The sequence below is a fragment of the Mustela nivalis genome (assembly GCF_964662115.1).
Source record: "Mustela nivalis genome assembly, contig: HAP1_SCAFFOLD_1008, whole genome shotgun sequence".
Taxonomy (NCBI): Eukaryota; Metazoa; Chordata; class Mammalia; order Carnivora; family Mustelidae; genus Mustela; species Mustela nivalis.
The window spans coordinates 95,931-168,019 of NW_028135656.1; the positions used below are offsets into that span (position 1 = coordinate 95,931).

Here is a 72,089-nt window from a genome sequence, read left to right on the forward strand (position 1 = left end):
ACTATTGAGTTTTTCATTAGCATAGCTCATGGCTAAAAATTTTAAAAGTTTTAAGATTTCTGTGGCTGTCTATAGGTCTTTTTGTGATTATGCATATCTTCTAGATCTTTTTTTTCCCTACCTCTGATGGTATTGCCTAAATTAATTTGAAAGAGAAATTTAGATTATGGTTAAGCTGTTTAATGCCTCATGAAATTTTTATAGTAATCTAAACATAATTGTTAAGAACTAGTAAATAGATGAAAGTAAAAGTTTGTAAAAAGTTTAAATAATAATTATGCTTTATTGTATGTCTACTTTAAAATAGTTTCTATATCTTCAGTAACTTAAAACTTTGAAGTTATACTGATAAAAGTTTAGTTACATTCATTGAATATCTACATAATTTCCAAATAAGATGCAATGTTGAAATGTTATTTACTGAATATAGGTTTATCCACTTTGGCTTGCATTTACAGAGAAACTAAAGATAATTGGGTGTATTAGTAAACATGTTTTGCACCACACTGAAAAATTTACTGAGGAAGAATATGCTTCTAGAAATTATAAAATATATTTATAGATTTGCCAATCCACAGAATGTGAGTGTAACCATCCACAATTGCTTACATCTTAGTTTTCACTAGGAATAAAGCATTTTAATCAATATATTTATTTAAAGCTCTTTTAATAAGATTGAGAGGAAACAACTGTGTATGAAAAGTAGGCAAGGAAAGACTGTTGTTCCAGAAAGAGAAGAAAAAAAAAAGAAAAAGACAAAATCTGAATGAACATAAAAAAGCTGTAGGAAGTTTATGGAAAAAGAATCTTGGAAAAGGAGTTTTATGTGTGGTCAAGCTAGCTAAGATTAGAATGGGTTTATTAAATTTTAAAAAATAATAAGTTTTAATACCTAACCAAATTAGAATTTGGTTTTCTCCCTATTAACAAGACAAAGTTTTTTTGGAGTTTTGGTCTGCTCTTGATTGGAGATTGTAAAAGGTTTTTGTCTGTTTGTTTAATCTTTTGAGTAATTTACCTATAAAGCAAAGAATTTTTACCAAATAACCTATTGTGCTTCATGTTATCTCTGAGTTTTTCAAGCTGAGCAACTAGGACAATTGTCTTTAGTAGAGATGGAGAAGAAACAGATTTACAGGGTGTGAGTTGTGTGGTGGTTGATGGGGAGTGACCAGAAAGCTCAAATTTGGGTATGAGGATTTGATAATCTTACTAGACAGTCAAGGAGAGATGTCAAGAAACTAAGTTAATTACGTAAAGAAGATGAGCAGAAAACTGTGGGCTCAAGGTATCAATCTAGGAATTATCAGAATATTTAAAGCTATTTATGTGTTCACCAAAGATTTGATAGACATTAGAATGTAGATGAAAAGAAAGAAATTCAAGGAAATAAACAATAGGCACTACAACTTTTAGAGTTTGGGGGTAAACAGAAGATTGAGAAGGAACTCCTAGAAATATAGTGGAAAACACATGACGTAATGGATAATATAGGACAGTGGAAGAAGAAAGGGAGTAGAAATGAATGATCAAAAAGGACTCACTGGACAGGTAGAATGAGAATATAAAACTGTTTTTAAACTAAGCCTTTAGTTTAGAATGGACTGAATTCAAAGGAATCTTCTGTTATTCACCCCCCCCAAAAAAAGTAATATTACAAATTAGAAAGTAAGGGCAAAAGTTAGTTGTATTTTCTGATACTGACCAGATAATTACAGAATGTTGGGGCCATTCTTGGACTACATCCAAGAATACTGAGTAACTAATTCTCAGTCTACTGATACAGAAATGAAATTTTTTGACATTTGGAGAAAGAGGACATTGTTCCTGGACCTTTTAAATAGCTCTGAGACAGAAATATTCACTTTTTGGTAGATTTGTGCTATACTGATTACCTCATCTGCTTTTTGTGTTATTGATTTTTTTCCTTTTACTATTTCCCTGCTTGATTTCTGACATTTGCAGTTAAACTCAGAAGTGTAGAGCCCTGTGGCATATTGAAAAATTCCCTATGCCCTCTTAATTAAATCTGAAATTCAGCCTCCTTTCAGTCATTTGACCTCCTTTATTTCTTGCTTTAGTTTTACTGAAACCATCATTTTGAAAGGTATAGCTAGTATTCATATGATTAAATCTCTAGCCAATGGGCATTTAAATCTTAAACTGCTAGGCCCATTCCTTAACTTTCTAATCTTTAACATATTTTTGTGAAAGAAAGGATAATCCTTTTGCTACACCAAGGCTCTCTCATTGTTTAGTCTCATCATGTGACTAGTTCTGACCAATGAGTTTTTAGAAACAGTATGAACTTCAGGCTAAAGCATTTAATTGCTAATGCAAGATTGTCTGGGGCTATCCTTATTCTTGTTCATTAATGGAACTTTGAGATGGTGGTTTCTCCATCAATCTGGATACCTGAGAAACAATGATGGGCAGAGAGTACTCTATCCCTTAGTTTGAGATAGTGTTTTTGTTTTTTGTTTCTTTAAAGAACAGCATGATCCAGTGAATCTTGGCTGAAACAGTCCTATAGGAAGTCTGCTTCCAAAATTTGTTTCCAAATTTTTTAGATTCAAAAGGATCTAGGAAACAATGATCAATTGACAGGCCATGTAGGGTTGGTTTTGTCACTTAGAATAATTGTTAAGTGTATTTTCACATATTTAATTTTTATTTCAAAATGCATGTTTATAAAAATATTTTTAATTAAAAAGTATGAAACTCTGCTTGACTTATTTCGCTAAGCATGATACGTTCTAGTTCCATCCATGTTGTCGCAAATGGCAAGATTTCATTTCTATTGATGGCTGCATAGTATTCCATTGTGTATATATACCACATCTACAACTATCATATGATCTCCCTGATATGAGGAAGTGGTGATGCAACATGGGGGCTTAAGTGGGTAGGAGAAGAATCAATGAAACAAGATGGGATTGGGAGGGAGACAAACCATAAGTGACTCTTAATCTCACAAAACAAACTGAGGGTTGCTGGGGGGAGGGGGTTTGGGAGAAGGGGGTGGTATTATGGACATTGGGGAGGGTATGTGCTTTGGTGAGTGCTGTGAAGTGTGTAAACCTGGTGATTCACAGACCTGTACCCCTGGGGATAAAAATATATGTTTATAAAAAATAAAAAATAAAAAAAATAAATAAAATAAATAAATAAATAAATAATTTTTTAGAAAAGTATGAAACTAACAAATTTTAAATAAAAATATCACCAATAATCTCAATGTATGGTTAAGATTCATTATTTTAGTCTTTTTAATATTTCAAATTATTAGTATATTACTTTAGAGTTATAATAAAATACTCATAATAGCTCATCTTGTTTGAGCATTAATTACCTCCTACACACTATTCAAAGACTTTAATATACACTGATTCATTATGCTCACAATAATCTGTAAGGCATTCTCCATTTTAATGGCTGAGAAAATAAGAAGCAAGGAATAACTTGCTCAAGATCACTCAACTAGTGGTTTGTGGGAGATATTTTGTGGAAGCAGTTTGTAGGAGGACCCAGAAAGTCTAATAAGACTTGTACTCAACCACTAGACTAGATTCCTGTGTGATTGAATATTTCTTATTCACATCACTTTAGATGTTTCGTAATGCACTTGACATTTGGCTGATACTGGACATTATATTCTTCCAATATTTTGTATGAATAATTTTGAGATAAATATTGGGCAAGCTTTCCTCCTTGTAGTTCAGAGTATTTCTATGACTTAGATTCCTAGAAGTGTCTATTTTGGCTGAAAGAACATAAACATTCTTTGGTATCTGAATAAAAATTTTATAGTAATATTTTTTAATATATTGTATTAAACAACTGTGAGTAATACGTGAAAGAGTGCCCATTGAATGGACATGGATATAAATCCAGTCCAGAACCATGGGTAAACAATAGTGTAGGATGAACTAAGGGTCTCAACTTTGACACGAGAAGTATGGAAGGGTATAATATTGTATTATACAATTACTTTAATCTGTCTACCACGTGACCTAAATCCACTTTCTATACCTAAATCTACTTAGATAAGATACTCATATTTTGGTTTCACATTGATTTGAGTATATGTTAAATAACAGTGTCTAGTAACAGTGTTACTTGATTAGAAAATGAGCAAAATAACTGAAAAACCCTGTGCAACACTGTATCAGGGCTAAAGGAAATGTCACTGTTCAATTTTAAATTAAGAGGACAAAATAAACTCCTAATGTGGTAGATAAATCCAAAAGCATGAAGGAAATGTTTACCAGATTGAAATAACAAAGGAGAACAGATTAACATAATCCAGGAATGAATAACAGAATTACTATGCTTCTTTTGTTAAGCATTAATGTTTCATAGGCTTTAAAAGGATTTGACTTATTTCTTGTAGTTATAGAATGTACAAAATCCATTGCCAACGACACTCATTATGCACAGTGAACCTGGTGTGTTAGCAATGAAGTGAGACATATTTAAATGTAAAGAGTAATACTGAGAGAATTCTCTGCACCCTTTCATTTGCATTGCAAGTAGATTCTGAAAGGTAATCAGAAGTTTCCTAGAAAAAAGAATATACTACATTTTCCCCCTCCTTTTTCCAATTGTAATAGAAGAGCTCTTGTCTTCAAAGTTTTACTGTTGTTTACATGACTTCCTTCTTAGGACTCTACTATTATTATGAACAGTGGACAAAGAGAAAAAAAAATAGCTGAAAGATGTTAAGATTATTTTGTAGCTTTTATCTCTAAGAAGACAGTGTGTATCAGCCAATGTCTATAATTAAGTCTGTTTAACTGTGACAAGTCACTTAAATTTTCTGGCTTTAGGTTATATGCAAAAAGCTTGGTAGTAGTCATAACTATTCTTTTTTAATTTAATTAAATTAATTTATTTATTTGACAGAGAGAGAGAGAGAGATCACAAGTAGGCACAGAGCCAGGCAGAGAGAGGGGGGAAGCAGGCTCCCTGCTGAGCAGAGAGCCCGATGCAGGGTTCTGTTGGGCACAGCAAAGATGGCGCTGGCCTGCCTTCTCTTCCGGCTAGAAAAGGCGCCACTGTGGCAGTATTGGCGCCAACGTGGCGGTTTCGGTTCCGCATATCTCTGATATTTCCTCCTCTCGCCCAACACACCCTACCCAGTTACTGACTACATAACCAAACCCCATAGGCTCACGTAAACAGGGGGGAGATACCCCCTTTGGGTACATATCCTACTCTGGCGGCACTAAAGAGTTGCTTTCCACCCAGACCCCCAAAGGGGCTTAAGGAGTCACCTTGCCCCCTGAAATCTTGCACCCCTCCCCCTTCCCAATCCGAGGCAACCAAACTCCCTTCTGGGACGCCCACTCCGACTATATCAGACAAGCCACAAGAAGAGTCCCCTACTCCTGCCTCAAACATTCCTGACGGCCCCTCCGCTAGACCCAAAAAACTCTATCCCCCTCTAAACCCTTTTTATGAAGCCCCTTGGCCCCCAGATCTCCAACCCAAACCTCAAAGTAAGAGCCCCCCTGTGCGACCCCCCTCTACTAACCCCTTTATTCAGCCGTCAGCGTCCACTCCTCCGCCTCCTTATTGTCCCCCTCTCCAGAACATACCTCCCCTGAGCCCTCCAGTTGTCACTCCCCTTCGTCCTCCCCTTCCTGGGACCCATCTTAACCCTACTCCTCCTAGTTTCCTTTGGCCCACGCATTATAAACAAGTTGGCCCAATTCGTGCAAAAGAGGATGGAAGCCATTAATGAATGTCCAAGTACATTATCAGAGATTGGCCGCCCATGATGAAGACACCTACTAATAGCGCCAACGACCTTTATTGGCCAATGACGGGTAAGACCCCATGAAGACCGGGGCAACCTAAGACAGGCCTTAGAGGAAAGTTCCCCTTGTAGCTGCATGATATTCAATGACGGGTAAGACCAATGGGAGGGACAGAACAACCTAAGACAGAGGACATACCTTTGCTGTATGACCCTCAATAACGGGTAAGTCTGTTACCTCACCACTGGCAACCTAAGACAGAAGTCATGCCTACAAAAACAAAAGGGGGAAATGTTGGGCACAGCAAAGATGGCGCTGGCCTGCCTTCTCTTCCGGCTAGAAAAGGCGCCACCGTGGCAGTATTGGCGCCAACGTGGCGGTTTCGGTTCCGCATATCTCTGATATTTCCTCCTCTCGCCCAACACACCCTACCCAGTTACTGACTACGTAACCAAACCCCATAGGCTCTCTCCCCCCGCTGACCTCATTTCCCATCCCCTACCCAATATAAGCTGCAACCCCGCTCAATAAAGTGAGATCCTGCTTCGACAGATCCCCCGAGTCTGGTGTGGTTCGTTAATGCACCTGGACTCGCGACACTCGCCATCCCGCTCAGACCCAAGGGGAGCTATCGGCTGGCCCAGACGCTCTCCTCGTGCCTGTCGGCCCGCAAAACCTACCGGAGTCTGACAGGGCTCGATCCCAGGACCCTGGAATCGTGACCTGAGCCGAAGGCAGAGGCTTAACCCACTGAGCCACCCAGGTGCCCCATTCATAGCTATTCTATTAAAAGGGTTGTTGTCAGGTTGTTAGCTTTGAATGAGCAAGTGTATGTGATGGGTAAACCATAATAATTATTTTAGATACAAAAAAATGTGACATACTATAAGAAATTCATATTTCATAGATGTTTATTAACTCTTCCCCATGCTAATCTGCTGTATATTAAAATTCCATTCAGGGACGCCTGGGTGGCTCAGTTGGTTAAGCAGCTGCCTTCAGCTCAGGTCATGATCCCAGCGTCCTGGGATCGAGTCCCACATCGGGCTACTTGCTCCGCAGGGAGCCTGCTTCTCCCTCTGACTCTGCCTTCCACTCTGTCTGCCTGTGCTCGCTCTCACTCTCTCTCTCTCTCTTACAAATAAATAAATAAAATCTTTAAAGAAAAAATAAATAAAATTCCATTCATAGCTTGACCAGTGGGGCTTTTTTATAATCTTTTAGGCCATATTGCTTTTGTTAATTTCTTAGTTTCTGTGACCCTAGGGGCCACCCAGTGTATGTATGTAGTAGATAGTTGAAGCAAATCGACATTCAGGATACTCACATTTGGAATCCAGTGTTATACTCAATCTTCAGTTGTAATAATTATTTGTTTTAGCTATCTAATACCTCTTACCATTGCTTCTGCTGTGCCTTTCCTAATTCAATGTACGACTATGAAAGAAAATAAAAATTTAAGATAACTCACTCTTAGTAAACCTCTAAAGTGCTTCTTTAAATGAAACCAAATGGTATTATGCTACCAAGTGGAAGGTATTACTTTTATTTCTGAACATTTTTAACATAAAATACATATTTCAGAATTTGATATTAACTATCATATTGTCTACTGAGATATGTTATTTCCTTTTCAACTCAATTGTAAGTTCTTTAGGATCAGGGGACTATATCTTACATATGATTTTCCTTTGTAGTTTTATCATAATACCATAAAAATAATAGATGATAATAATTTTTTATTTTTTATTAACATATAATGTATTATTAGCCCCAGGGGTACAGGTCTGTGAATTGCCAGGTTTACACACCTCACAGCACTCACCATATCCTCCCCAATTTCATAACCCAACCACCTTCTCCATAGCCCCCTTTCCCTGGCAACCCTCAGTTTGCTTCGTGATATTAAGAGTCTCTTATGGTTTGTCTCCCTCCCAATCCCATCTTGTTTCATTTTTTCCTTCCCTACCCTCCAAGGTCCCCATGTTGCCTCTCTACTTCCTCATATCAGGGAGATCGTATGATAATTGTCTTTCTCTGATTGACTTATTTCACTCAACATAATGCCCTCTAGTTCCATCTATATCATTGCAAATGGCAAGATTTTATTTCTTTTGATGGCTGCATAGTATTCCATTGTGTATATATACCACTTCTTCTTTATCTTTTCATCTGATGATTGACATCTAGGTTCTTTCCATAGTTTGGCTATTGTGGACATTCCTGCTACAAACATTTGTGTGCAAGTATCCCTTCCAATCACTACATTTGTATCTTTAGGGTAAATACCCAGTAGTGGAATTGCTGGGTTGTAGGGTAGCTCTATTTTCAGCTTTTTGAGGAACCTCCATGCTGTTTTCCAGAGTGGTTGTACCAGCTTGCATTCCCACCAACAGTGTAGGAGGGTTTCCATTTCCGCATCCTTGCCAGCATCTGTCGTTTCCTGACTTGTAAATTTTTGCCATTCTGACTGGTGTGAGGTGGTATCTCATTGTGGTTTTGATTTGTATTTCCCTGATGCCAAGTGATGTGGAGCACTTTTTCATGTGCTTGTTGGATAATAATAATAATTATTATTTTTTAAAGATTTTATTTATTTATTTGACAGACAGAAATCATAAGTAGGCAGAGAGACAGGCAGAGAGAGAGGAGGAACCAGGCTCCCCGCTGAGCAGAGAGCCTGATGCAGGGCTCGATCCCAGGACTCTGGGATCATGACCTGAGCTGAAGGCAGAGGCTTAACCCACTGAGCCACCCAGGCACCCCGATGATAATTATTTTTATGTATTGATTATATTAAATATTTTCAGAGCTACATGTTATCAACAACTGCCTTCTCTTTCTTTACAGTGTTTTATAAACTACCTTCATTATAACTCCTTATGTTATATAACACATACTTTTAAATACAACCTGATGTAAGAAAATGGCTCTTTATAAATGGAAGAGCAATACATAGTTTTTCCTCTGAGACATTAATAGAGAACTATAGAAAGCATTCTTTGGAACTCCCAAATTAGGCAGACTGAATATATTGTAGATAGTGAAGCTGATCTCACTGTAATTCCACCAAGTTCTAATTTGAGAAATGGATCAGGGTGGGAACAGAGCAATCAGCAGGATAATTAAGATGACTATCATAGGATTTATGTATAATCTTGTTGAGGAGTCCCAAGGTATTATTTTTAAGAATTCCTTTGAAATTGAAAGGGACAACTGGGATTCTTAAGAATGAGAGAAAAAATAGATACCTGCTAGTTGGGATTAAAGATGCCATTATATCAATGGATTCTATAAATAAATAATGATAGAAATTCACTTCTTCTTTCTAAATGACATTCAAATAGTATTTCTATTTAGGTAGCATGCATCTTCACTTCTGTTATAAAATATAAAACTTAATATATCATTAACTAGTTTGACTATATTTAGGAGTTGTTTGGAGCCAGATTTCAGCCTCCATATCTAGATCAAATGTAAGAATATACAGATTGGTGATCCTAAATCCCAAAACTGCTCCAGGAGTACACAGAGTTAAAAGCCATCGTCCAGTGCATGTCTACTGGTTCTCAGACAACTTTGTATTAGCATTTAGTAGTTATTTCTGCCATGTCATGGAAGGCCTTGTTATTTTTTTTTGAATTTTAATTTTTTTAAACTTATTTTGCTTAAATTCAATTATTTAATATATTGTTTATCATTAGTTTCAGGTGTTGAATTCAGTAATTTATTAGTTTCTTATAACACCTACTGCACATTACATCAAGTGCCCTCTGTAATGTCCATTACCCAGTTACCCTGTCCCCTTCCCTGCAGCAACCCTCAGTTTCTTTCCTATAGTTAAGAGCCTCTTATGGTTTGTCTCCCTCTCTGATGTTTGTCTTGTTTTATTTTTCCCTCCCTTCCCCTATGGGCATCTGAACTCTTTCCATATTTTGTCTATTGTGGACACTGCTGCTATAAACATTGGTGTGAAGGTGCCTCTTTGGATCACAATTTTGTATCCTTTGGGTAAATACCTAGTGGTGCAATTGCTGGGTCGTAAGGCAGTTCTATGTTTACTTTCTTGAGGAATCTGCATATTATTTTCTAGAATGGCTGTACCGGTGTGACTTCTCATCAAAAGTGTAAGAGGGTTCCCCTTTTTCTACACTGTTGCCAGCATTTGTTGTTTCCTGACTTGTTAATTGTAACCATCTGACTGGTGTGAGGTGATATCTCATTGGGGTTTTGATTTGTATTTACCTGATAACAAGTGATGTTGAGCATTTTTTCGTGTGTCTTTTGGTCATTTGTTTTCTTCTTTGGAGAAATGTCTGTTTATGTCTTCTTACCATTTCTTGATTGAATTATTATTTTTTTATTTTTATTTTTTTAGTTTGATAAGTTCTTAATAGATCTTGGGTACTAGCCTTTTATCTGACAAGATATTTGCTAATATCTTCTCCCATTTTGTAGGTTGTCTTTTGGTTTTGTCAGCTGTTTGCTTTGCTATGAAAAAGCTTTTTATCTGGATGAAGTCCTGATAATTCATTTTTGCTTTTGTTTTCCTTGTCCTTGGAGACGTATCTGGCAAGAAGTTGCTATGGTCCATGTCAAAGAGGTTGCTGCCTGTGTTCTCTTCCAGGATTTTGGTGGATTCCTTTCTCACATTTAGGTCTTTCATCCATTTTCAGTCTATTTTTGTGTACAATATGAGAAATTGGTCCAGTTTCATTTTTCTGCATGTGGCTGTCCATTTTTCTCAACACAATTTGTTGAAGTGACTTTTTTCCCACTAGATATTTTTTCTGTCTTGTCAAAAATTAGTTGACCACAGAGTTAAGGGTCCATATCTGGGTTTTTTTATTCTGTTCTATTGATCGATGTGTCTGTTTTTGTGCCAACCATACTGTCTTGATGATTAATTACAGTTTTGTAATAGAGCTTGAAGTCCAGCATTGTGATGCCACCAGCTCTGGCTTTCTTTTTTGACATTCCTCTGGCTCTTCAGGTTCTTTTCTGGTTTCATATAAATTTTAGGATTATTTGTTCCAGCTCTTTGAAAAATGTTGATGGTATCTTGATAGGGATTACATTGATTTCGTAGATTTCTCTGGATAGTATACACATTTTAACAATATGTTTTTCAATCCATGAGCATGGTATGTTTTTCCATTTCTTTTTTTCCTCTTCAATTTCTTTCATATGTGTTTATAGTTTTCAGAGTACAGATCCTTTACCTCTTTGGTTAGCTTTATTCCTAGGTATCTTATAGTTGTTGGTGCAATTGTAAATTGTTAATTTCTCTTTCCTCTGTCTCACTGTTAATGTGTAGAAATGCAACTGATTCCTATGCATTGATTTTATATTCTGCCACTTTGCTGAATTCCTGTATGAGTTCTGGCAATTTTGTGGTGGAGTCTCTTGGGTTTTCCATAAGAGTATCATGTCATCTGGAAAGAGTGAGAGTTTGACTTCTTTGCTACTTTGGATGACGTTTTTTTCTTTTTCTTGTCTGATTGCTGAGGCTAGGGACTTCTAGTACTGTGTAAAACAACAGTGGTGAGAGTGGACATCCCTGTCATGTTCCTGACCTCAGCTCTCAAGTTTTTCACATTGAGAATGACATTCACTGTGGGCTTTTGGTATATGGCTTTTATGATATTGAGGTATGTTCGTCTATCCCTACACTATGGAAAATTTTAATCAAGAAAGTATGTTGTATTTTGTCAAATGATTTTTCTGCATCAATTGAGAGAATCATATGGTTCTTGTCCTTTCTTTTATTAATGTAGTGTATCACATTGATTGATTTGTTGATGTTAAACCACCCTTGCAGCCCAAAAATAAATCTCACTTAGTTATGGTGAATAATCCTTTTAATGTGGTGTTGGATCCTATTGGCTAGTATCTTAGTGAGAATTTTTGCATCCATGTTCACTGAGGATATGGGTCTGTGATTTTCTTTTTTGGTGGGGTCTTTATCTGGTTTTGAGATCAAGGTAATGCTGACCTCATAGAAAGAGTTTGGAAGTTTTCCTTCCATTGATTTTTTGAAACAGCTTCAGAAGATTAGGTATTAATTCTTCTTTAATTGTTTTGTAGAATTCCCCTAGGAAGCCATCTGGCCTTGGACTCTTGTTTATTGGGAGTTTCTTGATTACTGTTTCAATTTCCTTTCTGGTTTTGGGTCTGTTCTGGTTTTCTATTTCTTTCTGTTTCAGTTTTGATCATTTATATTTTAATTCCAGTTAATTGATATATGGTGTAGTATTAGTTTCAAGTGTAAATATAATAATTTAACATTTCCATACATCACCCTGTATTTATCATAACAAATGTACTCCTTAATTTCCATGATGTATTAAACCCATCTCATTTCCCCACCTCCCCTCTGGTAACTATCAGTTCCTTCTATATAGATAAGAATCTGTTTCTTGGTTTGCCTCTCTCTCACGCTCTCTTTTTTTTTCCTTTGCTCATTTGTTTTGTTTCTTACATTGTGCACAGGAGTGAAATCATTGGTATTTGTCTCTCTCTGACTGACTTATTTCACTTAAGCTAATACTCTCTTGGCCCATCCATATCATAGCAAATAACAAGATATCATTATTTTTTATGGCTGAGTAATATCCCACTGTTTATGTATGTGTGTGTTGTGTGTATGTCTTTTCATTATCCATTTTTCAGTTTTTGAACACTAGGGTTGTTTCCATAGTTTGGTTATTATAGATAATATTACTGAAACTTTGGGTGCACGTATCCCTCTTTGATTTTAGTTTTCATTATTTTTGAGTTTCACATTTTTATTTAAATTCCATTTAATTTATAATGTAATATTAGTTTCAGATATAGAATTTAGTGATTTATTACTTACATACAACACTCAGTATTCATCACCAGTGCCCTCCTTAATCCCCAACACTCATTGAACCCATCCCCCTCCACTTGCCCTCCAGCAACCCTCAGTTTGATGTCTATAGTTAAAAGTCTTTGATGATTTACTTCTCTCTTCTCCCCACCATGTTCATTTGTTTTGTTTCTTAAATTCCACATATGAATGAAATCCTATGGTATTTTCTTTCTCTGACTCATTTAATTAACATAGAACCTTCTATCTCCATCCATGTTGGAAATGAAAGATTTCATTCTTTTTGATGACTAATATTCCTGTGTGTGTGTGTGTGTGTGTGTTACATACACATACTGCATCTTCTTTATCTATTCATCGGTCAGTGGACATTTGGGCTCTTTCCATAATTTGGCTATTGGTGACAATGCTTCTTACGACATCAGGGTGCATGAGTCCCTTGAAATCAGTATTTTTTTCTTTTGGGTAAATCCATATTAGTGCAATTGAAGTACTGTAGGATAATTCTATTTTTAAATTTTTGAGGAACCACCATATTGTTTTCCAGAGTGGCTGTACCAGTTTGCATTCTCACCAAAAGTATAAGAGGATTCCCCTTTTGCCACATCCTCACCAATACCTGTTATTTTTTGTGTTGTTGACTTTAGCTATTGTGACAGCTGTGAGGTGATATCTCATTGTAGTTTTGATTTTTATTTTCCTGATGATTAGTGATGTTGAGCATCTTTTCATGTGCCTGATAAGCCTTGTTGTTTTGCATATTGGCATTTCCTATGATGTTATCTTATACTCTGTATTTAAAAAAACAAAGTACTGTTTTATAACACAGATAAAATTTAGATTTTGATGTCATCTGAAGAGTAGAGAGAGAACTTTAGAAAATTATTTCACTGTTTCTTTCTAATATTCATTTGATATTCATTCAAACTATCTTTGTGGGTGGTCTAAAAATAGTAAAACTTATATGTATCTATTCGTGTCTTCAAGGCACTGAATGAGAAGGATGGGAATTTTTCATCATCAGTCATAAATGTGATGTTAAGTCTAGCTTGAAACATTGAGTTATATATTAAATCAACTATTACAATTATTGATTTAATGGAGTAGAAACATTTGTTTCTAGTTAGGTTCTTCATGTAGAAACATGGTTAGAATGGAACTCAGTTTTTGTTTTCCAATTTCAAAGATTTCTCTGCTTAAAATTTTAGTGTAAATTTTTAAAATAGTCTCCTTATAATATACAGTTTGAGGATAAAAATAAAATCTGCTGTTTCTGCTAAGTCTTTTGCTTTACTATAGGTAAATAGACCAGTTTAGATATTAAGTATTTAAAAAGTTGCATGTGTCTATAATGATACAGATTATCAAACAAATAAAGAGATCCTGAATTTTACCAGAAGATAATTCAAAATAACAAGGTACCATTTAAAATACACATACACCAGGGCCTCTAAATTTTACCTGTCTGTTTCTCCAAAAATCAAACTTAAAACTTGTTCCCAGGAACCCATAAATTGAACCATGTTCTTATAAAAATACAGCATAGAAATTAGGCATCTGGGTATCTGGAACTCAAACTGCCTTTAAACATTAAAATCAATGCTTAAATTGCTTCTAAAAGTGAATAGGAAATGAGTCCTGGCTGTGAATTTTATGCAGCCAGGAACCTTCTGCAGGTGGGATGTTGAATTATCCAACCACTTGGTGTGAAACTAGACATACTCAAGATAAATCTCAAATAGATGTCATTAAAATAACATGACCTGGGTCTTTGGTTTGATGTTCTATTTGACCATTTTCTAAAAGGGGGCAGTTAAATTGTTCCATACATTATGCATGGTTGGTTATTGTAAATACATTTATGTTTGTCACTGACTTGTATGTATCTAAATAATGGCAAACTAAAATTGGAAGTACAAGATTAATTTAAATTGATGAAGGCCATATATTTGTTTTTAATATATAAGGTTTCAGACTTGACTGAATTTTAAAGGCTTTTTACTCAGATCAATGAATATGGGACCACAAGAGATCATTCAAAGAATATTCTGAGTACTGAGTTCTCTGCATTTATTTAGACATAGGGAGTCTGTGAATACATGTTTTTTTTTTGTATTTTTCATAATTATTTAATTTTTAAATTCTATTTTAGGAATGCATTAAAATTTAAAGACATGGAGCACTAGTCTAACAGAAAAACAAGTAGAAAAAAGCAAATTGTACTGACCAGTTGCTATGTTCACAATGTGTTAAAATGAAGAAACTCCTTCCCTTTGTTATTTATAAGACTGAGGTTCCTTTGCATTGCTCTCAAATTGTGAGAGAAAATAATTGTTAAGTCACATTGAAAATGTCACCATTCTGACATGGAACAATTTTCCTCCTCTTACTCAGGAGAGCAGGGACTGTGAATGATGAGATTTCATATCAAAGGTCAGGATCTGATGTTCAGCTTTAGAACTCTCTCCAAAATTCAGGGAGAAGGTTTAAGAAGGAGAAGTAAATATTAATCAGCAAAACTATTACCAAAACTACTAAGTCAAAATACATGGAAAGTCATGAAAGCCAAACTTTTTAAAAGATTCACCCTAAAGCCATGGGTGAGCTGAAAAGAAGATAGATATAAGAATAGAAACTTCATCTTGTCTTACTCACTGTAATGCTAAAGACCAAGTTGGAGACAGGCTGGTCAGGGCTTCTTATCTTGTTTAACTTAATTAAAAATTCCAGGTAGACCAGATACAACTTGAGAAATCTATTATGGAAAAGAAGATTAGTGATGTTTTCAATATTTATTTTTTAAGATTTTATTTATTTATTGGACAGAGAGAGATTACAAGTAAGCAGAGACGCAGGCAGAGAGAGAGAGGAGGAAGCAGGCTCCCTGCTGATCAGAGAGCCCGATGTGGGACTCGATCCCAGGACCCTGAGATCATGACCTGAGCCGAAGGCAGAGGCTTAAACCACTGAGCCACCCAGGCCCCGTGTTTTCAATATTTTTTTTTTAATTACAACTGTAGTATCAGTAATAATGGTTAGGAGTGGGTTATCATGGGACAGAAAGGTAATCTTCCTCCTTGTTGGTCCCTCATTTCAATTATTGTTGTCAGTGGAACTGAGTCATTTATGAGCATTGTAAAAGTAACAGTGTGTTACTTTTAACACATTGTTAAATGTGATCAGTGTCATGTGATATAAAGTCAATGTGGTCATTAACTTTATACTTCTTTTTTTGTGTATGTTAATACTATAATCATATTTCATCTAGGTACTCCCCAAAATATTTTGTGGATAATTGTCATTCGCAGCACTTGGTCACAGGGTTTTGGTTGCGGGGAAAAGGCAGGCTATCAAAATAGAATGGGCAAAAATGCTCCAGATAGGGTATTACTTTTGAAAACATACATTGAAAACAGTAGTGCAATTATAGAGACCAAAAATTCTTACATGGACTTCAGAGTGAAAAATATGGATGAAGTTAAAAAATCAGGAAGCATTCAAGTACTGAAGATCAAGGAAAAATAATCAGAGGACAAAATGTCATAATTGAATGGGTATAGGCATAAGCTATAAAGATAGGAGATCAAAATTATTTCTACTTCTTACTAGCTGTGGTGTATAGACCTCAGTTTAATCACCTGAAGGATGGGATTTATAATGTCTAATTTACTGCTTTTTGACATATATATCAAATATAAAAGCATATAAAAAGTATATAACAAAATATCTTACTAAATGGGGCAATTGACTGGCAAGCAGTCACTGAGATAGGGAGTAGAGGTAGATCAAGCCAATAGTCAGGCAAGAAAGTGAGATGTAAAATTCAGGTAGTTGGTATGTGTGCAAGCAATTTGCTCAGTTACAAGCAAACTCCGAAATGTATTTTTCTTTATTTTATATAGCTATAGATAATTCTGTTAATTTTAGTATATTTCTGCAGTATTCTGTAGCCTTGAGTACTTTGCCTAAAATACAGTTGATTAATAAATGTGCTGATTGAATAAATGAATAAAATAAGATGTAATGAAACACTGGACTTTCTGATGCACTGATGTTCCTCGTTCCAGCTTTAGGTTAGTTACTAGATAGCTGTGAGAGCTTAAGCAGGTGATTTAACCTCTGGAAGCAGTATGGTCAACTAGATTAAACAATCTATAAAAAAATGTAGCTGATTTAATTTTTCCAAGTCATAAACCAAATCTATTTTTAATTTTAGCCTTTTTTTTTTCCTTAACTGTGAACATATTCTCCCAAACAGTTATGGCTTAGGGCCAATTGCCAATATTGGCAGTAAATCCCTATGGCATCATTAGATGTGCTATTTAAATAATATAAATTTACTACTAATTTATGTAAAAAATAATTTAAAAATGAAAAAGTTACAACCAAAAGATGTGGGATCTTAAAGCAAATTAACATGCCATTAATGTTACCTATACCATGTTTTGTCCCGCCTAAAAAGGAAACTTAATGGTTAAGTCAGTCACTGAGAGAGATTATCTTTCTGTTTTAAACAAAACAGGGTTGATTATTGCTATCTGTATAATTAGCCACTGTTTGGCTGAAAACAAGTGATAATCCATCTGGCAGTATTTTAAACCTTGTACATTTTATGTTGTGATTGGTGGGCTTCATCATGCTAAGAAAGATTCACCTAGTTACCAAAGAATTAGTAAATAGGAATTTAAAAACATCATACCATAGACATAGCATCATATAACTTTTTTTATTCCTTTATTCAACAGAATATTATTGAGTACATATTGTGTTCCAGGTCATATTTTACATGCAAGTGTGAATGAGACACACATGGTCCCTCGAGCCTTCTTTCCAGGAAGTGATACAAGCAAGCAAGCTTTAAATACATAAATAAATACTAATGACTTCCCAATAACGATGAGTACAAGCCAGTAATGATGTAATGGGGAATAACTAGTCACTGAGATTTATTTACCAGATAAAGAACAGGTGAAAGAATAAATGGCAGAATAAAAATGATGATAGCTGATAAAGGCTTTTGCAATGTTTAGCTGCAGGGAAGTGGTGGTTCAGAATTAGGTGTAGGTCAGTAAAAAATGGACAAAATATTGGTGACATGTTTGGGGATATTATTGACAAGTTTTGCTCATGTAGTCAATGAGGGAACTGAGAAAACAGGGATGCTAGGATCCACCCTAGCTATTTGTCTTAAGCTTCTGGGTCTATAGTTCTAATTACAGAGCTAAACTGAGGAAGAATGTAAAGGAGAAAAATAAGGGTTTTCTTGGGGAAATTACATTAAATTTTGAGAATCTTTTATATAGCTCCTGGGGAGGTCAAGGAGACAGATGGATGTCTAGAAAAAGTACAAAACTGTGGATACAGATTTTAGTGTAGCCCGTATAGCTTTGTAGTTCTGCCTGTGTTGACCGTCGGGGTTTTGTCCTCCTCCTCCTGGTTTGGTTTTTACAATCTGAAACATCATTGATTATACATTTTTAAACTATGTATTCCAAAGACTATTCCATCACTTTCATTGGCTTTGTATCATTAGCCTCAGGAAATTTACAGAACCTTTCCAATACTTAGACTGTAGTATAAAAAATAGTTTCATGCATGAATTAAACTGAAGAACATTTCTGCCTGAATCATGGGGCTCTCTCCACCCTGGAATTTTGGTCCTTTATCTGTAAAGAATACAACTTAGAAGTGTTTTAAATTTAAAAAAAAAATCAGCTCTGTTTGGGGGGGAAAAAAGTGTCTCAAATGGAATCACAGGAAATAGAAGAAACAAAGCAGAGATGTTCAGTTCAGCCTTTCAGGCCAACACTGTGTGCTTTCACTGGTATTGAGAGCCGTCAACTTAGGGCTCTGTTTATATGCCATAGGATTAGATTGTATCGAAGGTCCCCACTGGGACCAACTTATGATTTTATTAAGTTGTTGCCTCAGGATGGAAATATCTCCTATGGATTCTGCTGGGTCTGAATTAGTTTTAGACTGCTGCCGATTCCAGAATTTGCAGGTGGTAACCTACACATGTGGGAACACCTGGATAGGCAGAGGTTAGAGATGGAGACAGAATCTGACAGTCAGAAATGTTCTGTGTAGTGCAGAACAGTTACTCTGTGATTTGAAACACATGGTACAGAATCCGAAGACTGGAAAAACTATACACTGATAATTGAGATTTCACAGTATGACATTGGGCATCTCTTTTTTAGAATTACAGGCAAAGGTACTAATCTGCATTAGTATTTTCTAAATATTAGCTGAGAAATTAACTACTTACACTTTTGACCTTCACGGCAGGTCAGTTTCCAAGCTTATCGCTAAAGCCAAGTCCCCAAAACTCCAGCGTGGTCTCTGTGGGTGTCAGGAATGGAACTGGCTCAGCCAGTCTGCTCAGAGCCCGGGACAGAGATGAACCGGGGAGCAGACATCTCCCAGGGACAGAAGCAGGTACGTTTACCATCTACTTCGTGGCAGTGGGACCTTGAGCAATTCAATGAACTGGCCTATGCCTTGGGCTTCTGCAGCTGCGACACGGGGCCGGTGCCATGTTCCCGCACTAGCTGCTGAATCAGGTGCTAGTACCACCCACGAGGTTAGGAGGGATTATGGGCTCCAGGTGCTCAGAGGAAAGCAAGAAGAGGCAGTGCTGAGCAGACATGGGGGAGGAGGGTCCAGGCCTAGGAAACAGGCACTTCATAGGGAACACCATGAAGGCAAGGAGACAGGAAGCCACTCCTCCTCCTGGAGCACCACAGGGACCACCACTTGGGCTCCCGGGCCCCACCTCCCATGCTGAGCCCCCCAATACCTTCACAGATGATTTCCAGCCACAGCCTCCCCACCCCCTGCAATCAGCACACCCTCAAGTCTTCCCACCTGCCCATGGAGGCTGCTGGGGAGGAGGGAGCACCAGCTGGTCCTCCTCTTGCAGGTCCTATCCCTTGGCATTGCGGACACTGAAAAGCTCCTGTGTCCCCTCTTCCACCCCTGGCAGGATTAGGAATGATCTGCTAATTGTGCAGGCAGCTGACTGAGCTTCCTAACCTTGGGAGTCCCCAGGTGCCAATCAGAGCCAGGAGAGGACAGGAGGAGGGGAGGAAGGGGGCAGGGGGAGAAGATGGAAAGGGAGAAAAGGGAGGGAGGGAAACCAGGAAGAGTAGAGAAAGGAGGGCTTGGAAAGACAAAGGAGAGGCAAGGGAAAAGCTCTGCAGAGAAAAGGAATCCTTCCCCAGGGCTGACAGGAAAGGCAAGCGACAGCACCCAAACTTCCACACACAGAAGCTATCCAGCTCCTCTTCCCTCCGCCCCCCAAGCCCCTCTGCCTCCTCATCTAAGTCATGCGAAGCAGGAGACAGGTGATGTCTCTGGGCGGCTATTTTGGGGCCTGGCTTTTCCCAGGTGAGGGACAGGCAGATGCCAGGACGGGGGGGGGGGGCACTTGTCATTCTCTTCAGGCTCCACGCAGCTCCTGGCAGAGGAGGAAGGCCAGCTCGGAATGCTAATTTCCCATGAGCTCATCTACCTGCAGAACTGGGCACAGGCGCCCCTGGGCTGAGGGGCCTGGGCCTGAAACAGGGGAGCGGTGAGGAGGAGACACAGATACCCACATGCCCCACATGCCTCTTTACATGAGGTTTCAAGCAGGTGGAGTAAGCTTGAGGGGGAAGATGCCAGCCGGGGTCCCTTCCCCAGGACAAAAGCCCATGAAACATGAAAAGCCCACGGGGTGTGTGGATTGCTGCAGGCTGGAGGGTGGGAGGAGCAGGGCAATAAGGCTGGGTCTGGGCCTGCCCCACCCCCACTATCCCTGACCCCTCCCTTTCCTTCATCCTGTTCCCAATCTGTCATGTCCCCTCTTTACTCCCTCTGAAATGTCTCTTCTCCAGCCCTCCCTGAGCTCCCCTGGACTGCAGCCTCACCCCTGCCATGCCTTGACTGCAGCCAACAGTTCCTCGAAGCCCCTCCCTCCCCTCCTGGTCACTCTGAGTGCTGCCTGCTCAGCCGTCCCTAAACCCTTCTATGGCACCCTTCTCTGCTCCAGAGCCTCCCTCCAAGGCCCAAATCAAGCACAAAGCCCTGTCCTGTTAGGGGAAGCCCCCACGGGCCCTAACCGACTCGTTCTAACAGCTCACTTGCCCCATCGCCAATCCCCCTCCCTCAGCCCCGGCACATTCCCGCAGCACTGCAGAGCACAGAAAGCAGTGAGAGGCCCTGAGAGTCCGGCTCCCAAGGGCATGCATCAGAGGGGGGTAACCAAGGCCCAGGGAACCAGAGAAAGCGGACTCTTCACACCCTGTTCCGCAGTGCAGGAGCTGAATGTGGGCCAAGTAGCATTGTCTGCACCCCCAGTACAAAACGGCCCGTTCAGGCCAGCCTCCCCTGGGGAGCGCGGGATACACCATGCTCCCGTTCAGGCCTCTGATCCATGCGCACCCATTTCTAGACCCGAGCAGAGGCCCTGCACACCCATATTCCTACCCCTGCCTAACCACAACCTAGCCCTCCTACGGCCTTCAGGAGGCCTCCCCTGACCACATAGCAGGCATGCAGGTTTCCTCTCCAGCATCCACTTCTTCCTCACTCAAGCAGGGGCCCTCATTTCCTTTGGGGAACCCGCTGCTCCACAGGCTCAGGCCCTGCACTTCAGGTGGGGCTAAAGCCGGGGGAGTAATGCGGGTAACAGGGTCTAAGCCCATCAGTGTGTCACGGCCTCTGCCCCCCGCAAGGGGCTCTGGGATAGGCATGAGAACCCAGCCAGGCCAGTGTCCTTCTTTCCTATTGGACCTGAACGTTGAGTGCAGGAGCATCTGGTGGAGCAACTGCTGGATGCCAGGGTCTTTCTGGGAATGCGGCCAACAGAGAAACAGCAAGCTGGGATGGAATGAAAGAAAAATCCGGTACTGACGACATTGGTTAAGCCCTGCGACTCCATATCCTGATCCATGGACTGGTTACTATTTGCTTCAGCGGGTTTGGGGAGTTCTGATGCCTACTTATCATCTCTTCTCTAGATCCCTAGAAGCTGACACGGTTCATGCTACACAGTGAAGAATCGATCCATCTCAACTTGGTGTTTCCCCCATTCTAGACTACAAGGTCCTTGGGACAGGAACCAGGTTGCACACATCGTCGGGACCCCTCAGGGTCCAGCAGTTTGGGCCCAGGGTGGGAGGTCAGTGGGGTGACCAGGCACCAGGCTCCCGAAAGGCACCCTAAGCTCCCTGGACCACGCCAAGGCTCCCAGGAGATAGACTTCCTGCCCTCTCCTCATTCCATCCCTGGGCACAGGGACATGAAACTGTCTACAGGTGCCAAATGCCAGGAAAGGAAAGGCCAGTGTGCTAAAACTCCAGTGCTCCCCGTAGAGAAAGGCAAGCCTACAATCACAGTCCTGGTGAGAAAACACAAATGTTTCTGACGGGTTTGCTTTTTGGCTCTTAAGGGCCCATGTCCTCTTGCTAATGTACTCCCTGGGCATAGTTAGCACAGACATAAGCACAGAAAGGGGACATAGCACTTTCCGAAACTACTGATATAGCAAGTTCACGAAGGAGGAGCAGAAGGGCTGCTCCCGGAGGGCGCATGCTGACTGCCCAGCCCTCAATCAGGTGTGGGTGAGTGGCAGCACCCACCTGCTGAAGATGTCTCCAGAGACCTTCTGAAGGTACTGTAGGGCATCGGCCACCTGCTGGACGGCCTCCTCCCGCTGCAGGTCCGGCTGGATGAGGGGCATGGCGGAGCTCTGCGCTGCCAATGAGAGTCACGGTGCCTGTGGGTGGGAACCAGAGCATGAGGGACCAAGTGCCAGGAGGACGAGCCCAGCCCCCAACACAAGCACTCCCCCACCCCCCCACCCCCACCTGCAACTGTTAGCTGCAGAACTGTTGGCTGTAGGTCCCACCTCTGGAGGTGGGGAGTGGGGACAGAGCAATGGCTAGGAGGCCAGGAGCTCCCTGGAGCTGGTCCTCTGTTGATGCTTGTTGCATCAATGAGAGAGGGCCAGTGGTAATGACAACAGAGACCAGAGAGAAGCAGTCAGAAGTGCACTGCTCTGCTAGGCACCCTTTCCATCTATTATGTCATTTCTACCTCCCAAGCCTGGATGAAGAAGAAAGAAACCGTGGCTGCAGAGTGAAAAAGAGTTTGGAGCACAGGGATGGATTGAGGGGTGGGGGCCGAGAATGTCTGTGTCAACTGCCAAATGATACCCAGGTCTGGAAAAGCACAGGAAATGCAGACTCCTGGGTTCTTTTCACTCTGGCCCCAAGGAACTCAAGACCTGTTCGTGAGACAGGACAGGTAGTGGCTGGTGACTGGGCTCTGCTCCCCCAGGCTACAGCTAAGGGGGACCAGGAGGAAGGAGGGGCATGGGAGGGTGGGGGACAAGGAGGAAAAACACTCCTTCCAATGGCAGGATGAGGGCAGAGTCTATTTATACTGGGTTTAATTAACTCTGCTCCCTGGTGCCATGAAAGCAGAAATCATGCTGCACATGGCACTGATTTGATCGGCAAGAGATGTACCAGGCAGAATATTAAGGCTCCGGGCTCCTATAAATAGGCCTAATCACAGCCCCTCAGTAGAAGACGGTGAGGAAGACATTAACCAGAGCTGGCACTGTGCTACAGACCTTTTCTCTCTGGCCCCATCTTGGGGCCCCTGAGTGCAACACAGGTGGAGGTGGGGCAGGGTAAGTGTAACACAGAGGGCTGAGGAGGCCTCGCAGGGGCTTAAAGAATGGTTTGACTTGGGGTAAGTCGCTTGCCTTCTCTGAATCTCTGATTTTTCCCATTTCCCATTTTGCAGTCTTGAGCATGGCACCACTCTCCAAGTGGTTCTTCCCAACACAGCACACTACCTGGGTGGCTCAGTCAGTTGAGCATCTGCTTTTGGCTCAGCTCATGACCCCATGGTCATGGGATCAAGCCCCACATCAGGGTCCCTGCTCAGTGGGGGGTCTGCTTCTCCTTCTCCCTCTGCCTGCAACTGCTTATTTATGCACATGCTCTCTCTCAAATAAAATCTTGAAAAAAGAAAAAGAACAAAGAGATTAAGTACAGCTGGTTAGTTGTTTATTCATTCCGTCTCCAGACATCTCAGGATCAGCTACTAGGTGCCAGCCATGATGGCAACAAAGATGAGTAGGGCACTATGCTAGCCACAGAGACAGCCTCACAAATAAACACCACATGACAAATGCTCTAATTAGGCCACAATACTAGTGGCTAGGGGAGAAGCCCCAAGGAAGGAGTGATCATCCCCACAGAGGTTGGAGGAGTCAGCAAAAGGTTCTCAGTAGAAATGGCATCTCTCTACCAGGCCCAGCCAGGCACTGGGGAGAGGGCATTCCAGGTAGAAAGACTTGAACAAAGGTGTGTAGGGAAGGGCAAGTAAGTGGTGCTGAGTGATAAGGGTACAACTCTCCTTGGGCCATTAGCAGGAAAAAATTAAAAAGCCAGATTGTGATCAACACTGCATACCCCAGCAAGAAGTTTGCTCCGAAGCCCTTACGGCCAAGCTGTCCAATATGCTAACCTCTAGCTGCACATTGCCTGCCGGAGTGGAGGGTGGTTTAAGTACAAAATGTACACAAAATTTCAAAGACTTGGTAGGAAAAAAAAAAAAACAAAACAAAACTGTAGAATATCCCATTAAAATTTTTATATTGATTACAGGCTGAAATGACCATATTTTAGATACACAAAATTAAAGAAGATCTATTACTAAATCGATTTCACCTGTTTTTTTTTTTTAATATTTTACTTATTTATTTGAGAGAGTGCGCACCAGAGCGAGCTCAGGCAGGTAGAGGAGCAGAGGGAGAGGGAGAAGCAGGCTCCACACTGAGCAGGGAGCTCCACGCAGGACTCGATCCCATGGCTCTGGGATCATTACCTGAGGTGAGCGCTGACATTTAACCGACTGAATCACCCAAGCTCCCCAATCTGTTTCTTCTTACTTGTAAAATTACAACGTGGGGCTCACGCCGTATTTCTATTAGATGACACTACCTTACAGAATATGGTAAAAACCATAAGACACCATACCCGCCTCTCAATGCTGTTTAATCACAGAAGTGCACGGACTCCTTCCCGCAAACCATCCCGGGCCCCCACTCCCAGGGCCCTCAGCCGCCCAGGTTAACAGCCAGGCCGGACGCAGTCAGGAAGCAAGCGCGGGGAAAGCAGCGAGACAGGTCACCCAAGAGGGTCCCGGGAGGGAAGGGAGCTGCTGCAGGGGGCTCCGAGGACTCGGTCGAGCCCGCTTGCGGGGCCCAGGGGCCAGAGGGTGCAAAGGCCCGTGAGGTCATGGAACCGGCGGGCCGCGGCGGGGAGGGCGAGCTGGCGCCCGGAGCCCAGAGTCCCGCGGGCCGGTAGGGCCCTCCCCGCACCCCGGCCTCGGCCTCACGCCGCGGAGGAGAGCGGCTCCAGGGGTGCTGGCGAGCGGGGAGGGGCCCGTCAGACTCGGGGCAGAGGCTCGGCGCGGCTTCTGGGCGGGCGGCGCGGCGGGAGGGCAGCCGGGTCGCAGGCCTGTGCGGACGGCGGCCGCGGGCGGCTCGGCGCCAGGCCTCCCGGGAGGAAGGAGCGCGGCGGATCCCAGGCCTCGCCGCCTGGCCCGGCCCTGCCCGGCCTCCCGGAGCCCCTCCCTGCCCGCCTCCCCGCCGCGTCCCGCCCCTGCAAGGCCCGGCGCAGCTCCGGGGTCCCCCGCGCCCTCTCCCGAACCGCCGCCCGCTCCTCACCTGCCCGCCGCCCGCCGCTCCGGCCGCCGCGCTTCCGCCGCGCGCGCTCCGCCGGGTCCTGGCGCCGCCGCTCGGCCTCTCGGGACGCTCGGCCCCTTCGCAGCCAGTGGCGGGCCCCCGCGCAGAACAGGCCGCCCGCGTTCCCTCGCCGCACCCCTCGCGCCTATTGCGGGGCGCCAGGCCGCGGGGAGCCCTCACTCTTCCCGACGCCCCGTCACCTCCCCGCCTTCGGCTCAGACCCGGCCGCGCGCTGCCCGCCCCCTCCTTCCGTCCGCCCCTCAGCGCCGTCCCCGCGCCCGACCCCGACCCCGACCCGGGACCGGTCCTGGCCCCGCCCTCCCTCCGCCCGCTTTCGGCGGGCGGTGCCGGCTTGGCCTCCGGGGCGCACAGACCGACAGAAGGTAGAGCGGTGCGTGTGCGGGGCCTGGGCTGGTGGTTTCGTGCGTACAGACTTTCGGTTTCTCTCTGCGGTTTCTCCCACCGCCTTGGACTCAGGCTCCCCTGCATCCTCTGCCCAGCCAGGCTTCGGGCTGCATCGGCCAGCGGTAGCGAGAACCCTGGCAAGTCGCTATAGCTGGAATCCCCGGGCCTCTCCGTCAGATCACCCTCGGTATTCCACCGCGCGCGTCATCCCCCACGATCCCCCCGCGGCTGGTCCCTCGCCCCGGCTGCCCTCAACAAGACTCCTGTTGGTCCGCAGAGCAAAGAATTACCTACCCTCTTAGGGATTTTCCATCCGCTGCCCTGACCCCCGCCTCCCCACCTTGGCTAGAAATGCCCCCTTGGCCATGCTGTGTTTGCAAGGGACCCTGCTTCTGTACCGAGGTCTCTTTCCCCCTCTGTTGCAAAGTACTAAATAAAATCTCTTCTTACTGCTACTGTGCAGCTCTAGTTTTCTTTGACACGTCAGTTCGAAATGATGAGAAAGTTCTGGAGACTGGACATGGTGATGGTTGTACAGCAATATGAATGTACATAATCCCACTGAACTGTACGCTGAAAACAGTTAACATGGTCCATTTGTGTTATGCACGGGTTACAACAATAAAAAATAAAGTCAGATGGTATTTTAACAGACTGAACAAAAATTTAGGGATATAAAGAAAGCATCCGTCCAGAGATCCTGCAGTGGTTCCTCCTGAAATCCATTCCTTGGTCTCAAAGTTTTCGGCCCCTGTCTTTTAGGGTTGCCAGATAAAAATTCAGAACACCGGGGCGCCTGGGTGGCTCAGTGGGTTAAGCCGCTGCCTTTGGCTCAGGTCATGATCTCAGGGTCCTGGGATCGAGTCCCGCATCGGGCTCTCTGCTTGGCGGGGAGCCTGCTTCCTCCTCTCTCTCTCTGCCTGCCTCTATGCCTCTATGCCTACTTGTGATCTCTGTCAAATAAATAAATAAAATCTTTAAAAAAAATTCAGAACACCACATTAATTTGAATATAGAGACACAGATATCCCAAACTAAGCATGAGGCATATTTACACTTAATACTTATCATTTATTTGGCATTCAAAATTAAGTAGATGTTTGATATTTTGTTTGCTAAATCTTGCAAACTTACTCTCTTCTTAAGGCTGTCTGAATTTTGTCCTCTTTCCCAGCTGCTCACCCCCATCCCAGAGTTGGGTTAAATTGTCTTTTTTGGTAAGCACATTACAGTGTCTTGCTGGCTGCAGCATATGATATCTACCCATGATGAAGAAGAGATAGGTTTCCACCTGTACTGTAAACTGAAAGTGCCCCCCCCTCCAATTAATATGTGGAAGCACTAACCCCCAGTTTGATGGTATTTGGAGAGAGGTCTTTGGGAGGTAACTAAGGTTCAGAGAGGCTGGGAAGGTGGGGTCCTCATGATGAGATTAGGGCCCTTACAAGAAGAGACACCAGAAGGGTACCTAGGTGACTCAGTGGGTTAAAGCCTATGCCTTAGGCTCAGGTCATGATCTCAGGGTCCTGCGATTGAGCCCTGCATCGGGCTCTCTGCTCAGTTCTCCTGGGATTGAGCCCCACATTGGGCTCTCTGCTCAGCAGGAAGCCTGCTTCCCTTCCTCTCTCTGCCTGCTTCTCTGCCTACTTGTGATCTCTGTCAAATGAATAAATAAAATCTTTTTTAGAAAAAAGAGAGAGAGAGAGAGACCAGAGAGCTGGCTCTTTCCAGCTCTCTCCACCATGCAAGGACACAGCGAGATGGCCATTGCAAGCCAGGAAGAGAGTTCTCACCAGGCACCAAACCTGCTGGCACCCTGATTTTGGATTTCCAGCCTCCAGAACAGTGAGAAATGAATGTATGCTGTTTAAGCCATTCAGCCTATGGTATTTTTAAGGATTTTATTTATTTATCTGACAGGCACAGTGAGAGAGGGAGCACAAGCAGGGGGAGCAGCAGAGGGAGAGGGAGCAGCAGGCTTTCTGCTGAGTGGGGAGCCCGATGCAGGGCTGGATCCCAGGACCCTGGTATCATGACCTGAGCCCACGGCAGACGCTTAACAACTGAGCCACCCAAGCACCCCAGTATTTTGTTTTTGACCAATATAACCTGCAAACACCTTTTCTCCTCACTCCACCTGAGCGATGACTGAGCAGGTTCTTAAAGGTATTTTAAGGTTTTCAAAACACATCAAAGAAGGGGAAGTGTGCCATTCACAAAGGAGGGCATGTGGGCTTGGGGCTCTGCCACTCATTCTTTGTGCAACTTTGGGCCAGTCATCTAGTGGGGGCTGCCCCATTTATAAATCGGGCTGGAGAGTGCTTGTGGCCTGCTTCCTTTTGAGAGCTGCAAAGAGAGGCTATCAAAGCACTTTGTGGATGATTTGTACACAGAAGGAAATTTGTATGTGCCCCAAGATGTTTGTTTACATACACGTGCACGCACATGCTGCCACCAAATACCAAAACTGGCTGTTTTCTCATAAAAGTGCTGCTAGGCCGCTGCCTCCCAACCCAGACCACCCAGTGCACCCTCAGTTTACTCTCCACTACATAGTTCTTTACCTAATTCACCGAGAGGCTCATCCCACACCTAATTTTAAAGATGTCCTAGTAGCTAAATAGCAAAGACCTTTCATTTCAGTCACTCAAGCTGCAGTGGGAATCCAAGACCTCAGAGCAAAGAAAAGCTAAATGTCATCCTACTGTGGGAACGCTGAGGCCCACCCTGCCCTTGCTGGCCTGTGGTGCAGACTCCATTGATTCGTGATGCCCAGGATAGGGAAACCACAGGGACAGCAGGGGACCGAAGGCTGGCAGGAGCTGGGGGCAGGCGAGGAAGGGAAGTGGCTGCCTATGGGTACCAAGTTTTATTTTGGGGTGCTGGTAAGGTTTAGGAGTTACACAGAAGCTGTGATTGCACAGCCTCGTGAAGGTACTAAAGTCCACTGAATTTTTCACTTTAAAATGGTCCATTTTATATGACTTTCAGCTTACTTAAAAAGAAACAATGTGGGGTCTAAGAAATGCTGTGTAAGCACCAATAATTCCGCTACTGCATTCCTGGACTTCCCAGACGGAGGGCCCAGCCTGAGCCTTATCTACGCTTTGGTGGCCTCCTCGGCCCGTGTACTGGTTGTGGGATGGAATCCAAGAATTCAAGAGCTTGAAATCACCTCAGAGGTCATAGAGCCAGTGCCACAGGCTGCAGGCCTTTTCTGTGTGTCAGAGGAGGCTGAACAAGACACAACGGCCTTCTTCCCCATCCACCCAGCGAGCAGCGCTGGCCCCAGACCTTCAAACAAGTCCGGAAAGTGACTCTGAAGCAGATGATTGCCAGAACGTGGCCATGTTTCCATACAAGCAGTGAGGGCAGCATAGGGCACGGGCGCTCGGAGCATTCAGTAGGGATGGCTTTCAGTTGTGCCCAGTAGAAATCTTGCTCTGGGGTTTAAGCGTTAGGAGTTTCTACTTCCACGTTATAGGAGAATCCGATGGAGGCAGCAAAGGGCTGGGACGGAGGCTTCATGGTTCCTTGAGGAAGCTGGAATCTTTCATCGCTGCCTTAGCACATGGCTGTCATCTTTATGGTTGTAAAATGTGTGCTCTGTTCCTGAGCATTGCGTCTGAGTTCTAGGTGGGAAGAGAGGAAGCATAAAGGAACAAAGGTGTAAGGGCAGATATGAGCCCAATTAATTCTCTCTTTTTTAAAAAGATTTGATTTATTTGACAGAGAGAGACACACACACACACACACACACACACACAGAGGGAGAGCACAAACAGGGGGAGTGGGAGAGGGAGAAGCAGACTCCCCACTGAGCAAGTATCCCAACGTAGGGCTCGATCCAAGGACTCTGGGATCATGACCTGAGCCGAAGGCAGACGCTTAATGACTGAGCCACCCAGATGCCCCCGACTCTCTTTTTAAAAAGCTCTCCTAAAGGGCTGCTTGGGTGGCTCAGTCAATTAAGCATCTGACTCTTGATGCAGCTCAGATCTCAGACTCAGGGTTGTGAGTTCAAGCCCCACTTTGGGCTCCAGGCTGGGCGTGGAGCCTACGTTCAACAACAACAGCAACAACAACAACAACAACAACAAACCAAGTTCCCTGAGAATCTCTATCCATCAACTTCCTGTTCCATTTTATGGGCCAGGACTGGATCGCATGACTCTGCTGGCTCCAAGGAAGTCTTGACAAATGCGTATTGTTAACTGGGTGTATTGCTGTCCTGAACAAACTGAGATTCTACTAGGGAACAAGGGAGAAGGAACAAAAGGCAGTCAACTGTGCAGCGTCCGCTAGAGCTACCTCGGCCTGGGTCTAGGAGTTTGGGGGTTGCTCAGGGAAGGCTTTCTGGAGGATGTGATGCCAGAGATGAAGTTTAAAGGCAAAGCACGAGTTACACCAGTGAAGCAGGGTGCAGTCATAGACATTCCAGGAACATGAGACAGCAGGGGGTACTAATTGAGTACCCTAGCTGCCACAGCAAGCCAGAATTATCTAACGGCTTGAGCATGATAGAAGTTTACATCTCACTAATGGGACATCCAAATCAGCTGGATGGTTCTCCCTCACATTTTAACTCAGGGACATTGGTGCTTTCCACCTGTGGCTCTGTCATCTTCAGCCTGGGGCTTGCAAGTTGGTTGCTCTCCTTGGAAGGGGAAAGAACATGAGGACCTTGTGCGAGGTTTGAAGGAACGTGCCTGGAAGTGGCGTACATGGCTCTTGGGCATGTTCCACTGGCTACAGCTTGTTCCAGTGAGCACATCTAACTGGAGGGGAGGCTGGGAAATATGGTCTGTCTATACTCCCAGGAGCAAGAGCTAGGTGTTTTGTGCAACAGAGGTCAGGAGGTGAGGAAATGTACACCGAGGAGTGGAATGGGGAATAGGAGACAAGACCGTGAGCAGTTCGATGTTGCCGAAGTTCAAGGAAGAGAGAGGGGGGTCTCGATGAGACTGAAAAGTAGGTGGGAACCAGATCAGAATAGTAGGTACCATTTTTGGAGCTCCTACTCTATGCTGGGCAATGCGTTTGGTACTTGACATATATAATCTCCATTATGTTGGGTATCTGAGTTGCGGAGATGAGGTGAGGGATCGCCTATGTTTGTCTCACATAACAATCCTATTTCTTCTATTTTATTTTTTTAAAAGATTTTATTTATTTATTTGACGGACAGAGATCACAAGTAGGCAGAGAGGCAGGTGGCAGCGAGGGGGTGCGGAGGGGTGGAACCAACTCCCTGCCGAGCAGAGAACCAGATGCAAGGCTCAGTTCCAGGACCCTGAGATCATGACCTGAGCTGAAGGCAGAGGCTTTAACCCACTGAGCCACCCAGGCGCCCCCTATTTCTTCTTTTTAAAAAAACACTGAGCCACCCAGGTAAGGCCTCTGCCATCGGTTCAGGTCATGATCTCAGGGTCCTGGGATCAAGTCCCGCAGCGGGCTCTCTGCTCAGTGGGGAGTCTGTTTCCCCTCTCTTTCTGCCCTCCTCTCTGCCTACTTGTGATATTACTGTCAAATAAAAAAATATATTAAAAAACAAACAAACAAAAAAAAACCCCATTTATTTGAGAGAGAGAGAGAGAGATCAAGCAGGGAGAGGGGCAGAAAGAAAGGAAGAAGCAGACTCTCCTGCTGAGCAGGGAACCCAATGCAGGGCTCAATCCCAGGACCCCCGGATCATGACCTGAGCCGAAGGAAATACCCAACCGTCTGAGCCACCCAGGCACCCCTCGAATAACAATCCTATTTCCTAGCAAGTGTATAGAGCTTTAGTGTATGCAATGCAAAAGTACATGTACGATACTGAATACTTACAAGAATCTGGTGAGGAAAATATTCCCATCATCCCTATGTAGAGTTGGAGAAAAATGAGACTTTGAGAGGCTTAAGAACTTGTCCAAGGTCAGGCAAATCCATCTCTTAATGAGGACTCCCATCCACTATATTATATTACCTTTCAAAGAGGGTCTTATGCGTCCTAGTGAGGAGTCTGGACTTGAGCCAGCATGTGTTGAAGCCTTGGGACCATAGCCAGTAGATTTGGTAGAAGCTGCCCCTTTCTAATGCCAAATCTGGGTTCCCTCAGATTTGTTCAGGCTTACCTGAATCCGTGGCAGCCAGCAGGAAGCCTTTCATGAAACCATGAATGCGTTCTTCTTGGGGTGGCACCTGGATCTCCCAGGGGAGGGAGGGCTTACTTTTCAGAGGGAGGGTACAAGGAGCCTCAGTGCCCCTCTCTGAACCCAAGAGGTAGCTTTCTTGCCAACCATGACTGTAGAGGCCAGAACTGGGGGTGGTAGGAGAGCTGTAATGTCCTCAAGTGGGTCATTTGGGGCTCAGAGAGGGGGACTGAAGCTCTCCGTCCGTCCCCTCCGTCTGAAAATGGAGCCCTTCCTCACAAGCGAAGAGAGAGAGGGGGACTGGAAGCAGGGCCACAGGGAAGGTCCACTTACCCATTAGGCACAGTAACACGATATTTTCAAGGGTCCGCAAAAATATTTTAATTAAAATCAGAAGAGAAAAATGAACCACAGATCCAGGAAGGTATTTTAATACATATGAATATGTTCATCTATATGCCAACAGTCATAAAATCTAATTTTTAAAATTTTTTTATGGAGTAAGGTCCTCACGAAGGCAAAAGTGCTCAGTTTATGAAAGTAATAAGGAGGCTGGTAAGTGAAAGTGATGGGGAGATGGGGAGGGGTGTGCGCATGCGTGTGTGTGTGTGTGTGTGTGTGTGTTTAAGCCACAGATTGAGGCCCCAGGACTTTGGGTTCTCATGTCTCCAGTTGTTGGACTTACTATGGTCATACTTAGAGCTGCAGGCTGCCACTGTCCATCCTGCTGAACTCCACATATGACAGGCTCTAAGAACCTGGAACCTGGCCCCCAGGGTCCCTGCCCTGTATGGGTCTGCATCACAGGAGTTGTGCCCCTCCCTTCCTGGCCCAGTGTCCATAGCTCTTTTGGGGAGAGTGTCAGCATGTCCGGTGTGGGTGGGTCACTTGGTGGAAATGTGGCTGGAAGAAGAGGTTGGGGTGAGATCACTAGTGCTCCCGAGTCCACGCCAGTGGACTTTATCTGAGGAGTACTGGGAAGTCACTGATGCTTTTGGAGCCAAGGACTGATATGAAAGTATCTACATTTTAGGAAGTCAAACAGGGATGATAGACAGGAGGGAGTGGTCACTGGAACCCCAAGGGAGTCATATATACACCATGCTCCCCAAGCCCTTATCATCTCTCTGAGCACAAGTCAGATTCCGACATGAGTGACCCTCTCTGATATGAAGCTCAGTTCCTACACACAGGTCTCTCTGGTCCTGGGCACATGTAGTATTCCTCTGAGCAACTACTTATTCCCCCTACTTCCCAAAGACTTTTGTTTGTCATGCTCACATCCTGTGTTCTCATGGGTGGAATAAGCCCTGGGGATGGCCTGGGTCCCTGTGTATATACTGGCCTAATGTCATGTGACCTCAACCCAAGCCTTCACCTGACCCCCTTGTTCTGGTGCCACCCACATTCTTTTTACCTTCTTGAATGGGCATCCCAACCCAGGACAAGTTTTTGAGACCAGTGTCCCCTTTATGTCATCAGCGACCCTAAGTTTCTCTAGGCTAGTGGGCTGCCATTCAAGGAATCTGTTTCCACAGCTGAATAGTGAGCCCAAGAGAGCTAAGATCACTGAGATCCCTCTCCCTTCTCCCCTGCCCTTCTCTTTACAGGAAGCTATGCAGGTCACAGAGTGAATCCCATTCACGTAATTCCTGTCCAAGTGCCAGGCTGCCTGAATTCTGACCCACTAGGGACAATACTTTCTTGATGTGAGGTCAGCCCAGCCAGCTCTGGACACTTAAGGATGACAGCCTATATCTTGAGCGGAGTCATGTTCTGGGCACTGGAACAATAGCCTTCTATTCCGTGTGGGACTAGGATTGAAGTAGATGGTCTCTATGTGAAATAGACGGTCCTTCCAAGCTATGACAGCCAGGATGAATATTCCAACCTCTTTCTTTAGACCATGTTTACAGATGGGGTACAAACAGGGAAACTGTGTCTGGGAACATTCTTCTTCTTCTTCTTCTTTTTTTTAAAGATTTTATTTATTTATTTGACAGAGAGAAATCACAAGTAGACGGAGAGGCAGGCAGAGAGAGAGAGGGAAGCAGCCTCCCTGCTGAGCAGAGAGCCCGATGCAGGAATCGATCCCAGGACCCTGAGATCATGACCTGAGCTGAAGGCAGCGGCTTAACCCACTGAGCCATCCAGGCACCCTGGGAACATTCTTCTGATGCTCAGCCATCACATAGAGGTTTTAAGTACTCAGGCTTCTACTGCTCCCTGACAAAGTAACCAAAAGACAAATTTACACAAGGAGCACTGGACAAATGTCTGCCTAGGGCATGCCCCATGTTGTGGCTGGTACCTCCAAGGGGTCTGCCTGTAGGTGGTAAATATGTATGGATTCTTCAGAGGTCACAGATCTCATGATTGAGGCTCTTTTGTTGCTCTGGTGGGTGGAGACCAAGTGTAGGAGGAAGCCTCAGGAAGCCAGTTTGCCTTCATCTCTCTCCCTAAAGTTTGTGAAAGCTGGCCTGGAGGTCTCGGAAAGACCATGAGATCTGATGGAATAACCCTACTGTTTCAGTTTTGTGAAGACTGAGGCTAAATGTTGAGAACGCCTTCCGCAGGAATTCTCCATGCTGTTCTTCTGGGGACTCCTTTGGGACTCCATGCTGTAGGTCTCCAGCTCAGAACACAGTCACCGCAGCTGTCACCGCTTATCAAGGACTACTGTGTGCCAGACACTGCACTAAATTCTTTGTAAGTTATATTTATTCCTCATAGAAGCCTTGCAAGGAATTATTTAGATGCCCATTTTGGGGAAATAGAGCCACCAAGAGGTTAGGTAACTTGCCTGAGGTCACATAATAAGTAGCAGAACCAGGATTCTAACCCACGTCTTCCTGACACCAAAGCCCATGTTCTTTACCCTCCACTATATGACCTTAAACTTTGCCATATTGATGACCGCAGCTCTGGGTCTCCAATAGCCACCTGGTACCACACAAGTCTGTGAAGAAGTCTAAGGAGGGAAGGCAAGGACAAGATCCCCTTTCTAATACCTTTCATCATATACTCGGGAGGGCCATAGTCTCTCAGTCCCTTTGCATGGAAGTGGACAAAGGCAGAGTTGGTTCTACCAGCCAGAGAGCCTGGAACCTTGGGGCTGGTGGGTCTTGGTAGACTGGCCTTGGCACTGGAATCCAAGCTCCCAGAATTCTAAGCTTAGGGATAAGTAAGCTCCCATCAAATGACAAGTAAGGAAACTGACCCAGAAGGAAGAACAAATTACCCAAGACCACAGAACTAGTTAGAAGCATTGTGTATGCGTCAGTGTGTATGTGTGAGTGTGTGTGCACACACGCACACGCACACGCACATGTGTGTATACAAATGCATGTACGTGTATGTGCTGGAGATGACAGTATAAGGGGTCTTTTAATTCCCAGGTCCTATGAATGAGTTCAGGAGAAGGCCGTGGAGTCCGTCTCTACCCAGAGGAGTGGACCATAAAAAAGGCTATTTTTAAAACATTTGTTTTGGTTTAACACAAGTAGTTTATTTGGGACAGGTGACTCCAAGAAGCACCAATGTAGGAGTAGGGGATGAAGAGAAGGAAGCCAATCCATGTTCATCACTGCTTTGACTGCTGGGCACTTCCTGGAGATGGTGTGGAATGTGCCTTGGGTTATTCCTCAAGGGAAGAGGAACCCCGGGGGGTTTATCCACCTGCCTCCATTACCATCTGCTGAGTACTGCTACTTGGGAGCTTCAGCTCCCCAGAACCTCTTCTCAAGCACACTCCAGTAATAAAAGAAAGCGAAGGACTACTTTTAAAGGCGTTTGTAGCCCCTAGTAGCTACCAGTTCTCTAAAGAGTCTGGAAAACTTTTCCAGTAAAGAGGCCTGGGCATGAGGACCAAGGACAGTCTGTAGGAGAGACAGATGAGACTGAATGGTGCCCCCTGGAGGCCGGTTGTGATAGGAAAGGGAAGGGCTATTTCTGTGTGCCCTGCAGAAAGAATAGGAAAGTCCTATGACAGGAGTTGAAGTCCGTTCTTAAAAAGAATTTCTTGATGATACCGGTGAAAAAGACTTATCAGACTTCTGGAGCCCATTCAGCTATGCACCTTGATTAGTGGCCATACAAGAAATGATGGAGCCAAGAAACTTGCCCAAGGATGATTTCCTTAGAGGATTTGAGGCTCCTTGTGGCTAGGGCCAGCCAAAGAGCTCTCCTTTATGGAGGCAATGAGGCCGGGGAGTGCTGGGAGGAGAGATGGCGATGGAGCGACAGGATTTCTCACCCACCCGTGGTTATTCTAGTACCAGAGACTCCAAAGTTGGGTGGAAGCAACAGGAAGAGGTCTCTTCTTTGGCATGATTTGGGGCACTTTCTGTGGAGGCAAAGCTTCAGAAGAAGCAAGCCCTAAGGTCTCTCGGTTCTCCGACCAGGGCCGCCCCACCTCTTGAGCCCCTGCTCCTTATCTGTAAAAAAGGGAGATTGGAGGGCTGGACGAGAGGGCCTCAGGGTCCCGTCCAGTCCTGATCTTCTGTCTCCGTCTGCTGTAGGGGCATCTCTATGGTCCTTGCCCTCCCTGCAGGTCAGTCATCATCAGGTGTGAACTGAGCACCTACCACTTGCCCAGCACTGAGTGGGGAGCAGGGATAAACCGGACTACAGACCCTGGCCTCTAGGGCAGGATGGATGTGGGAAAAAAGAATTAATACTTACTGAGCAATGACTGTGTGCCAGGCAGTGTGCTAAACAGCTTACACATACTGACTACTTCCCCCCTCACCATAACCTCATAGAGGAGGCAAGCGTAGCTCCACTAGACAGAGGAGAAAACCAGAGAGGGGCCTGGAGGAAAAGCAACTGACCTGAGGCTAGATGGTGGTAGAGCTTGAATTTGAGCCCATGCTGTAGCCATAATGCTTCTCCTCCTGTGGACCAGGAAGGGACTCGCTAAGCACAGCTCCTAGTGTGCTTACAGGGGAAGTAGTTACAGCTAGAGTCACCCGGAAAGGCTTCATGGAATTTCAGGGGTCTTCGCACTTGGCCTTGAGGGAGGGGCAGGACCTGCAGACCAGTCAGGGAGGGGGACGACCTGAGGGTGCTAGTTCTCCAGGATGGGCTGGGTGTGGGGGCTCTAGCCTGCTTTGAGCAGGGAGGTGGACAGCAGCTATGGCCCAGCCTGCTGGTATTTCCATTGGAAGGAAGGAGGGGCCAGGAGTCAAATAAAGTTGCTGCCTTAGACCCTGCAGGGCAAGCACCCTCCTCTTCATAGCCCCAGCCCCAAAGAGCTGACGTCCGTCCACCCAGCAGGAGGGGCTTCATGCCCAGATCATGCCTGTAAGGATCATTCCTTCCCCCACAGCTGCTGGGACGGTGTAAAGACGGAGCGGGTTCAGTGTAAACCAGCTTCTTTCCAGTTGCTTAAGCCACTGGTCCGGGAGCTAGATGACTGATAATGATGATCCTTAACACTGATATATAGGAGGGACCATGAGTCAGGCACTTTTCTGAGAACTTTAACTAACTCAAGCCTTCCAACATCCCTATGAGGTAGGTACTATCATTGTGCCCATTTTATAGATGGGGAAACAGGTACAATGAGGTCGAATAGCCTATTGAGGTTCGCACAGCTGATAAATCAGAGTCCAGGTCCCAGCCCAGGTGATCTGCTCTTCCCCACTGTGCCACACTGCTTCTAAGCACCGCTGCTTCTTCCCTCTTCCTGCGCTACCCTTCTCAAATGTAGGTTCTCTCTCCTTGCTCACAGCTCTCCCCTGCCAAGGCAGCCCCTCCCTAGAGGCAATGGCAGGAGGCACCCCCACGAGTCCCCACCACCAGAAAGGCCCATCAGTGCCCCAAAGGCCAGGCCGGAGTGCCCAGTCTCTCTCCTCACCCCCGCACCCACATGCACCCTGTCCCGCTCTCCCCCAACTGAGCACCATTGCCTTTTGTTTACAGCGATGGCTCCTGCAGCCAGGCCGGTGGGGGCATGGAGGACTCCATGGTGGCAGCGGCGGCGGTGGCAGCCGGCAGACCCAGTGCCCATGCCCCGAAGGCTCAAGCCCAGGAGCTGCAGCAGGAGGAGGAGCGGCCGGGGACGGAGGGTGCCTCCCCAAGGGATGGCTCCTACCGTGTGGCCTCCCTGGCCAGCAGCAGCCTGCTCCCATGCCCCTAAAGCCTCTGATTATGAGCTCTCCCTTGATCTAAAGAACAAACAGGTACCCAGGGCCTCTGAGGGGGGCGGGAAGGGTGATGAGGGGGTCCTGCCTTCGGGGGCTATCCAGGGTACCAGGGATCTCCCTACTTGGGCCCACCTCTGCTGTAGGCACACTTCTTTCGCCATGACTTCTCCCAGATGGAGCTGTCTTCAGCCCTTCCTTGGAGCCCAGTTTGTCAGGAACCAGCCTCTCCATGGCAGGGGTCATACCTTTGCAATGCCAGTCTTCTCGGTACTGTGTTCAGGGCCCTGTTCCTCTCGCCGTGAGCCAGAAGCTTAAACTGCCCCACCCCCAGACCCTGAGGCAGGTGGCCCACTGTTCTCTGGGAATGAAGAGAGAGCCTCGCTTACGTGTCCATGCAAAGGACAAGCTCCGTGTGTAGGCACACACAGGTTAAAATAAGGTGCCAAGAGAATGGTCTCCTCCAAGCAGATTGAGGATTCCCTGGATTAACCAAAGCTTCCCTACTGGAGAACAAATCCTGTGTGTGTATGTGTGTGTGTGTGTGTACTTATGTGCATATACTTAGAGAAAAACATCATGACTAGAGATTGTGTTTTTTTTTTAAGATTTTGTTTATTTATTTGGCAGGGAGAGAGATCACAAGTAGGCAGAGAGGCAGGCAGAGAGAGAAGGGGAAGCAGGCTCCCCGCTGAGCAGAGAGTCTGATGCAGGGCTCCATCCCAGGACAGAGGCTTAACCCACTGAGCCACCCAGGCGTCCTGTGACTAGATATCGTTAAGAAAGAGCATTGAACTTGGAGCCAGAGACATAGGATCCAATCCTTGGTCTTGCTCTAGTTAACTCTGTGACTTTGGGAATGCCAGTTATGCACTCTGGGCACTGGTTTCTTCATCAGCAAAATTGGGCATTAGACCTTGAATCATCTCCAAGGTCCCTTCTAGATCTACAGTGTGTAGGTTCTAAAGAAGCATTCTTTAACTCAATGGGAAAAATCAGTCTTGGGAAGGAAAGCTAGTGGGAAGATCACTAAGACTGAGTCAGGACATACCAACCTCACTTCTTTCCTTCTGCATCAAGGTCAGCTGTAGGTGGAACATCTGGCTGTCAGCAAAGTATTTTAAAAAATCCCCCATGATTGATATGTGGGCAAGAGAGGAAGCAGAGAAGATGACAATATAGTCAAGTGGGTTCTTTTCAAACAGAATTCTTAAAAAAAAAAAAAGTTGGTTTTTCCATCAAGGCCAATTCCTGGGGGAGGTGAGTGGTATGCTGTCCTTGGTCCTGTTCTGTTCGACGGGTTTTGACAAGGCACTAATTTCTGATGACACAAAGCTGAAAGGGGACAGCAAAATACCTCGGTGACAGAATCCAAGATTTTGTAAAAATATTACCCAGACATAAAGATTTAAATGAAAAAGTCCAAATGAAATAGGGAAAAACATCTAAAGTTCTCTTAGCTTGGAAAAGCCCACAGCATTCGTACAAGATGGGCAGGCTTGGCCCTGGGAGAGAGACCTTAGGGCTTCTGTTGACTGTAAGTTCAAAAGGAGTCAATAACCAGGAAATCAGGTGCCAAAGTGAGTCCAGCAGTGCACAGCAGGGTAGATAAAGCCCCCTGGATAAGGAAGCATCTGGCTAGCCCCACACTCGTTCCTGGTCAGGGCATATCTGGAGCCCGTCCTTGATTCTTGGGGCTGTGTTTAAGAAGCAGGTAAGAATGCCGAGGATTCCAAGGTTCTCCCAAGAAGGAAAAGAGGATTGACTGGATCCATATGGAGAAATTGTAGACACGAAAACAAGTTTTAAATATGGAATAGCTGGCATGTGAAAAAGGGATTAGATATATTTTCTATCACTCCAGACAAAAATAGTGATACTAATGTAAGAAAGCTATAGGAAAGGAAGCTTTTAGCTCAACTAACAATCAGAGCTCTTAAAAATATAGAAGGCCTTGCTTGTGAGGTAGTGAGTTTGTGTTCCTGGGAATGCCCAGGCAGGGGTTGGCAGACAGTCCATCTGGAACACTACAGTATGATGTGGCTGGTCAGTTGGCCCAGAGAAGACATCTTCTCGGTTCCACAAGACTGTGCTCCTTGAGGACAGAGACCATCTCCCATCCATCTTCGTACCGTTCCCCCAGCACCTAGCAGAGGGTCTTGGACATAGGAAGAGCTCATTGAGTGAATAATATTTGGATAACTATGGTGTGAAAAGCAACAAGAGAGTGAGGTAACAAGAACAAAATGGTCCCTACTGGCTCCCAAAGAGAGTGTAGTTCATTTTAAGGAGTATCGGGCCAATAAAACTGAGGGAAACCTGTGCTTCAACTTGGGCGGGAGAATTAGTTTAATTCCGAGCCACGATGGCAGATGGAGAGTTGCTCTGATCGGTATCATGGACCTTTTTATAGTGCACATCATTCTGATAGACGGTTCTGCATGTCGGACCAACAGGAGTGGGGTGGGAAAGGTGCGGGAGGGTTGGCAGAGGGTGTGACAGGAGCCTTTGTGTTGAGTGAACCCAGCCTCGGGAACAGCCCACTCCCCTGGATTGAGTATCTGGGTCAAGCATAGATGGCAGGGAGGTAGGAAGAGGGCAAAAAGTGAGGGGCTAGAGAAAAGTGATTAAAAATGCGGCCCACATTCATTAAGAGACTGAACTCAATTTCTGTCTCTTCTGCAAATGAACTGTGTGACCCCAGGCAAGCTGCTTAACTTCTCTGGGCCTCCATTGCCTCCTATCTCTTTGGGGCTTTGTACATGCTGTTCCCTCTGCCTCTAACACTAACATTCATGCTCCCCTCCTCACTTGGCACTTGGCCTCCATTACTCTTTATTTTATTTTGAGACAGAATTGTGGCTTTCTTTCCTCCTCCTGGCAGCTTTCCCTGCCCTCCCAAGCCTGTGTTGGATGTCCCTTCTCTGTGACCCTCCCACACCCAGCCGTTCCCAGTCATAGCCCGTCAGTCCTATATCCTCATTCCCTTTTGATTTGACCACTCCTTGAAGGCAGGATGCATGACTAAATAAAATTCATCATTTTATCCCCAGTGCCTGACACAGTGCCTGGCATGAAGAAGATGCTCAGGGATGAAAAGCGGAAAATACTAAGGGAGCTGAAGATGGAGAGGGGCGTAAGACCTGGGGCCAGGACCTGGCTCTGCTTTGGGTTTCCTTGAGATCTAGGATATGGTATTCTGATTCTGTCAGTCCCACCAGTTGCACAAATACTGTAGAACTTGGACTGGAAGGATCTTGGACAGTCACTATCTCCCTAGTCCACCAACTGCTAGTCTTGCTCCATCAGCCGGTTCAGAATCCTAGGCAGTTTCTGTGGCTTCTCGCTCCTCCACATCCGCTCCAACCCAACCTCCACTGCTGCTACATCTTAACTATTTCCCCAATTCCCACCCTCTCCTGCCACCCCCACTACTCCCACCCCAGGGCAGGCCACCATCCTCTCCTGCCTGAGCCCCTGGGCGGGGGAGGCCACACATTCCCCTACTTGGAGCTGTGCTTCCTCCAAACTGATCTCCACGCTGCCACGGAGCCCTCTTGGAGAGCACATCTGATCACGGTGTCTGTCTGAAAGCCTTGCATGGCTCCTCTCCGTGTGCAGCACAAAGACTTCTCCAAGGTCTCCTACCACCAGACACAACTCCGTCTCCTTCCCCGCTCCCAAGTGGGTTCCAGCCATTCCCACTTGCCTTGCTCCAGACCTCTGTGCTGTCGTTTGCCTCCGGGCCTTGGCAGATTTTATTTCCTTTGCTGGGAATACTCCCCTCTTGTCCCTCCAGCACACTTCACTGGGGAGATCTCTGCTCATACTCCGCATCTCAGCTCAGGATCCCTGAGCCTGGCTGTGTGCTTTCACGGAGTGCCCCTCTGATGTCTCTGTGCCACCTGAGAGCTGTCCCACCCAAAAAGGCAGGGGCTATGTCGTCCTCAGGGCTGTCACGGAGTCGAGCAGACTGTGCCCAGAACACCTTTGTAGTCTCTGTGGGGACTGAGCACTGCTCAGAGCTGTGTGTTAGATGATATACAGCTCTTGCCCACCTTTGCTTCCCAGCACCCAGCACAGTCCCTGGTGCCTAAGACATGCTTCACACTGGAGGAACACAGGAGTGAAAGAACAAACAAATGAATGAATGAAAGAACGAACGAATGAATGAACGAAAGAATGAATGAGTCCGCCCCCCAGACATCCCTGCTTCCCAGCCCCCAAGGCCTCTCCTCATACTCACACAGTGGGGAGGTCCTCCAGTCTGGCTTCTCCTGTCCTCCGTTCCCTCCACCCTCAGCTCTGTCGCTTTATCTCACAGTGGTCCTTGAGGTTACAACCTCCCGGGACAAAGAACATGCAGGTCCTATTGGGGGGTCCTTTAGGAAAGTGGTGTGGGGAGGATGCATAGGGCAGCCGAGTGAGTTCCACATTCATCCTTGCTCTCGAGGGAGTTCGGATCCTGTTGTGTGCCACTGCTGAGGAGGACCCTGTTGGAGCCCGTGTGGGGTGTCCAAATGGCATGGTCTCTGTGCCATCCAAGCCAGGGGACCATGTGCCGGTGGTCCGTAGCAGCCAGGCCTTGACCCCACGTCAGGTCCTGGGTGGAAGTCATGTTTTCTTTTTTGGACAGCAGTCCTTTCTACAAGTGATCTCTCCTACCCGAGCCTTGGGGTCCAGCCTCATCCGTGAGGTGATCACCCTCTCAAGGGGAGAGGTGGTTGATTATGTTTCCAACTCTCTGGTCTCAGTTTCCTCATTGAAGAAACAAGAGGTTATTCTGGAATATCTAAGACTCGTTCTTCCTCTGAAGGTGAGAGTCCCACCATGGCCCTGGACGGCATCAGGGGCAAGCCTACAGATGACGATGAAGGCAATGCCAGTCAAGGGTAGTCCTTCTGTCCACCTGCATCCAATTCAGGGAGCGCTATCACACAGCTGCTATGTGCAAGGCCTACAAAAGATGCAGTTCCAGGCCTCAGGGAGCTCGCTCCAGGGGTGGGTGCTGACATGTAGCGGGTACTAAGTAGCACTAACAGCCCTAATCTGTGCCAGACGAGGTTCTAAGCATTTCTTAGCATTATCTCCCCAGATCTGCAGGCTATCTCGGTGAGCTAGGGTCTACTCCTACCCCCATTTGAGGAATGAGGGGACTGAGGCTTAGCCGTAACAAGTAACTCACCCAAGGACACGTCCCTAAGTGTGTGTCCGCGGTCCAGCCAAGACTGGGACTCGCAGTCTTTGATTTTATCCCAAGTCTTTCACGAGAGCAGCAAAGGGGTAGGTTCCAAGGAAGCGGTGGACAGCGTGCTGTGGGAGCACTGGTGACAGCGAGGAGTTCAAAGCAGGCTCCCCACAGCAGCAGCTCTCCCTGAGGCAGTCTCTGTGACTGAGGAGGAGCAGAGTCATTAGTAGCCCCCAACGCTAGCTGGCTGGGGCCCAGAGAGGTTCTCAAGAGCATCCTGACTCCTAGGCAGGCCTCAGTGCCCTGTTGTGTTGAGCACTTTCTGTGTTTTGGACAGCAGACAGGGAGGTGGGAAAACAGGGAAGACGCAGGGGTCCCATCCCAACAGGTGCCAGGCGCAGGCCAGCTTCCCCTGGGGGCCGCCATTAGCATCTCCGAGCTCCTCCGAGCTCTCACCCCTACTGTCTGCTCCTAAGGCTCCTGGAAGCCTTCCCTTGCCAAGTTCTGCAGGCTCATTCCACGTAATGCTTAAACATTCTCAGCTGGGAAATCTTGGATCCGAGGAAATTCTTGCTCACATGTGAAAGCCACCCCCCACCTCAGGCTGGCTCCCTCCTCCCCCAGCCTGACTTGGCAGCCCTCTCTCTGCGGCCTCCTCTCTCTGCGGCCTTCCTCGGGCCCGGCTGCAGCAGCAACCTGAAAAGAGGGAGCATGTTCTAATTAACACTGAGAGGCTCATTAGACAGACAGAGCCTCCCAACCCCCCCTCCACCGCTTCTCCTGGCAGAAGCTGAGAGATTGCTCTCTTGGGAGGAGGCGAGGCTACAATTACCCATGATTCATGGGGTGTAGAGGGAAGTGAGCTGAGCTGCTCTTAGGCCAGTGGGCCCAGAGACCTTCCCTCCCTGGGCCCACTCCCCACTTACACCCACCCCCGTGTCCATCTCTTTTAGCTCTCTAATCTGGCACCTGTTAAGAAAAGAAAAGTATTAGGGCGCTTGGGAGGACCTAGCTGGGTAGACAGAGCTGATCTGGGACACTGCCAAGTTCCCGAGCCCTGGATGGGGGCGAGATAGTGGAGGGAAAGGGGAGAATGCAGCATTTGACTCCAAGCCCAGATCCGGAAGAGAGCCTAGATTTTTATTTTCCCTGGGATATAGGAGAGAGTTCAGTTTAGTTCCTGTCTGCAAACATTTATTAAGCCCCAGCCATGGCTCTGGCTCGATGCTGGGCCCCAGGAATGTAGAGACATAATACCATCCTTTTTGTAAGGTACAGTTTGTGGGGCTACAGAGCATGGGCCATAAAGGATGGGAAAGAAACAGTGGGGGAGAGTGCAGGCGGGGGTTGCAGCAGGCACAAGGCTGGAATAAATGGGAGATGGTTTTGTTAAATGTGCTGGAACAAATGGAGAAGATCCAACAATTGAATTCAAACACCACAGTGAGCAGTTGCTCCTTGCCAGTCTCTGTGCTGGCTGCTGGGCATGGATCAGAGGGCTCAAATAATTTCTGCTCTGTTCGAGTTGGGGTCAGTGAGGTGGAGAGAAGGGTGGGTTAGATAAATATCCCAAAGGTGAGTGGAGAGACCTGAGTGTCAGAGAGAAGTAAGAAACAACGTTCTCCATGGGCACCTGAAATGAGGAGCCACCCGTCAGGTTGGGGGACTGAGAAGGCTTCACAGAGGAAGCACATTGGATGCAGGTCTCAAAGAAAGGGAAGAATGTTGCAGACTGAGTGACTAGGCTGAGCCAATGCTCAGGGCAGGAAAGCCTAGCGTTGGCTGGGGGAAGTGCAGGAGTCCAGCCAGTGTGTAGGCAGGCTTGGCATAGGAGTAGAAGATGGGAGGAAGGCTGAGGCCAGATTGCTCAGGGTCGGAAGGTCAGCAGGAAACACTTCTACTTATTTTGGGTGATGCTCTCAAGCAACGCAAAGCCTGTGTTCACATCGGCTCTTCAAGACCCTTGATCAGCGTCATGTAGGGTGGATGGTAGGTGTGAACAAGAAGCAGGAAGGCAGTGGGGAGGTTGCCAGAGATCCAAGTGGGGAGCCAAAGACAGCCTCACATGGCAACAGTCGGGTCAGGTTGATGCAAAAGGTATTGGGGTGCGGGGGGCGTGGAATAAAGGCTTTGAGGCTGACAAATGCAGAGGCCGGGGTGAAGGAGAACCCATGGTCAAATGCAAGTTTCCCAGCCTGGAGAATGTAACAGCCAAGGCTCTGTATGCAAAAAAAGAAGTCCTCGAGAGCTGGTTTAGGGAGGTGGGGGAAGACAGGGGCTTTGTATAGGTGTACAGGGGGATCCGTGGGTTGTTAGAAATGCAAGTCTAGGATCAAGCCTAGGAATGGAAATTTGAGAGTCATTCCCATCATCATCATTGTCATCAAGTTACCACTTACTCTATACCTATTATGTGCCAAGCGCTATACGAACAGTTCAAATCTCATAACAAGGTACAGGATAAGCAATATTAGTTTCATTTAACAGATAAGAAATTGGAGAATCAGAGATGTTAGGAAACTTGCTCAAGGTCAACCAGCCGGGAAGAAGCAGATCTGGGCCCGAGTATCTCTCCTAAGGCTTGTTCATCAGTCCATTAAAGTAGAGTGAAGTTATGATAGGAAACAAGGTTCTCACATAAGAGGTGAGAAGACATTAGTCTGTAGATGTTGACACAAAGGCTCTGCATGAGACAACTTCCCTCTTAATTAGTGCCTAATTATCAGTTACCAGAGGCTGCTCTGACGATGTCCAACATGGCAGTTATGGAATGTCCGGAAGGGCTCAGATGTGTCTGCAGAGTGGAAGATGGCCCACGTGGGACTCGTAACTGACATGCGTAGGGGTTTCGCGGTCAGAATGTAGGATGAAAGGGCTATGGAAGCAAGCAGACCAAGGTAGACTGGGTCGTGAGAGCTGAGGACAGAGTCTCAAGGTGATAAACACACCAAGAACTGTGGAAAAGGGGCAGAAGGAGAGTGAAGGACGGACCATCAGGTTTCATGATTAAAGGTCTCTGGTGACCTTCCTGAGAGTCACTTTAGAAGACTGGTGGGAGCAGGAGGCAGACCCTGAGGAGTCGGCGCATACAGGGTTGGGTTGGCTGTTTGGCACTTGTTCATGGAAGGAGGCAGAGGGTATAGACTAGTCTTCCAAAAGGTCTGGTGGCAAACAGAGAAAAAGAGCCTGGGCCAGTGCCCCAGAGCTGTGAAGTCAAGAGGAGTTATGTTTTATCCTGGGGAGATCTGGGAGGGTCTGTAGGCAGGTGGAAAGGAGCCAGTGACACAGTAGAGTTTGAAAATGCAAGTGAAATACATCAGTTCCAGGAGAAGAAAGTTATGGGTTAGGTTAGGTGGGGTTTTTGAGAGTCACAAAGATAAATTTGCAATTAATTCTTTAATGTATTCAGTAAATATCCACTGTAGTCCTACTGTGTGCTGGGTGCTCTCTAAGCACTGGGGATAAAGGAGTGAACATGGCAGAGTCTGTGCATTCGTGGGGCTTACAGTCTAGTGGAGAACTTGATGGGAACAGATTAAAGATATTCAAAATCTGGTTTTCTTCTCTGCTTGGGACACTAGGACACAGGCTGGTAGAAGTCTCCTAGGCTTAGCTCAGCCTTCTCTCTCCAGGTAGGATGATACTGTGCTAGGGAAATGGACATCTTTCCCATTCTGGAAGCATTTCAGGCAATGGGGTTTCATACCTTCCCTCTGTTGCCCATAGCATCGCATAACCTGAAGAGAATGCTCTTGGGCCTAGCATTTCCCTCAAAGTGTGAGTAGGCCAGGTTAGAAAGAAGTAAGAATCTCTGCCAGGTGTCTGTTTCTTCTGGTTCTCCAGACAGAAATTGACAGAGGGAGGCAATTAAGTGGTCACCTCCCCTCAGTTTGCACCTTGGAGGGCTCTCCTGCCTCGTTAAGGCCGATTGGCCATTCCAGACCTCAGGGAACCTGCCAGAGTTCTGCGGGGACACTGAGCTGAGCCGCAGTAATCTCTCCCCTCTGATGTGATTTCTGTGAAAGCAACAACGAAATGCCTTTAAGATATCAGGAGTTTCTCTTTCTCTGGAGATCTTGGGTACATGATGAAACCCTGTAGGCAACTGTCCGAACGTTCCAGGAGGCAGAACTCAGACAGCCTGAGATTCCCGCCCCCCTAGTGCGCACATCCGTATAATTCCCTTCCATGGGAAGTGCCGTGGGACTAGAGGGCATAATAAGGTATCCCTCCTGTGATTAGGTTACCACTCAGTTGACCTTAAGTGAATCAAAGGAAAATCACCCCAGGAAGCTTGACCTAATCAGGTGAACCCTTTAAAAGAAGGTGAAGTATCAGAGTCACTCTCCTGTTGGCCTCAAAGGGCCAAACTACCATGTGGCAGAGAACATTAGGTAGCTGTGACTAAGGGCCTCAGCTTGGAATGTCAAGCAGCTGAACTTAAGATACCTACTGGCCACTCTAATCTTAGTGAGATTCAGCTTCCCCCCTATTTTCAGAGAGGACAGCCAGACTGAGGAAGATAGAAAGCATAAGGCCACTAGGTCTGGGGATGGGGAAGGGCCCTGAATGGTGAGACAGAAGAACCGAAGATAGGATTGATGTCATGCCATTTTACCCGGGATCGTCCCTGGGGGTTGGGGTTGTGCCTGTCAGTTTTCCTGGGCTATAAGGATGCCTCTGTTGGTCCGGGGGTAGGGGGGCACCCATGGGGAGGGAACCCAGCGGATCGCTGAGGTCGTGAGAGGCAGTCACTCCACCTGCAGTGGCTGGTGAGCCAATGTGGCTAAAGGTTATTGGCCACAGGGGGAAAGTCTCTCTGGTTCTTTTCTAAGAGGTTTCAATAAGGGAGAGAGAGTGAGAGCATTGCCACATGACGGGGAGAAATGGCCACAGCAGGAGGACAGAGCTAGAAGGAGGCGAGTAAGGGCCTTGAAGAAACACCGGTCCCTTGCCACAAGTTTTCCTGGGTTCACACTGCCCACGTGAGGTAGCATGTGCCCACCAGCCCCACCCAGCCCTGCCCTGATTATACAGCTCCTGTTGTTGGGAACAGAGGTGGCCCAAATTATGGGGCGCCCAAATTATGGTAGCCTGGAGGGACTCCCACTCTTAAAATGTCCATCCACCCACTCCTCTGTCCTCCATCTATGAAATTCACATTTATTGAGCATCTACTATGTGCCAACCCTTGGGCTGGGTATCAGGAATACGTTGATCAATCCCCAGTCATCCCCTTATGATGATCCCAGGGTTGGGAATTTCTGCAATGCAGTGATGAGGAAGAAAGGTGAACGGGAGGAGCAGCATTATTTCTTAAGCATTCCTGTTTAATTTTTAATTTGTTATTGTTTTAAATGTGCACACAAGTAGAAAGAATAGTGTAGTAAACTTTGAGATAACCACCCCCCAGTTCCAACAATTTTCGTTAATATTGTTTCCTCTAATGGTTCCAGTTTTTTTGATGGAGTATTTTAATACAAACTCAAGATCCCGTGTATTTCACCCATAAGGACTTACATACAGATCTCTGATATGAACGCTTTGAAACAAACAGCTATCTGATCCCCAAATGCAATGCCCTGACCTCTACCCGCGCCACCCCCCACCCCCCGGAAATCGCCAACCGCTGGGAAGCCAGTCCTATATCCTACACATCTAGGAGTCTTGACAAGGATCTGGTATCCCAGGCCCTTACATGCTGGAGTTTCAGACTTTGGCCCTTTAGTCCCCCCGCACTCCCTCCCTTCCCCCGCCCCAGGCCTCACCATGCTCTTCTTCCTACCTGTTCTTGCCACAGATTGAAATGCTAGAACACAAGTACAGGGGCCACCTCGTGTCCTGGCGAGCCGCTTGAATCATCCAAACCGCCTTCCGCCAGTACCAGCTCAACAAGAACTTCGAGAAGATCCGCCACTCGCTCCTGGAGAGCCGCCTGCCGCGACGGATCTCCCTGCGCAAAGTCCGCGCGCCACTGCCGAGAGCCTGGCGGCCAAGAAGGCGCTCATGGAGGGCTACGGCCTCATGGGGCTGCCACTGGTGTGCTCGCCCTCCCTGCCGCCCACCTTCGCGGGCACGCTCACCGAGCTGGAGGACTCCTTCACTGAGCAGGTGCAGTCCCTGGCCAAGTCCATACACGACGCGCTCAGAACCTGGAACCTCAAGACCATGTGCTCCATGCAGGAGAGCGGCGCTTACCAGCTCCACCAGGCCCTGCACGCGGGCGCGGGGCCGCCGGGCCTAGAGGCCTAGATGCCAGAGCTCGGCAGTGCCCGCGCCCGCTCCGGGGTAAGAGACCGCCGAGGCCGCCGGCCTGCCCCAGGGCCACCGCAGTACCTTCATGATGGCTTTCCGGGACATCACCGTGCAGATCGCCAAACAGAACATCTCTGTCTTCTCCGCCACGGCTCTGTCGGTGGCCAGCTGTCTGGGCACGCAGACCGCCCAGGCCCTGGCGGAGCCCATGGTGGGCAAAGCCGAGCAGGGAGAGGCCCCGGGGCAGGAGGCCTCGGTGGCTACTACCGCGGCTCAGGGGGACGTGCCCGCCGAAAACACCTGCGCAGAGGCCGGAGCCAGCGGGTCCCCGAGCACCCACCCTCCTGGGGGTGCTGTGGAGGCGCTGGTGGAGGGGGCCACGGTAGCGGCCAAGGCAGAGGTGGCGGAGGAGAGGATTAGGGAGGTGGGGAAAGGGACTGAGGCTGAGGCTGCGACAACTCGGAGCCGCTGAGCAGCAGCAGCACATCCACAAGTCGGCCAAGTCAGGCTAGGAAGAGTCAGCCTCAGCCTCCAAGGAGGCCCTGCAAGCCATGATTCTGCGCCTGCCGCGCTACCACTGAGAGAACCCCGCCAGCTGCAAGTCGCCCACGCTCTCAACGGACATCCTGCGCAAACGGCTCTACCGCATCGGCCTCAACCTTTCCAACATGTGAGTGAGCACCCACTCGGGAGCTCTGGGGAGACCCGGGAAGCTCTTGGTCGGCGGGGAGGGGGCAGGGGCTACAATGGCATCATCCCAGCGCCCTGCCTGGTGACATTTGTGCCGCACCTGCTCCTGGAGGTGCTGGGTAGGGGTGCACGTTTTCTTTTTAATGGTTCACAAATTTATGTTCAGGATTAGGGACAAAACAACAGATCAAGCCCATGCTTTCAGCACTATTCCTGCTTACTAGGGCTTGAAAAGTGAGGGAATTGAAAAGAAAATGCAGTATTAAGTAATAGTCCAGGTCGGATGAGGATTGAGACGAAATCCTTCAGGCAGACCCGAAGCCAAGGAAACAGCATCGTCTCAGGGGGATGACGTCAAGGAGGGAGCAAGGAGGAAAACGAGGAAAGACAAGGGAGGGTCTGGGTGGGTGAGAAAGAAGAGAAGGAGCACAAGGAATCCAGGTAAAAGGCAGGAGAGGGGGGGGGATAAAGGGGGTCGGCCACAAGGACACAGAGGTGGCACAGAAGTGAAAAGGAGAAGGAAAGCAGGAAAATGAACAAGGGTTTTGGTTCAGAGTCCCCAGCCAGAGCCCCAGCCAGAACTGTCCTTGCAACTAGAATGTAGAGAGCCGGGGGCCAGCAGTGTACACGCACCCCTCCCGTGGAAATCCCATCTCCACCCTCCATTCACCCCTTCCTTCAGAGCCCCGAGCCAGGAGATTGAACATCTCTCCCAGCCACGTGTCCGTTCACTTATTCACTCAACTGTCACTTATTGAATGCCGGGCGCGTTGACCATGGAGATGAGGAGGACACATGCCCTGGTCTCCAGAAACTTCTATTCCAGGGAGGACCAGCTACTGTTCCCAGCTCACCTTACATAAAACATCTGCAAACTTCCTAAAAATATCTAGAGATGGCCTTATTATGCCATTTTACAGAAAAGAAGCAGGCTCACACAAGTAAGGCAAGTTGTGAGCTCACACTCACGCAGACCCAGGGATCCCTCAAGACAGTGGTTCTCAAACTCTCTGTAGTGAAGGACCAGTCTGCATTTTTACCCACTAAGTGGTGGCTGATACTTTTGTGAAATGCAATAAAAATGAGTTGCTAGAAAAACAATCACATGCTTGGTTATCCCAAAAATGTCAGAGTGCTATAAAAGGTTCTAAACGCTTGCCCTCTGTTTCTGTACTTAGCTTCTCCTGAACCAGTCAGATACAGTTCAGGGAACAGCATGGATTTGCAGGCCATACTGTGAGCACATCTGCCTAAAAACCCAGTACCTACATCCACACGTAGAGACTAGAGCTTGAGAAAGTGAATGATGGAGAGCAGGATTCTTGTGTCCCTGTGGCCAGTGCGGTAGGAGAGCTCCCCTCTGCTCCCCAGAGCCCTGCTTCTGGGGCGAGTACTGCATACAGACGACAGAACACAGACAAGGTGGAAGGGCCTTCGTGGCAAGCCTCCGGGCCTTTCAGGGAAGACAAAAAGAAACCTCTCCACTTGCTCAGGAATTCTCTTCGTCTGCCAGACCTAACTCCGTCTCTCCACATGCTATCTTCACTCCTGTGTGTGTATTAGGGTGGGGGGTGGGGGTGTTCAGGAAGACAAGGTTCCTAGGTGAAGCCCCTGGGACAAGGAGCCCGTCTGCAGCAGAAGGAATCCTGGCTTTTAGATGGAATTCTTCCCAGAAACTTCCAGGCACTTCTGTAGCTTCCCTGGGTTGGAAGAAAGGGAGGAAGGAAGTCGTGGATAGCCTTGGCTCACTCTCTATTTCTTCTTCCCACCTCCACTCCCACCCCCAGAAACCCAGACAAAGGCATCCAGTTCCTGATCTCCCGAGGCTTCAGCCCCGACACCCCCATCGGAGTGGCCCACTTCCTGCTCCAGCACAAGGGCCTCAGCTGGCAGATGATCGGGGAGTTCCTAGGCAACAGCAAGAAGCAGTTCAACCACGATGTGCTGGAGTGAGTGCCCCTCTCCCCACGCATGGCCCAGGGTACCACAGGACACAGGGGAGGGAACAGGACCCCTGGAGTCTGGGCCCGTTGCTGTATCTTGACCAGCCTCTGTTTCCCCCTCCTGGGGTCCTGCATTTACTGAGCGGGCTCCAGGCTGGGTCCCACTGAAGGCACCAAGGGTATAGAAATAGCCCAAGGAGACGAAAAGGCCACCCTCCCTGCTACCCTGTGGGGCCAGAGAGGAGGACTGGGTCTACACAGGGACTATCTCTGCCTGGTGAACAGACCCTCAGCCCACCACCTTGCTGCCGTCTGCCCAGCCCCTGAGCCCCCACTGGCTGGCTTGCTCCCCATGTGGGTTCAGTTTCATATTGGTGGAGGCAAACACAAGTCAGGAAAAGGGAGTTAGATGGAAGGGTTTTAGAGCAAGAAAATACAGTGATTCCACAAACATACGTTTACCACCAAGATCAACAGATGTGGGCAGGATGTGGGCTTGGCTTCACTAGTGCTCTTGGCTCTGTTCACGTGGAGGCGTCGGCAGGTGAGAGCCCCCAGGTCTGGGGTGGCATCCTTGGGGCCTCGAAGCCACCTTGCCCCTGGCAGAGAGAGAGAGTGAGGCCCCATAAAGTCTGCTCCAGACCCCCTTCTTGAAGGTCACCATGCTGTCGGATGCCTCTCCCTGGGAAGTCAGCAGATGTGTTTCTCGTGGGTTCTGAAACAATCTCTCCCTTTCGTCTTGCTCTTGGAGCAGTAAGGGGCTGCTGTAGGAGGGACAGGGGTCTCCTGCCCGAGGGTTTGGGAGTAGCCTGACTGGCAAGATTGTCACTGTGCCCGGAGCGGGAGCTCGGAGACCTGGCTTCTGTTTACGCAGTAGTCTTGGTGCTGTGTCTTTGGACACGTCCCTGCCCTGGGGCCTGCGGTTCTCTGCCCGTGGACTGGAGGGGGCTGGATTATGAGGGGTCATCCCGTTGTCCTCTGGAATCCCTGTCACGCTCCTGAATCCACTCAGTCTTACTGAGTACAGTCCGAAGAGCAGGGGCTTGGACATATGTGAGGGACCTTGAAATCCCAGGATGCCCCTTAGTTGATGGAACTCAGTCCCCCCCCCATTTGGACAACCAGACCCTCCCCCACTAGTGCTTGAGCTGCTCTGAGGGAGGGTCTTGCAGAGGAAACTGAAAGGATAAGTGTGCTTCCTTCCTCCTCCTTTCTTCTCCCTCTCCCTCGCCACCCCCCCCACTTTCTCCTCAGCATCAGGCCTGCTGGGTAGGGTGCCCTGAAGGGAGACCCTGAGGAAATGATAGAAAGAAGAGAAAGATCAAGTTTTCTCTGTCTCCTTTCGCACAGGCTTTCCCTCCATCTAGCTCATCTCTCCGGCCTTTTCATCTGCTTTTGTCCCCATTCCACTCCTGCCCCCCCACCCCCCACCACCCTGTTTCCATGGGAGGGTGAGTGGGGGTGTGCTCTCCACAGTGCTTCATTCTCCTGGCTTCCCATGCCCCTGGGGGACCCTGCATTGTCTCTCTGCTCTGGGGCTTCCTGCTTCACTCCCAGCCCTGACTGACTGTGTCTCCTCTGCCCTCCCCAGTCGCCCTGTGGCCTGGCCCTGAAATTCTCACCTGCGAGGTCCACGGTGACCTGGCACACTGGGAATGCGCAGTTTTCCGGCAGCCCCGGTGGTGCGGGAGCCCGGCAGCATGATGCTAACTAATTGCCATCCTCCCTGGGAGACCGAGTGTGTGGGCTGGAGACAGGCAGCCCCCATGGGGAGGGGCGCCGCTGGGAGCCTGGGACCAGGCTGGCACCTGAGGTGGGGAGCAGGCTAGGGATGAGGGGGCAGTGTGGTGGCAAGAGAGAGCTGCTCCTGACAGGGCCTGCTCTGAAGCCTGGCTCTGCTCCTCTCCTGCTGGGAGGCCTCCTCTGGGCCTCGGTTTCCTTACCGGGAAAGCGAGCGAGAGGGTCGGGCTGTGCGATCTCCAAGGTCCCTTCAACTCCGGTGACTCTGAGATCTTATGTATTCCTCAGTGTCACTGTCTCAAATGGGATGGTTGCAGAATCGTTCGCCCTGAAGGTCAAGGCCATGCTTTGTCAGGCCACCAGGCCATCCCAGAGCAGCCCGCAGGCTCCAGAGCCGGGAGCTCACAGTTCCTGCCACAAACACGCAGTGCCTGCTCCAGGCTGGGAATGAGGCTGTGCTGGGCATCCCTGCGAGTACAGGATGGGGGCAGGGAGGAGCAGGCGTGGCCGTGGCCTCAGGGGAACTCACACACCCTGGTGTCAGTGGGAGAGATGAGCAGAGGAGGGTGGACAGGGAGACAGGGAACTTCCGCAGGCCTAGGGGTGTCAGGAGAGTGGAGTGTAGAGCTGAGCCCCCTCCGCCCCAGTGGGTGCATCGGACCCTTGTGCTTAATTCGCCGGCACACCCAGCCTCTGTGCGGAAACAGCACCGAAGGGAACCTCTTCACCCAAGTCTGAGTTGACGCCTGCCTGGCTTGTCTCCTGTAGGGTGTCCGTGGGAGATGGGAGGCAGGAAGGGGGCAGGCACTCACAGTGGAGCCAGATGCTGGGGTTCGGGGGGGTTTCCTGCCACTCAAGCCAGCTCTCCCACCACCTCTGGGCATCTGCTGCCTCTTCCTTATGCCCACCAGAGAACACACACAATAACAAAGTCACCGGTGCCATTTTATCCAGGCCGAAAAGGCTTCATTGGGATTCTGCACAGCGTCCCTGCCCCTACCTGGTGACATTCAGCATGTCTCGTCCATTCTGCACAAAGCTGCTTGCTGAATAAAAGGACATAAATCACCCATCCCCTTGGAGACTGAGACAGTCTCGGCCACTGGCCACTGCACTCTCCGAGATGTAGCTGGGCAGGAAGGGGAGAGGGTGGAAGCTTCTAGGAGGGGATGGGGTGAGACCCTGACCCCTACCATCTACAGGCCTGTGGAGAAAAGGAAGATAGAAGGGGCCAAGCAGAATCCACCTCAGCTGCTGGCCTACATCTGAGCGCCATGGATTCCGTGACGTCGCCTCCGGAATCGGGCTCTTGCTGCTCCAAGAAGCTGATCTCTTCGTCCCCTAATGCCCTGATTCCTTAGCAGATCCGTTCCAAGAAGAAATGTATTGAATCAGAGTGTATTAAATTAGTAGGAGGCATCCTGAGCTCAAGAGGCCATGTCCATTCCACTGTTTATCTGGGAAGTGTTTGGTTTTTATAAAGGAGAAAAGGGCCTGTTGCCTCGCTTGTCAAATGGGGACAATAGGACCCACGTCATGCAAATTACAGTTTTAAAATGCATGTAAAGTGCTTATGTCAGTGACTGAGGCTAAGTCAGTTCTTTATGAATATTAGCTATTTCCATTATTATCTTTCTCACTTGAAAGCACAGGTCGGTAGATGCCTCCCCAGCCTGGCCCTGGGGGAGGATCCTGGCCTGGGGGGGATCCCTCAGATGCCTCAGGTCTGGTTGGAGATCAGGTCCACTCCCCAGACAGCAAGAACTTGCTGGGGCTTGCTAGGGAGGGAGGGGAGCTCATTTGGGGGCCATCCTGCACTCTGAAGAAATCTTCTCTGGTGCTGAGATGAGAGGGGCCCTGGCAGCCTGGCCTGAGGAGCCAGACATCAGCTGGGGTTAGGATCCTGGGGTGCTGGAAGCTTCTCCCTCTCAGTTTTCACATGGTTGGGGAATCTGGCTCTGCTCTATTTCCCTTCTGAAATGTTCGCCTCGGCAGTTTGAAGGCCGGGGAAGGGGGAGTGGGCTGGGTGATCTTTTCTGAGGGGAATCACAGACGCAGGGCGGGTGTGGGTATCTGTCATTTCCGTGGAAGTGCACGGAGGGCAGCTTTTGGGCAGCTTTTGGGCTGAATTGCCAGAAGGGTTTCCTGGATGCTCCTTCTCTCGCTGCGTCTACTCCGTTTCTTGTTCAATATTAGAATTTGACATTTTAGTCAGATCTCATTATTTCATTTCCTTGGAAATGTGTTGGCCAGAGTGTAACAGATTTGTTCTTCTGAGGAGACATTCAGAAATGAAGACAGATTGCCTGTCCAACTCAACAGGCTGGGAGGTGCTAGCCTTTCATGGAAGAAATTATTTGAGAATGTCTTGCCCACTCTGCCATGGGTAACCTCAGAATGGTTACTTTGTTTCTGGGGAATTCCACCAGGAAGGAGAGAGCATTCTGGGGCCCAGGCTGGCCCTTATGAGTCTGCAGGAGGGTGGAAAGAGGCCCGGGGCAGGCCGGGATAGACTCTGTGTTTATTTCCACTGCTTTAAAAACACACTGCCACCACCCAGCAGGTTAGAAGGACAGGGTCTCTTCTTTTTTCTTTTAATTTAATTGTATTTTATTTAAATTAAGTTAATTAACATATGGTGTATTATTTGTTTTGGAGATAGAGCTCAGTGATTCATCAGTCACATATGATACCCAGTGCTCACTACGTCATGTGCCCTCCTTACTGCCCATCACCCAATTACCCCATCCCCCCACCCAGCACCCCTCCAGCAGCCCTCAGTTTGTTTCCTGAGATTAAGAGTCTCTTATGGTTTTTCTCCCTTCTGATTTCCTCATTTTATTTTTTCTTCCCTTCCTCCGTGAACTGTTTTGTTTCTTAGATTCCACATATGAATGAAATCATATTATTGTCTTTCTCTGATTGACTTATTTCACTTAGCATAATACCCTCTAGTTCCATCCACATCATTGCAAATGATGAGATTTCATTTTTTTGATAGATGAGTAATATTCCATTGTGTGTGTGTGTATGTGTGTGTGTGTGTGTGTGTGTGTGTATTTATTTATTTATTTATACCACATCTTTATCTGTTCATCTGTCGGTGAACATCTGTGAGCTCTTTACACACTTTGGCTGTTGTGGACATTGCTGCTATAAACATTGGGGTGCAGGTGCCTCTTTGGGTCACTACATTTGTATCTTTGGGTAGTAGTACAATTGCTGGGTCATAGGGTAGCTCTATTATTAACTTTTAGAGGAACATCCACACTGTTTTCCAGAGCAGCTGCACTAGCTTGCATTCCTGCCACCAGTGTAGGAGGGTTCCCCTTTCTCCACAATCTCGCCAACATCTGTCATTTCCTGACTTGTTAACATGAACCATTCTGACCGGTGTGAGGTGACATCTCATTGTGGTTTTGATTTCTATTTCCCTGATGTCACATGATGTTGAGCATTTTTTCATGTGTCTGTTGGCCATTTGTATGTCTTCTTTGGAGAAATGTCTGTTCATGTCCTCTGCCCATTTCTTGATTGGATTGTTTTTCTTTGGGTGTTGAGTTTGCTAAGTTCTTTATAGATTTTGGATGCTAGCCCTTTATCTGTTAAGATATTTGCAAATATCTTCTCCCATTCTTTCGGTTATCTTTTGGTTTTGTTGACTGTTTCCTTTGCTGTGCAAAAGCTTTTTATCTTGATGAAGTCCCAATAGTTCATTTTTGCTTTTGTTTCCCTTGCCTTTGGAGATAGGTCTATCAAGAAGTTGCTGTGGCTGAGGTCAAAGTGGTTGCTGCTTGTGTTCTCCTCTAGGATTTTGATGGATTCTTGACTCACGTTTAGGTCTTTCATCCATTTTTAGTCTATTTTTCTGTGTGGTGTAAGGAAATGGTCCAGTTTCATTCTTCTGCATATGGCTGTCCAATTTTCCCAACACCCTGTGTCGAAGAGACTGTCTTTTTTTCCATTGGATATTCTTTCCCATTTTCTCAAATATTAGTTGACCATAGAGTTGAGGGTCCATTTCTGGGCTTTCTGTTCTGTTCCACTGATGTTATTGTCTGTTTTTGTGCCAGTACCATACTGTCTTGATGATAACAGCTTTGTAATAGAGCTTGAAGTCTGGCATTATGATGCCCCCAGCTTTGGTTTTCTTTTTCAACATTCTTTTGGCTATTTGGGATCTTTTCTGGTTCCATAAATTTTAGGATTATTTGTTCCAGCTCTGTGGAAGAGGGTCTTTTCTAAAAGAGAAGGCTTTAGGTTTATGGCCTTGACCCCTCACCACTCCAGTGCCCTTTCCCCTGATCTCTCCCCCACCATTACACACGTACACACACAGACAAGAGATTTTCCTTAACAATAAAGAGTAATGAACATTTTAGACCCACTTGCTCCTGTGTGTAGAGATCTCTGGACTTTAAGTGTGGGGCAAACAAGTCCAATGTTGAGATTCCCTTTGGCTTGGTCACATTAGCGTATAAGTTGGACTTTCACACAAAGATCTACCACCCAGTCTTTTCATGATATTTTGGGCCCTAGCTCTGGAATGTTCTCTCAGTCCCTGTGTGACATTCATGTGTGCCTTCACCTGGCCACTCTTTTAAGTGGGATTTCTAGGGAGTAGGATTCTAGGGAAGGGGCTTCCTAGGATTACAGTACTCTGGGGCTTATAGGAGGGTCAGCTGTGAGTGAGTAGGCTGTGAGATGTAACAGTGACAGCTCACATATATCATGCATTCACTGTGTGCCAGCTGGCACTGGACCAAGACCCATACGTGCAAAACCTCATCCCATCTTCTCAGCAGCTCTGTTAGGTAAGTGCTATTAATCTGTGCCAAATGAAGGAACCGAGGAACAGAGAGGGTAGGTAACTTGCCCACAGTCACAGAGCTAAACAATGGCTGAGATATGAAGGCAGGCAGAATGGCTCTACAACCTGAACTCATAGCCCAACACCATCCTTCCTCTCTGCCTCATCTCAAGGCAGATGACCTCAGTTGTGAAATGTGGTGCAGGAAGACACCTTACATGGCCTGCTTGTCCAGCCCTCTCATTTCACCCAAGCAGGAAGAGAGGACCAGAGAGAAGAAATGACTAGTCCTCTAGCTAGTGGCAAATTGAACAAAATCATGTACTCCTACATCTCTTGACCCACATTTGTTGGCTCTGCTCATTCGAGAAGAAAGCAAAACTGAGAAATGGATCCGTACATCTCGGGTCTGAGCTGGATCAAGTTTCCTCTCTCCCCGATAGGTGGATATTTTCAAGAGTTAGTGAATGAACATCTAGAGGTGAAATTTCAGGCAGAGTTAACTGCTGATGATGGAAAAGGTCTCAATCCATATGCTAGAAGGGACTTCAAATTCACTGACTCACTTCATATGTCAATTCAGATTGGGTGTCCAGATACATAATGAAAACTGTCATCTCTGAAGCTTTGTTATGTAGCTTTACATACACGGTCTCTTTTAAAACTCAGAACCACCCATCCACTAAAGGTCCTAGGATTCAGCTCCCTTCTATAGGTGGAGAAAAATGAGGCATGGAGAGTCTAGGTGACCTGAACCGAGAGGCTCAATGATGGAAGCAAGATTCAGCCTTGAGGGTGTCTGACACCAAAGGCCTGACTTCCCATGCTGCCCATTCTTAATTCCCTGGAGCAGTGGTTCTCAAAGTGGAGTCCCTGGAACAGCAGCAGCAGCAGAAACAGACCCTGGAAAACTGTTAGAGATATCAGTTCTCAGACTCCACCTCAGACCCACGGAGTCAGAACTCCAGGGGCAGCAACAGTGGGTTCACAAGCCAGCCAGGTGGTTCGGAGGCACACTCAAGTTGGAGAATCCCTGGCAAGCGGGGATGCTGGCTGGCCCAGTGAAGGGAGAATCCCCTCCAGGCATCCACACTGGCTTTGAGTTCATTCAGGCAGTTTCAACTTCATTCTTTTGGTTCCTGAGTCCCCAACGTGTGACTGGCAGCCATCCCTTTTGAGGACCTCCCAGATGAGACTCTCTTTGTCCCCATGTCATCACCAGGGATGCTGGCAGGTCCTCCTGCGTCAGCTTCCCTCTGTTCTATTTTCTGAGCCACATCACACATTTCCAAAAAGCCTTGACCTTTGTTGGGCATGTTATGAGTTTTGCCTCACAAAAATAACTCTCTGGCGGATGGGGATATTTTTAATTGAATTGTATGAGCCAAGACCTGGAGAAATAAAACCAAGGTTCCTACATCCCATGGCAATGGGCGGTTTCATCTTCCATCCTAATCCTGGAGCCTGGACTCAGTCCCCGCCACGAGCACCAGGGCCACCCCTGCTGTCGGCGGGCGCTGCACTCTTGCACCTCTTCTGAGCTCAGCCCGAGCCTCACCTTCCAGATCTCTGCTGTCTCTTCTGGCCAATTAAAAATCCCTGCTGCTACCATTACCTATTTTCAGTTCCCAGTCAGTTCCTTTGTCTGCCAGACACAGTCTTGCTATTGTAAAAGAAAAAAAAAAAGTTGAGATGACGAAATTCATATTGCTCACAGTCGTGTATGATGCTTCACCTCCTTGCAACACAAACCACTTCCACGCACAGATCAGTATCAACAAACCATATTCTGCAAGGCTGTACCTATTTATACAGATGCAGGGAACATCTGTGCTTCAACTCCCCACAGCCTCTGGAAGGGGCTTGCACAGGAAAGGGAGAAAGGGATGCCTGAGCAGAAGCTCCAACTCTCATGATCCACTCACTCGCTGATCGGAAGGCCCACCCTGGGCAGGTGCAGGCAGGCTCTGCTAGAAGCGGCTTAATGGGCACCAGTTTGCCCAGCTTCTTATCACTCACTTGCTCGCACATGCGGCTGAAGGCAGTGGGAAGCCTGTATTCAAAAGCAAAAATGAACTTTTGGGACTTCATCAAAATCAAAAGCTTCTGCATAGCAAAGGAAACAGTCAAAGAAACAAAGAGACAACCCACGGAATGGGAGAAGATATTTGCAAGTGACAGTACAAACAAAAGGTTGATATGCAGGGTCTATAATGAACTCCTCAAACTCAACAGTCATGAAACAGACAAACATATAAAAAATGGGGGGAAGAAGATATGAACAGACACTTCTCCAACCAAGACATACAAATGGCTATCAGACACATGAAAAAATGTTCATCATCATTAGTCCTCAGGGAGATTCAAATTAAAACCACATTGAGATATCCCCTTACACCAGATAGAATGGCCAAAATTAACAAAACAGGAAACAACATGTGTTGGAGAGGATGTGGAGAATGGGGAACCGTCTTACACTGTTGGTGGGAATGCCAGTTGGTGCAGCTTCGTTGGAGAACAGTGTGGAGATTCCTCAGGAAATTATAAATAGAGCTTCCCTATGACCCTGCAATTGCACTCCTGGGTATTTACCCCAAGGATACAGATGACGTGAAAAGAAGGGCCATCTGTACCCCAATGTTTATAGCAGCAATGGCCACGGTCCCCAAACTATGGAAAGAACCAAGATGCCCTTCAACGGATGAATGGATAAGGAAGATGTGGTCCATATACACTATGGAGTATTATGCCTCCATCAGAAAGGGTGAATACCCAACTTTTGTAGCAACATGGGCGGGACTGGAAGAGATTATGCTGAGTGAAATAAGTCAAGCAGAGAGAGTCGATTATCATATGATTTCACTTACTTGTGGAGCATAAAAAATAGCATGGAGGACAAGGAGTGTTAGAGAGGAGAAGGGAGTTGGGGTAAATTGGAAGGGGAGGTGAATCACGAGAGACTCTGAAAAACAATCTTCGGGGATTGAAGTGGTGGGGGGGGATGGGAGGTTGGGGTACCAGGTGGTGGGTATTATAGAGGGCAGGGATTGCAATGAGCACTGGGGGTGGTGAAAAAATAATGAATACTATTTTTCTGAAAATAAATAAATTGAAAAAATTTTTTAAAATGCCACTTCAAAAAAACAAAACAAAACAAAACAATAACAAAACACATACAAAAAAAAAAAAAGACTATGCATCTACCAAGATCATACTGCAGGAAATATTAAGAGGGATTCTATAAAAGAATAGCATTGAACAGAAATATAGAGAAAATCTACAAAATGAAAGACTTCAAAGGTAACACGATGTCAATAAAAACATATATATCAATAATCACTCTCAATGTGAATGGTCTAAATGCGCCCATAAAATGGCACAGGGTTGCAGATTTTATAAAATGACAGGACCTATCCATATGTTGTCTACAGGATACCCATTTTGAACCTAAAGATACACCCAGACTGAAAGTGAAGGGATGGAGAAGCATCTTTCATGCCAATGGGCCTCAAAAGAAAGCCAGGGTAGTGATTCTCATATAAGACAAATTAGATTTTAAACTAAAGACTGTAGTCAGAGATACAGAAGAACACTACATAATCCTTAAAGGGACTATCAACCAAGATGATATAACAATTGTAAATATCTATGCCCCCAATATCGGAGAAGCCAATTACATAAGAAAACTGTTAATCAAGATAAAGAGTCACATTGATACTAATACACTAATTGTAGGAGATCTTAACATGCCTCACTCAGAAATAGATCATCGAAGCAGAAAATCAATAAAGAAACAAGAGCATTGAATGACACATTGGACCAGATGGACCTCATAGATATATACAGAACATTCCACCCTAAAAAAATAGAATACTCATTCTTCTCAAGTGCACATGGAACCTTCTCCACAATAGACCACATACTGGGTCACAAATCAGGACTCAACTGATACCAAAAGACTGAGATTATTCCCTGCACATTCTCAGATCACAATGCTTTGAAACTGGAGCTCAATCACAAGGAAAAGTACAGAAGGAACTCAAACACCTGGAAGCTAAAGACCACCTTGCTTAAGAATGCTTGGATCAACCAGGAGATCAAAGAAGGAATGAAACAATTCATGGAAACCAATGAGAATGAAGACACTTTGCTCCAAAACCTATGGGATACAGCAAAGGAGGTCCTAAGGGGGAAATACATAGCCATCCAAGCCTCCCTCAAAAAAACTGAAAAATCCAGAACACAGCAGCTGTCTCTACACCTCAAAGAACAGGAGAATCAACAACAAATCAAATCAACTCCACACATAAGAAGGGAAATCATCAAGATTAGAGCTGAAATCAATGAGGTAGAAACCAGAGATGCGGGACGCCTGGGTGGCTCAGTTGGTTGGACGACTGCCTTTGGCTCAGGTCATGATCCTGGAGTCCCGGGATCAAGTCCCACATCGGACTCCCAGCTCCATGGGGAGTCTGCTTCTATCTCTGACCTTCTCCTCATTCATGCTCTCTCTCACTGTCTCTCTCTCAAGTAAATAAATAAAATCTTTAAAAAAAAAAAAAAAAGAAACCAGAGATGCAGTAGAACGTATCAATGAAACTAGAAGCTGTTTTTTTTTTTTTTTTTGAAAGAGTCAATAAGATCCATAAACCACTGGCCACACTAATCCAAAAGAAAAGAGAGAAAGCTCAAATTCATAAAATTATGAATGAAAAGGGAGTGATCACAATGAACACCAAGAAAGTAGAAACAATCATCAGAAATTATTATCAACAGTCATATGCCAATAAGCTAATAACCTAGATGAAATGGATGCATTCCTGGAAAGCTATAAACTCCCAAAATAGAACCAGGAAGAAATTGGCAACCTGAAGAGACCAATATCTAGTAACGAGATTGAAGCAGTGATCAAAAACCTCCCAAAAAACAAGAGCCCAGGATCTGATGGATTCCCTGGGGAATTCTACCAAACTTTCAAAGAAGACATAGCAGCTATTCTCCTGAAGCTGTTTCAAAAAATTGAAGCAAAAGAAACACTTCCAGACAATTTCTATGAAGCCAGCATTGCCTTGATCTCCAAACCAGGCAAAGACCCTACCAAAAAGGAGAATTTCAGACCAATATCACTGATTAATATGGATGCTAAGATTCTCAACAAAATCCTAGGCAACAGGATCGAACAGCACATTAAAAAGATTATCCACCATGACCAGGTGGGATTCATCCCTGGGCTACTAGGATGGTTCAACATTCGCAAATCAATCAATGTGATAGAACAAATTAATAAGAGAAGAGAGAAGAACCACATGGTCCTCTCAATTGATGCAGAAAAAGCATTTGACATAATCCAGCATCCGTTCCTGATTAAAACGCTTCAAAGTATAGGGATAGAGGAAATATTCCTGAACTTCATCAAATCTATCTATGAAAGACTCACAGCAAATATCATCCTCAATGGGAAAAAGCTTGCAGCCTTCCTGTTGAGATCAGAAACACGACAAGGATGCTCACTCTAACCACTCTTGTTCAACATAGTATTAGAAGTCCTAGTAATAGCAATCAGACAACAAAGAGAAATAAAAGGTATCCAAATTGGTAATGAAGAAGTCAAACTCTCTCGCTTCGCAGATGACATGATTCTTTATATGGAAAACTCAAAAGACTCCACCCCAAACTACTAGAACTCATACAACAATTCAGCAACGTGGTAGGATACAAAGTCAACGTACAGAAATCAGTGGCTCTCTTATACACTAATAATGAAAATACAGAAAGGGAAATTAGAGAATCGATTCCATTTCCTATAGCACCAAGAACCTAAGATGCCTGGGAATAAACCTAACCAAAGAGGTTAAGGACCTGTACTCGAAGAACTACAGAACACTCATGAAAGAAATCGAAGAAGACACAAAAAGATGGAAGACCATTCCATGCTCTTGGATCAGAAGGATAAACATTGTTAAAATGTCTATGCTGCCTTGATCAATTTATACTTTTAATACCATTCCGATCAAAATTCCACTGGCATTCTTCAAAGAGCTGGAGCAAATAATCCAAAAATTTGTATGGAATCAGAAGAGACCCTGAATAACTAAGGAAATAATGAAAAACAAAAATAAAATGGGGTGCATCACGTTACCTGATTTCAAGCTTTACTACAAAGCTGTGATCCCCAAGACAGCATGGTACTGGCATAAAAACAGACCCATAGACCAGTGGAACAGAGTAGATAGCCCAGCTATGGACCCTCAACTCTATGGTAAAATCATCTTCGACAAAACAGAAAAAAAATATACAGTGGAAAAAAGACAGTCTCTTCAATAAATGGTGCTGGGAAAACTAGGCAGCTATATGTAGAAGAGTGAAACTAGACCATTCTCTTACACCATACATAAAGATAAACTCATAATGGATAAAAGATCTCAATGTGAGACAGGAGTCCATCAGCTAGAGGAGAACATGTTCTCCTAGAGAAGAACATGTTCTCCTAGAGGAGAACATAGGCAGTAATCTCTTCGATATCAGCCACAGCAATTCTTTCAAGATATGTCTCCAAAAGCAAAGGAAACAAAAGCGAAGATGAACTTTTGGGTCTTCATCAAAATCAAAAGCTTCTGCACAGCAAAGGAAACAGTCAAGAAAACAAAGAGGCAACCCACGGAATGGGAGTAGATATTTGCAAATGACAGTACAGGATCTATAAAGAAATTTCAAACTCAACATACACAAAACAGACAATCATATAAAAAAATGGGCAGAAGATATGAACAGACACTTTTCCAATGAAGACATACAAATGGCTATCAGTCACATGAAAAAATGTTCATCATCACTAGCCCTCAAGGAGATTAAAATTAAAACCACATTGAGATATCACCTTACACCAGTTAGAATGGCCAAAATTAGCAAGACAGGAATCATCATGTGTTGGAGGGGATGTGGAGAAAGGGGAACCCTCTTCCACTGTTGGTGGGAATGCAAGTTGGTGCAGCCAATTTGGAGAACAGGGTGGATATTCCTCAGGAAATTAAAAATAGAGCTTCCCTATGACCCTGCAATTGCACTCCTGGGTATTTACCCCAAAGATACAGATGTACTGAAAAGAAGGGCGATCTGTATCCCAATGTTTGTAGGAGCAATGGCCACGGTCCCCAAACTATGGAAAGAACCAAGATGCCCTTCAACGGACGAATGGATAAGGAAGATGTGGTCCATATACACTATGGAGTATTATGCCTCCATCAGAAAGGATGAATACCCAACTTTTGTAGCAATATGGACGGGAGTGGAAGAGATTATGCTGAGTGAAATAAGTCAAGCAGAGAGAGTCAATTATCATATGGTTTCACTTATTTGTGGAGTATAACAAATAGCATAGAGGTCACGGGGAGATAAGAGAGGAGAAGGGAGTTGGGGAAAATTGGAAGGGGAGGTGAACCATGAGAGACTATGGACTCTGAAAAACAAGAAAAACAATCTGAGGGTTTTGAAGAAGTGGGGGGTGGGAGGTCGGGGTAAGAGGTGGTGGGTATTATAGAAGGCACGGATTGCATGGAACAGTGGGTGTGGTGCAAAAATAATCAATACTGTTTTACTGAAAATAAACAAAAAATAAATTTAAAGTTTACCCTGCACTCTTCAAATATTATCTAATTATATAAGGCCAATATTTCATTTTAAAGGTATAAAATAGAAAATATATATATTGGTATGTACCTCCAGGTCGAGGCACTAAAACTCTTGTTATTCCCTAAATGACAAGAGTACTAAGTGCATCTTTGCTTCTGCAGCTTGGTCTTTGATGATGATATCTGACACAGGGCTTCTAAATCCCTAGGAATTTCTTGGGTGATGGCGCTGTCATTTGTACGAGGCCACTCTGGTGGGCTCCTGGGTGGGGCTGGACACTAGAAAAAATGAGCTGTGATTAGAACCTTGGAAGTTTTAGCTTCACTGCATATTCTCCATCCCTCTTTTAGGTTTTGGGAAAGAAGAAATAAATCTCTGCTGTCATTTCTAACAAACTAAACCATGATATTGCATATAAGGAAATAATAGAGTATGCTCAAATGTGATGAAGCATTATAGGAAAAATATGGAGCGGCATGAAGAAGACTGGGAGTTTTGAGAGAAAGATCACAATTTTAATATTTATTTATTTATTTATTTTTAAAGATTTTATTTATTTATTTGACAGATAAGATTACAAGTAGGCAGAGAGGCATGCAGAGAGAGAAATAGGGGGATGTAGGTTCCCTCTGAGCAGAGAGACTGATGAGGGGCTCGATCCCAGGACCCTGAGAGCATGACCTGAGCCAAAGGCAGAGGCTTAACCCAATGAGCCACCCAGGCGCCCCTAAAGATCACAGGATATTCAGTTTCTGATTGACTGAGAAGGTGACATTGAGTGAAGATTTGAAGATGATGGAGTAAACCATGCATGTGGGTTTTTTTTAAGGTTTTATTTTTAAGTGATCGCTACACCCAACATGGGGCTCAGACGTGCAAACCTGAGATCAAGAATCACATGCTCTATAGACTGAGCCAGCCAGGTGTACCTAAACCATGTATGTATTTGAGCAAAAGACACTTCTAGCCAGAGGAAGAGAGAGAGCAAAGATCTTGAGAATTAATGTGCCTGACTTGTTTGACCAGTCAAAAGTCCACTTTAATATGGAGTAGAATGAAAGCACCTACTCTTTCCACACTCTGTTCCCTATCTATGCATAAATACTTTTCACAACCTCGACTATTAGGGAATAAAGTATCAGGAGTCACTATGATAATTTTATACCAAGTACTCCTTCCCTTCCTTTGGCAATTTTTAAAAAAGATATTATTTATTTATTTGACAGAGGGAGAGAGAGAGAGATCACAGTAGGCAGAGAGGCAGGCAGAGAGAGTGGGGGAAGCAGGCTCCTCGCTGAGCAGAGAGCCGGATGCGGGGCTCAATCCCAGGACCCTGGGATCATGACCTGAGCCAAAGGTAGAGGCTTTAACCCACTGAGCCACCCAGGCTCCCCTCCCTTGCCAATTTAAACAGCTGTGAACTCTGTCGGAATGCGGAAAGAGAATAATTGAGGAAGAGGTTGGTGTGGTGAGTATTTGAAAACTGATAAGTGCAGAGGGCCCTGCCCATTTTAAGATGCGCAGTCAGCCTGCTCTCCATTGAACCTGTGCTGAGATTATGGTCAGCGAGGCGTTCTTCCTTTCTCCTTGCAGTGTATTTACTTCAGTGCTCAATAGACTACACTTTTGGAATGAATCCAATTCTGATTATGAAGCTAAAGAAGACATATCGATAATATTAGAAAGGGCTCATCCCAAAGCTTGTAGATTATCACGAAGTTTTCTGTGCTATTCTAAACAAATACTATAATTAATGTTACAATTTTATATTGCCACTATCTCTATAGAATCTAAATTTATATAGACCAATGTAATTTACATTTACCAAAATAGGTGGGTCAGTAGGTGGTACCTGTGATCAGTTTTACCAACTCTTAAAAAGCTAGTATAGGAATTTCATTTCCTTGCCTAGAATTTCTCGTTCTGTAAGAATAATTTTACATATAGTTGCCATAAAAATACTAATAAGAGCTTTTATAACTCCATTCATTGTCTTGATCCCTAAACTCCATTCTATATAGATTTTATATACCTCAGTTGGGAATTTTCTTGACAGAAAGTTTGGGCAGAGAAAATGTAGCTTTAATAGTAGATGACATCTAATCTGTTTAAAAGTTTAAAGTTATTGATTACCTTGACCAAATGTCTTTTGGCCTTCTTTCAGTATATGGATATCTTTGAATATTTTAAAAATGTATTTTAGTGGATAAAGGGCTAGATCTCTTTTTATATACATTTTTTTTTATTTTTTGGGGGGATGCTATTTTTTTTAAAGATTTTATTTATTTATTCAAGAGAGAGTGTGTGCCAGAGAGCACAAGCAGAGGGAGTGGCAGAGGGAGAGGGAGGAGCAGGCTCCCTGCTGAGAGCCTGATGTAGGGCTTGATCCCAGGATCCTGAGATCATGACCTGAGCCAAAGGTAGCTGCTTTACTGACTGAGCCCCCCAGATCTCTTTATAAAGATAAATTTTGAAGCTGAGCATTCACACAAAACTGTACAAATCACAAATCTGTACCTCAGTAAGTTTTCACACAGTGAACTCAGTATATTATTGGCATCCAGCTCAAGAAGTGAAATGTTACCAGAAACTTCCTAGTGTCCCTTTCTTCCTACTGCAAGTGTATCATTGTTCTGTCTCATAACATATATTAATTGGCCTGAATTTGAACTTTACATAAACATAATACATGTAGCATATATGACTTCTTTCATTCCACATGATGTTTATGAGATCCATCCATGTTTTTACATGAAGTTTTACTTCATTCATCCCCATTGCAGATTATTCTATGAATCACAATAGTTTGTGTTCTCCATTAGGTGGACATTGGGTTGTTTCTAGTTTTGGCCTAAAGAGTGCTCTTGTGAATATCTCTTGTGTTTCTTGGTGAACATATGTATGCATTTCTCCTTAGGGGTGGACAGAGCTTTACTTACGACTATTAACTTTACAAACATTTTATTAAGTTTTAATAATTTCATCAGTAAATTTTGAAGACCATCCATAGCCTAACAAAAAACACTCATTTACTCTGGAACAATTATATACTTCCTAGAGAAAGTCCTAGAAAATGATCTAGGAATCTAAGAGAGTCATGAGTTTAATTCTAGATTTTCATAATGCCCTTCATTCCAGAGATGTTTCATGTTTTGGTATACTTCTGACCAGGTAGTTTCTTTTCAACCTTGACCAATGTACTTGAACTCTTTTTTTCCCCACTGAGAACTCTTTAAAGTTGTCTAATACAGGGTTGCAAATTGGCTGCAAATGTATTATTAAACCAGTGTAATTTAAAATAAATACATAAAAGTACACTCATAAATGTGCTTTTAATTTAAGTTCATAGCTAACATTTTTTTTTAATTTAATTTATTTATTTGAAAGACGGAGATCACAAGTAGGCAGAGAGGCAGGCAGAGAGAGAGAGAGAGGGAAGCAGGCTTCCTGCGGAGCAGGGAGCCCGATGCGGGGCTCGATCCCAGGACCCTGAGATCATGACCCGAGCCAAAGGCAGCAGCCCAAACCACTGAGCCACCCAGGCGCCCCTCATAGCTAACATTTTTAATGATGTCTTTTGAATTCTTGACAAATCCACAAAAATTTACTGTGCGTGGAGGTAAACTTCCAAAAGGTAAGGTACCTTCCCTTTACTATGACTTGACATTAAAAAAAAAATCCATTGCTGATTTAATTTTTACTGATTTAAAAGCTTAAGGTTTAGTTCTTAATTGCTATTTTACAAATAAGTCTTCATTCTGAACATACCATTAATAACCTTTTTTTGGGAGGAAGGGGATTTTGAATTTTATTCCAATTTCAGATTTTAAATTGTGAGCATAGTGCAGAGAACCCTCTGTACACTTAACCAAACTCAGTAGTTTTTTAGCACTTTGCCCCATTTGCTTACTTGCTTTACATAAATGTATTTTTTTTTAATTTTTCATTTTTTATAAACATATATTTTTATCCCCAGGGGTACATAAATATATTTTTTAAACTGTTTAAGAGTAAATCATAGATATCATGCTCTTTTAACCCAAATACATTATTATGTATATCCTAAAGTATAAGAATATTTTATTATATAACACCAGTATAGTTATTAAAGTCAGGAAATTTCACACGGTTCCAGAACTAATTATGAAATTTAGTTATATTCAAATTTCTGCATTTCTCTTATTAATACCTTTTGTAGTGAGGTCCTCCCAACCCCCACCCCAAATCCAGGTTTAAGACTCAATCCAGGTTTACACATTTAGATTTTTATTTAATCTTTTAAAAAAATTATTTTAGAGAAAGAGGGAGAGAAAGGGAGAGCAGGCAGTGGGGAGGGGCAGAGGGAGAGAGAGAATGAGAATCTTCAATCAGACAGATCATGACCTGAACCAGAATCAAGAGTTGCTGCCTAACTGCCTGAGCCACCCAGGCACCCCTTGATTTTTCTTCAATCTGAAAAAGTTGTTTAGCCTATTCATTTATTTACTTATTTATTTATTTGAGAGAGAGTGAGTGAGCACACGTGCAATTACAGGAGCCAGTCAGGGGGAGGGCAGAGGGAGAGACTCTGAAGCAAACTGTGCACTGAGTGTAGAGCCCCACGCTGGGATCACTCTCACAACCCTATCATGAGATGAGCTGAAGTCTCATGTTTAACTGATTCAGCCACCCAGGCTTCCCTCCTCACTCCATTATTATGGGAGTGGATGTGGATCTTTCATGACCTTAAAACATACTAATTTGTGAAATAGTCTCATTTGTCTTTGATGTTTTCTCTTTTAATGACTGTTGTGATTTATAATTGGAAATATATATTTAGGGGTTGCTGGGTGGCTCAGTGGGTTAAAGCCTCTGCCTTCAGCTTAGGTCATGATCCTGGGGTCCTGGGATTGAGCCTGGCATGGGGTTTTCTGCTCAGCAGGGAGCCTGCTTCCTCCTCTCTCTCTGCCTGCCTCTCTGCCTACTTGTGATTTCCATCAAATAAATTTAAAAAATCTTTAATAAAAAAGAAATATATATGTCTTAGTCCCATTTCTTGTAGTTTTACAGTGATGACAGGAATAGATTTGTCTTTTGTTAATGAGTCAACTTTTAGGACACACCTAAGGTTAGCAGCTGGTTGCCGGGAGAATCAACCATGTGATAAGAGGGCCAGAACTTTCCACAAGTTAGTATATATTCTGCTGTCTTTTGGGACAAAGTCCTTAACTTACGGTGTTTGATGCTATCTCCAAGTGGGTAGCATCCGAATTGACTGGAATGTTAGGGTGCCTGACTGGTGTTGGAGAATTGTTTCTTGGTGTGACGGAAAACCATATGCTAGAATTGGGTCCAAGATTGTAATGACTTTGTGGTGTCCCTGGACCAAATGGTCATGCTATGCTGTAATCACTTACATTAAGCTTTTATGGTTTCCAGTGTTTTGTGATTAAAATTAGCAGTGTGAGGGCTGGGCAAAATGTATGAAGAGGAAAGAGAGAAACATGCTTTTAGTTGTCGAATGAGTGAGTCAGAGGAGTAAAAGGCATAGGAAATACAGTCAGTGATACTGTGATAGTGTTGTATGGTGACAGAGGGTAGCTACACTTGTGAGCAGCATAATGTTTAAACTTGTTAAATCACTATGTTGTACACGTGAAACTAATGTAACTGTGTGTCAACTATACTCAGACATTTTTAACTAAAATAGTAAAATCAGCACTTGTGATGGTCATCTTATTATCTCAAGGCTTTGCCTACATCCTTATTTATCTCTTTAGAATAAATTATAGATTTACTCATTT

General features: G+C 45.7%; 1 protein-coding gene across 1 annotated transcript; it reads left to right on the forward strand.

The window, feature by feature from the left end:
* Positions 1–49,515: 49,515 nt before the first annotated feature.
* Positions 49,516–55,428, forward strand: LOC309857641 (IQ motif and SEC7 domain-containing protein 3-like). The gene is made up of 2 exons (XM_082750362.1): positions 49,516–50,164; positions 51,972–55,428. The coding sequence occupies exon 1, from the start codon at positions 49,580–49,582 to the stop codon at positions 49,964–49,966; it is 387 nt and encodes a 128-aa protein (XP_082606488.1). The 5' UTR covers positions 49,516–49,579; the 3' UTR covers positions 49,967–50,164; positions 51,972–55,428.
* Positions 55,429–72,089: the final 16,661 nt, after the last annotated feature.

Coding starts and splice junctions, on each gene's coding strand:
- LOC309857641 (XM_082750362.1), top strand. CDS start 49,580: ATGATGGCTTTCCGGGACATCACCGTGCAGATCGCCAAACAGAACATC.